Genomic DNA, 70709 nt, shown 5'->3' on the forward strand with positions numbered 1-70709 from the left:
AAGGGCACCAGCAGCCCACCCTGTCCCTCCTCCCAGTGCTGCCTCTGTCCAGGAAGAGCTCAGAGAGACCTTCCGGAGACTCAGACAGCTCTGCCGGCTGGCCTGCCTGCCCACAGGTCCTTCCAGGAAGAGCTTTAATCTGTGTTCAGCTTTTGGGATTGCCTTGCAGAAGCAACACTCATTTGCATCAGGCAGGCAGAAAAGCCAAAACCAGAGTTAAAAAGACTCGTTGGCTTTGCCTGTGGAATTTATGGGGTGTTTCCTTCTCTGTAGGTTTTGGGGCCATTGGTGGAAATACCCAGTTGGAGAAGTTTCCGTTATAGGATTTTGAAAGCAGTGTGCTTGCGTGTGCCCATCTTGCCATCTTTTCTTTTTAAATGTGGAGCTCAAGTCACTGGAATAAAATGGGCTGGACGAGCCGGCAGCGAGCGGGACCACAACAGGCTGAACGGCCGGGTCCTGAGGGTGCTGCTCAGTGGCACCAAGTCTAGTGTGAGGCCAGGAGCTAGCGGTGTCTCCCAGGGATCAGTGCTGGGTCCGATCCTGTTTAACAACTTCCTTAACTAATGGTCTGGGTGATGGGCAGAGTGCACCCTCAGCAAGTTGGCAGATGTCACCAGGCTGGGAGGAGCGGCGCTTTGGCCAGGGGGTCGTGCTGCCATCCCGAGGGGCCTGGACAGGCTGGAGAGATGGGCTGACAGGGACCTCACGCAGTTCAGCAAGGGGAATGCAAAGGGTGCTGTGCAGTTGACGAGCACTGGCACAGGCTGCCCGGGGAGCCTGTGGAGTCTCCATCCTTGGAGATGTTCCACAGCCCTCTGGACATGGTCATGGACAACCAGCTGCAGGTGGCTCTGCTTGAGCAGGGGGCTGGGACCAGGGGACTTCACCCTCCAGGTGACCTTCTGGGCAGCCTCAAGTAGCCTGTGCTTCCGTGAAATGGGCGCCTAGAAGAGGATCCAGCCAGCAGCGCTGTCACCCTCCGGTGGCCATTGACAGCTCCACCAGGAGCTGTCCCACCACATCATCCCAAGTAGGTGACAGGTCAGGAGCAGGCCCCTGGCTTCTGATGTCATAGGTGGCTGAGTAGGTGATTGGGCAGGAAGATGCACCTGGCTTGTTCAGGTGCTTGTGATGTCACTGGTGGCTGAGTAGTTGATTGGGTATGAATGGACACCTGGCTTGTGTAGGTGCTTGTGATGTCACATGTTCCTAAGTAGGTGATAGGATCAGCGAACTGGGTCATGCAGCTGCTGGTGAGGTCATATGTGCTTGAGTCAGTGATAGGGCAGTAGCTGGCCAAAACCTCATTTTTACTTTCCAAAGTCCTAGTTTGGGCTTCCAAAGCCTCTTTTTAGGCTCCAAAGCCTCAGATTTAGGGTCCAAAAGCTCCGTTTTAGTGGCAAAGTTGTATTTTTAGAGTCCAAAGCTGCATTTTTATCTCCAAAGCCTCATTTTCAGGGCCCAGCAATGTTGTTTGGAGGGTCCAAGTCACATCTTGAGTGTCCAAATGCTCATTTTTGTGGTCCAAACCCTTCCTGAAGAGCTCAAAGCCTCGTTTTTAGGTCCAAAGCTTTGATTCTAGGGTCGAAAGCCTCATTTTTATGGTCCAAACTCTCACTTTTAGGACAGAAAGCTTCTTTGTAGAGTCCAAAGCTACATTTATAGTGGTCAAACCTCATTTTCACTTTCCAAAGCCACATTTTTGTGTCCAAAGCCTCATCTTCAGGCTCCAAGGGCTCAGTTTGAGGATCCGGGTAGTCATTTTTAGGGTCCAAGCCACATCTGGAGTGTCCGAACCCTCATTTTTACAGTTAGTACTCCTCTTTTAACTCCCAAAGCCTTAAGTTTACAGTCCAAAGCTTTGATTCTAGGGTTGAAAGCTTTGTTTTTGTGGTCCAACCCCCCATTTACAAGTTCCAAGCCCTGCTTGTACACTCCAAAAGCTCATTTTAAGGACCCAAAGCATCATGTTTAAGGCCCAAAGTCTGATTTTGAATGTCCAAAGCCTCATTTATAGAGTCCAAAGCCTTACTTATAGGGTCCAAAGGCTCAGTTTCAGGAACCACAGCCTTATTTTTAGGATCCAGTCTGCAAGTTGGAGGGCCCAAAGCCTTATTTTAGGGTTGAAACTCATCATTTAGGGCACAAAGCCTCATTTGTTTCATGTCCAAAGGCTCATTTTGAGGGTCCAGAGACTGATTTTTAGGGTGCAAAGCCTTATTTTTTGGTACCAAAGCGTGATTTGAGGGCACCAAACCTAACTTCAGGGTTCAAAACCTCATTTGCATTTCCAAAGCCCCATTTTTAGGGCCCAAAGACTCACTCTTAAGGCCAAACCCCTCATTTCAAGGATCTAAACTCACATTTTGAGGGGCCAGACTCTCACTTATAGGGCCAAATCCCCTCTTTTACAGCTCTAAGCCTCCACTGGAGTGCCCAAAGCCCTGTATTTGGGATCAAAGCTTCATTTCTGGGGACTATAGAGGAACCAAGAGGATCCCCTCCTTTTCAGGGTCCAGAGCATCATTTGTAGCATCTAGCCCATCCTTTATAGTGCCCAGAGGCTCATTTTGAGGGCCCAAAGCCTCATTTGTCTTGTCCAAACCTGTCTTTTATGATCCACAGCCTTTTCTTAGGGCACACAGTTTCATTTGGGGGGTCCAAACCCTCACTTTTGGAGCAGAAAGCCTATTTTTAGGCTACAAAGCCTCATTTACAGTGTACAAAGCCTCATTTTCAGGCTCCAGCCATACATTTTGAGGGTCCAAGCTGCATCTTGAGTGTCCGAACCCTCGTTTTTGTCGTCCAAACCCCTTTTCTAGGGCTCAAACCTCCATTTGTAGGGTCCAAATCTTCAATTCTAGCTTTGAAAGCCTCCATTTTAGGGCCCAAACCCTCCTTTTTATGGTCAGCGCGTCCCATGCCCAGCTTCCTGCCTGCTGACACCGCAGGCCTCCACGTGCCCCCGTGCCCCGACACAAAGTTCAGCCCAGAACTGGTGAATTCCTGGGTTTGCTGCCATTACGACCCAGACAATTGAGCTTCTGCTTCGTATTTATTGCTGTGCTCTTATTCAGCAATAAACGGTCGACCCCTGAAGCTGTCCGTCGGGAGCGTCTCATCGCACCCTGTAGCCTGTACGCTGCTGGGGCCACCTCCTCTTGCAGGAGGAGCGGGGCCATGTGCTTGCAGGGTGGGGGTATGGTTTCAGTTCCTCTGGGTCCTGGAGGGCACTGGGCTGGTCCCACAACGGCCGGCTGGCTGAGGTGGAAAGCCACTGGGGCCTTGGTGGGAGCGGGCGGGCCAGGCGGCTGGCCGGGCTGGTACGGGCCTGTCCCTCGGTGCTCCATGGCAGGCGGGCCGGTTTTCCAGGCACAGGCGGTGGCTGTTGGTGTCGGGTCCAGCTCTCAGGGGTGCTTTGGTGGGAGATCCAGTTGTCTGGGCGTGAGGGATAGGTGCTGGTGAACGGCCAGGCTTGCGAAGCTGCAGCGAGGTGCCTGTGGAGAGAAGAGGCTGCTGAGGCCCCAGTGTGGCTGTGGTGCCAGGTGGGTGCGAGGGTGCGGGGCAGCGCTGGGTGCACTGTGAGGTGCGGGCACCTGGCTGCATGTGGGAGCTGTGAGCACGGAGAGCTCCGTGCAGAAAATGGGACACCCTGCACCCCTCGGCTAGGGCTCTGCTCGCCTGCCCACGGCTCATCTCCTCTGGGCCCTGGCCATCCTGACCGGCCTGCTCTACACGTGCCGGGAAGGAGACCTGACCCTGCAGACCGAGGGGACCAAAGCTGGGCATGGTAGGGAGATGGCACTCTTGCAGGTCTCACTTTCTATGGCCCTCTCATCCCTTGCTGGTTTTACTTTCTGACCTTGCTCTGCCTACGTCCGTCACTGGGTCTGCTCTTGTCCAGGCAGGGTCACTTTTAACTAACAATTCCCACAGGAAGAAGGCGTTTCAGAAAAGAATGCCCATGAATTGAGAGGTCAGTTGAAACATGATGCAGTAGAAACCGACTCAGTCGAGTCTGGCCAGTAAATAACTCAGTGCTCCAGAATACCTTACCTCTAAATGCTTCATGTCTAATACATCTCAGCCATCTAATACACAAGTTTGGCAAAAACCACTCCCCTCAACTCACTGTCTTCCCTTCCCCCACAGATGGACCATGCAACACAAGACCAAGCCAAGCAGCAGGGAGCCCAAGACCACCACGGCACCTTCTGTGCAGTACTTCTAGAAATCCTTAGCATCTGTGGCATTTGTGTTTCTCTTGCCATGCACACCCGGAGGAACAATTCTGCATGTTAGTGGGTCCTGTGCACTACTGGTGATCTCACAGGAGGTCTGACATTGCCAGGAAATGTTCTTTCTCACTTTGTTAGCATCTCCAAATGAGCAAACATCCTGGGGCAGCAACATTTCCTTGGTTTCAGCAGAAACAAAGGAACCTTGCAAAGCCATTGCAAATCAATGCACTCTGGAGCCTCTCTTTCTCCTCTCAGCTTTGCTATCACTCTGGGATGGCTGTAATCCAGTTTTCCCAGTGTCATGGCTTTGCTCCCCCTTCTCGGCCACCCTTCACATTTGTGCGCAATTTCTTTTCCGCTCGCCCACGTTCACTCTCTGAGGCTCGCTAGTGCTGCTTGCCTGGAGGCTCTCGCTGACCCGTTGGGACAAGCTGTCCCACTGAACAGAACTCAGGAGGCCACATGGAGAGCACGTGGGGGAACACAGCTCTTTGACCAATTGCTCCTTTGAGCCACACCGACAAAAACCATCCCTGCATCAGGGAGTGCCACCCGCAGCTCTCCCCCCCCAGCCCAGCACCCACACCCCGAGGGGATGGAGTCAGGCCCTCTCAGGAGACACCTGAACCTTGTTCTCCCCCTTTGCCTTTTCTCCAGCATGGGCACCGCTTGCACTCCCCCGGTTTTCAGGACTTGTCTCCCACTTATGGCTCTCTGCAAGACTGCTCAGTACCTGGATTCTTTTGAAAAAAATCATACATCCAGGCGTGGTGGGCTTCCCCGGGGCTGGCCATGGGTTGCTCTGCACAGGGGGAGGAGCGCTGGGAGGAGGTGCTCGTACTGCCCAGCAAGGCAGCCTAGAACAATGTTCTGCCTGGCTGCTGTACCGTTCAGTCACAACTGCAGAGCAGAATTGTGATAAGACTGGGTTTGAGGTCCGTCCTGTGCGTCATCTGACATGCTCCGAGAAGACCCTCGCGAGTCAGGCCTCCACATCAGCCTTAACAGGATCCACTGTATTTGGCCAGCGTAACTTTAGATGTACTCCAAAAGTGTTCCTCCCCTTTGCTGACAGTCTGCAAAGCTTAACCCATTTCTTTTTACACTATTACTAATATTTCGTTATACTCTGTTCCATTTTTAATGCTAGCCTGGTTACCCATATCACATTCCTTCCACTCCTTCTCCCACCCAGCCCCACTCCAGCTTTCCGCTCATTTATCATCCCAACGCTGCTCCAGCCCCGCAGCCTCTGCCACCCCGTCAGCCCTCCTTGATGCGCTCAGCGCTGGCTGGCCATCCTTTCCAGCACTCCCTTCCCTCTCTGCCCAGTCCATCCTCATTCAGGGCAGCATCCCCAGTCAGCTCAAGGATAACCCTTCGCACCTCACGTCCCACCAGCACGTCCCCATTCTGGTGGGTGAAAGCCTTCTTGACAGCCCCAGCTGGGAAACCAGGCTGATGCTGGGACAAAGGGGTCCCTCACTGGAGCGCAGGTCTCTGACAGCTTCTCTCACAGATCCAGCGCTGGTCCCAGCTCTGTGCATTATACCCCGACGGAAACGGCCAAAACAGCCAAGGCCAAAACGTTTTTTTTTTTTATTTACTCTAAAAAGACTCATCTTCTGAGGTACAGTATCCCTGTTGGAACTGGTGACAGGGACACCAGAAGGGGTTAGGCTGAGGTGAGTCGAGAGAAATCGAAGTGTCCAGTGAAGAGGTATCGTCGGTGAAAGAGCAGCTGGGACAAGCGGGCAGAGGTGAGGGGTCTGCGCTCACGCTCCTGTACAGCTGCATGAAGTCTGCCACAAAAGGCCGTGGTGATGGGCTGGAGCTGATGTTGAAAGTCCCATTTTCTTGAGCAACCTCAACTTTTCTTGTTCCTTCTCCTGACTCTGCTTTGCCTTTATCTCTAGTTGGGTCTTCACTTTTCCAGGCAGAGTCGGTATCAGCTTGTCCCAGTGCTGCTTCATCTCCCTGGCTCCTTCTGTAGAAATGGGTTTCAGAAAAGACTACTCATTGATATGAATTAAGAGGCCAGGTAAAAAAATCTTACAGCAGAAATCTCAGCAGAGTACTGCCAGCAGCTGCCTTGGCACTCCAGGATACTCTAACTGCAAATACCCCATTGCCAACTGCTGCAATAACTAACTCTGGGGAAAAGCCAACTCACGGGTCTCTCTTCCTCAGCCGTGAAATGACTATGCAAGATCCAACTAGCCCAGACAGCACCACAGCCAAGGCTACTGCGGACACTGGGATATAGTACTTGTGCAGCAATTCGTGACCAGCAGCCTCAGACCTTCTCCCAGCATCTGCCCCTGCAGGAGAAAAGACAACGCCACACATTACTGTGCTCTGCGCTATGGATAGTCTCACAGTGTACTTCACATGCCCAAGAGATTTGTTTTTCAGTGGTTGGTGCCTCTGGCTCCGGTGTCTTAGCGCCAGAGGACAAGAAGGATTGCTTAAACTTCTCGGGGAGAAGAGCCCACGTGCCAGCGAGCAGTTGCACCAGCACTACCTGTCTGTTCCTCCGGGCTGCAGACCAGGGCTGTGTGCTGGGGACCTGCAGTTCAACCAACGAACAACGAACGGCACTGCAGGGGTAGAGCAGAAATGCTCCTGTTTTCCCAAGTGGACATCTCCTGAGCACTCCCTTTCAGGACGTCCCAGAGGCTGAAAGATGGGATCCAGCCCATGGGCTATTGCCTGGCTCCTGCAGTGCCACCTGCTTGTCACCCCCGGCCCCGATGCACACATTGCGGGAAGGCTGGCCCCGGGAGAGCGTGGTGCAGGGCCAGGTTGTAGCCCTCAAATGGCCTCATGCCCAAAAGGGCAAAGTTCCTAAATTCCTGGGAACTGGGTGCGGCAGGAGGTGAGCAATCTCTAACCACGTCCAGAGAGGTCTACGAGCATCTCTCTGGCACGCTGCTGGCAATAACCTCCACACACCAGAGACGACAGTCGTCCTCAGAGAGCCACTCCTGGCTTCTTTGACAACACCTTCTCTGCACTAACACTTCCAGGTTTGGCTGCTGACATGATGTGCAAGAGCGGGCTCCGGGGGAAGAGCCTGCAGGCACACAGTGATTCTGACTGGTGACACCGGATGACCAGGGGACAGCAATTACCTGGCATGCCAGTCTCTTGCATTGCCTCTCTTTCTTCATCAGAGACTGGCACAGCGTGCCTGCTTCCCTTCTGAAAGGCCTCCTTCTGCACAGTCTCACGGTTGGTCTCTGTAGAAAGAAAGCGGCACAATTAGAAGCAACCATTCCTCATCAGGAAGACGATATCTTCACGAGGCAATACTCTCCAAATACATTAATAAAGCTCAGAAACAAAGCCTGGGCTTTTGGGAGTGCATCTAGTCCAACGAATGTGACGTTCACAGAGAAAAAATTAAGCACATGACACTTTTCACTCTACCGATACAGACAGCAAAGCCTGACCTGCTGGGAAAATGGGAAATTGCACCTGTGATCATCTTGTTCACATTACATGTACTGCATTTTTGGCAAACTGCAAGATGATGCTAAATTGCTTCCTTCAAAGAGGATGGGAAAAAGCCGCAGCCAGCTCAGCTGGGGAAAGAGGCCTTCTGAGAAGCACATCCACCACGCCAACGCCAGCACACGGGAAGGGGAACAGACACACATGGTGGACTGCACCCCAAGCTCTTGCAACCATGTTCTGGGCACTTTCACAAGCGGCAGTGAAGTCCCCCAAAACAAGAGGAAAACCACAGCCAAGTTTTCTGAAACACAACTAGAAATGGAGAGCTAAACCACCCAAGACTGAATTAACTGAACGATCCACTTAAGGCCACCTTCAAGTGAGGTGTCCGGCCTCAAGCTGGGTGTCCGGCTGCGACCCACCCCTGACTCCAAGGTGTCACAGAGAGTCCTCAGACATCAGGGAGAGCGAAGGGGCTGGACCAGGCTGTGAAGCCTGGGCTGCTCCAATCCCAGCCGGAGGATCAATCCTGCCTGCAGCCCAGGCAAAGCCTGCTGGTCCCAGCGATTGAAATCTGCCTGCGCATCGGCTCCACAAGCCAAGGGCCCCCTCCCCTCCAGCGACTGGCAGGGTGCTGGCCCTCTCATGGCTCATGAGCAATTAGCTCCTCCGCACGTGCCTCACATGCTCCGGGAGCAGCATCAACAGTCACACTCATCCTACCACAGCTGTCAGTCTGTAGGCTGAACGTCAATCACAAACAAATGCCTGCGGAATCAGTGTCTGCACCTGACTTCCAACATTAGGAAAGGGCGGCCAAGATTTCTTGGGACATCATTCCTGCTTTGAACTTGCCCAGCCGCAAACTGGGCTGTGTTGAACACAAATTTTGAACACAAATTCAGCACACACTGGTTCCTAACATCTGGATACCAGCATCTGCACAAAGCAGCTCTGACCAGTAATGGTACAACTGGGGCAGCAGCTGCCTCTGGGACTCAGCCAGAACCACAACGGGTAGCAGACGCTGTGCTGGGCCATCTCTGTGGCTCATCAGCCCAGGCAAGGCATGAAATCGAGTGCCATTGCAGTGAGGCTCTGACTGATCCCTTCCTGCTGTGCAGGCTACAGCACATCCACACATGAATCTAAAACCTCACCTTCCCAAGCCGTACGGTTAACAGTGAAATACATTAACCAGGTGCTGCTTTCTCCAAGTCTTTCGGGATTTCCTTTGGAACTGCAGATATCTTTTGGGAATAGTTCCCTATTTTAGCTTTATACTTTTGTCTTTGAGGACATTAACAGGAAGTATGAAGGTAAATGTCACATGAATAAAATATGGAAAATGAGCGCTTATTCTGTCAAGTCAATAAAGACTGACTACTCACCCCTGGGATGCCAGCTGGGATTCAGCCCAGGATTCAGACCAGGAGCTGGAAAAGCCCTCCATCTGGCCACATCTGCAACCAAACACCCACGAGAGGTTACCATCACGTGTTCTGATCCACATCGTCATAACCGAGTAGCAGAATGTGCAAGGGGATCACGTAATGTCACGGCACGCACATGCAGGTCTGTATTCTCACACCTGCAGAGGCACCTGGCTGACATTCGGACTTTGAGCTGGCAGCTCTCAAAGAAGCGAAAAGCCATGACGTACCCATGCGACCTGCCTGTGGGTCAGCCCTGGAACCCAGCCAGGAAGCTGGATAACCATCGCCTGCAGAAGCTGGATAACCATCGCCTGCAGCCACATCTGTAAATGAACATAGAACAGAGCGGCTCCCGTGAAATACTTCAACATACTTCTTCAGATCTGAATGACAGTGAATGCAATTCAAACACAGGATTACTCCAGAGCACTCCTCTCTCCCTTCCACTCAGGAGCATCTTGCAAACATTTACCAGGTGCGTGCAGTGGCCACTAACCAGGCATGGAACTGTCGGGAGACACGACTCCCTGGAGCTCACACCAGCTCCAAAGAACAACCCCGACGTGCCCGCTGGCTTTGCGGCCAGCCCTAGAAGCAGTGCAGGGGCGGAGAGGCTGTCAAAGACAGTTTAGCAAGGCAGAGCGCCCTGGGGCACATCACTGAGCCAGACCCATTCCCTCTCTGCTCTTCTGTGTGCCTGAGCATCAGCCAAGAAAGTAGTAAGCTAAATTTCACAGGAACAGAAAATGAAAATGTAAAAGCCCATTCACTGAAGGGCCTTACCTGTGGGATCGCCCCAAGGCTCACGGACAGGCTCAAGTTGAGAAGTCAAGTAGCCCCTGTCTCCACGGACAGCTGTAACCAAGCAGAGACGAAAAACGTTCCCATCGCATGTTGTGATCTACCTCTTCCTTAGTGACCCGCAGGGACTGGAAGGGGGTCAGGCAACAACACGGGACCCAGACGCGGGCTGAGATGTCCAAAGCTGCAGAAGGACCTGGCTGGGACCTGGCAGCTTTCAAACCTCTGTCTCCAGCCCATGTGCAACACCCCTCAAGGACCAGATGGACAGACATACGGCCTCTCAGGGCTTTCTCACCAGACCTCTCACACACACAAAAGGAAGCCCACACTAAAGTGGGAGCATGTAGCCCCAGAGGAAAAAATGATCATTCACGATTCTTACAGAGAAGAGCCTGCTGGCCTTCTTACAGAGAAGAGCCTTCAGCCTGGAAGGCTGAACTACCACAACAAAACATTAACAAATAACAAACCAAATATTAAAAAATACAAAAAGCCAATAACAAATGAAGACTGAATACTTCTTACCTCTGGGATTTCCCCCAACCTCAGGAACAGGATTCCACTGAGCATCTTGATCAACATGGACTGCGGAAACCAAACAGGTAATCAAACACAGGTGTGTGGTGGTGCTGCCCCCTGAGCCACTCTGAGACCTCAGGATAAACCATGGATGCTTTGGGAAACCCCCCTATTGTGCTGTTATCTTGGTTGCAAGTGCAGCGCCTTTAGGGCACCAGGCAGCCCCTGGCCACCCCTGGGCCATCTGCTGCCCGAACTATGTATCAGAATGACTCAGCACAAATTGTGGCCAGAATGTAAAATAATGACCAAAGCCAATCATCTCGAGACCCTATAAACACCGATCCAAGGCGAGACCTTTGGAGCTCTCTGGGACTGCAGCGGGCTGTGTGACCCAGCATGCCCCCTGAGCTGGGACGCCGCCCAGGGTAGATTTTGCGAGGATTGAAAGATTGTCGTCCATCAACGGTTTCGCGAGGACTTAAGGGCCTGATTGCGTGAGCTTTACTGACCGTCCATTGACGAATGCTGGCACATAAATGCGAGTGATTCATGAAACTCATGAAAGGGAAATTTTAATCATAGGTTAACCTCGGGGCGGGGGGGGGCGTAAAATTTGGTTCAGAACTGTTGTATCTGTGCGTGTGCATTTGGAGTTTGGTTTGGAACTATTTCGCCTGTCTGTGTGTGGTTCAGTACCGTCTTCTCCTTCTGTGCCCATGTGTGATTTGATTTAACCTCCACCTGTGTGCAACCCTGCTGCAAGTTTCAGGTGATCCTTGCCATTTTCGAATCTTTAAGTCGCAGATTTCATTGTAACAAATTCCATCAAATCACTCTGTTAAACTGGCTGAGGAAGCCAACACCAAGAACCGGAGGAAAAAGCGATTGCCCACACTTCTTGGGGACAAGAGCCTGTGAAAGGCTGCGCCAACGCTACTCCTGCGTGTTCCTCTGGGCTGGGGACCTGCGGGTCATCCAAGGGGAGCAGGGCTGCAGGACTAGAGCAGAAATGCTCCCATTTTCCCGAGCGGACGAGTCCTGAGCATGCCCCTCCGGGACGTCCCCGAGGCTGAAGGCCAGACCCACAGCTCTGGGCACAGCTGCAGCCAGCCCAGGGAGAAGCGCTGCCGCGGGCTATCGCCTGGCTCCCGCAGCACCACTTACTCGCCACCCCCGGCCCAACACACATACTGGGGGCAGACTAGGCCAGGCAGCAGGGAGGGCCCCGCAGGGACTCAGCGCCAGGTTTCTTACCCTGCACCGCCGCTCCCAGCTCCCCTGCTCGCCCAGAAAATGCCCCCGAAGCAGCTGCAGCCCCTCTATGCCTCCCCACAGGGTGTCTGCCTGGCTCACTTAGCCTGGCCCAGCTGCTCTCCCAGACCCAGCCCTAGCCCTGGCCCCACTGCTGCCCCGCTGAGGTGCGGTGGATGCCACACTGCCCTGCTCGGAGCTGGGTGCTGGCCCCCTGCCCGCCTGCCTACCTGCTCCCCACGCTCGGATTGGTGCAGCCTGGGCGTCCCAGGCTTGCAGGACCAGCAGGAGGAGGCAAGCAAGGACCACGGTCTCCCAGGCTTGCACCATGCTGCTACTGCCGCTGCTGCCGCAGTGTTGCCCGCAGCTGGCACAGCACAGCATGTCAAAGTGGGGCTCTGTGACCTCACAGCCCTGTTGGCCACCCCCTCCACCAGGCCTCCCCAGCGCAGCCCCGCTGCCAGGGCATTACTGAATTGGCACACTATGGCATCTCCTGGTTCTACACGAGTGTGGAAGAAGCAGCAGTGGAGGAGGGTGGACCTATCTGGGGAGGCAGCACAGCGTCTAGGAGCACACAGGCACTCAGGTCTTGCTTCCCAGAAATCGGTCAAGACCAAGAGCTCCATAGGAAGACTGCATCAAAAAGCCAACTGCAAGTGCTTTTACTTGCCACCAACTCCTGTGCAGCGTCCCGAGGAGCAAGAAGCGCAGACCAAGAAACCTTCCTTCAAGTGAAGGCCTGCAGCCTGCTGTTTGAGCAAGAGGCAGAGAGCACTAGCTGAGAACAACCTCTGCTTTAACTACACCTAGCTCTGCCACCTACCCAAGGAGACCAGCTCCTAATGATCCCTAGCCCTAAAACCACAGATCTTCCCTAGGGCAATGCTAAGGAAATACCAGAGCACAGGGACACCTGGTCATTCAGTTTAAGCTGATGGGGAGGACACAGGACTAGAAGGAGAACACTAAGATGAGGGAGAAGACTGAGGAGCCGAGAAAGAAAGGCTAGAGAGATGGAGAAATCGAACAGGGACGAGGTGCCCTGCAGAGAGGAGGAGGAAGACAAAGTAGGGGTGAGGAGCAGGACAGAGAGATGGGGACAGAAAGAGGAAGAAGGAAGGGGAGACAGACAGGGACAGGAAGTAGGATGTACAGATGGAGAGAGAAAACGAAGGACAGGGAGAAAGACAAAGGGACTGAGAAATAACGAGAGGGTCAGATGTGGACAAAGAGACTGAGAAGGGGGGGAAACCAGCAATGGGCTGGAGGACAGAGACAGGGGAAGAGGACAAGAGGGCTGAGAAGCAGGAAAGAGGAAGAGAGGACAAATAAAAGGGAGAGGCAGCTGGACAGCGGTGTATAGCAAGAAAGGATGGGACAGGCAGCAGGACAGAGAAATAAAGACAGAACAGATGGGGCCAGGGAGCAGGACAGAGGTGGAGAGAGAAGCTGCAGGGACAGAGGGATAGAGAGAAGAAAAAGACAAGAAGAAGGGTGGGGGACAGGGCAAGATGGTAACAGGAAGCAGTAAGTACATGGATCATCAGAGAAAGACAGGGAGAGGGAGCAGGACAAGGTGATAGAGAGAGAGAAAAAAAGGGACAGGGAGGAAGGACAAAGAGAAAGAGAGGCCAAAAAAAAGAGACAGGGAGCAGGACACAGAGGCAAAAAAGCTGGCGTTGGGCAGCAGGACAGAGAGATGGAGAAGGAAAAAAGAGCATTGGGCTGCAGGACAGAGATGGAGTGAGAAATAACAGTGACAGGGAGCAGGAGAGAGTGACTAAGAGAGGGCAAAACCTGAAGAAGGAGCAGAGCACAGAGGTAGAGGGCAGGTGGAAGACTCGGGGAGAAGAACAGAGAACCAGAGAGAGAATGAGAGGAGTAGGGAGCAGGAGAGAGAGATGGAGCAGAAGGGGGGAAAGATGGGCGGCAGAACAAAAGGAAAGAGAGACAAGGACAGGGGCAGGGAGCAGGACAAAGGGGTGAAAGAGGCAACAAATAGTGATGTGCTGCAGGACTGAGATGGAGGAAGTAAAAAATAGACAAAGGGGGCAGGCCAGAGTGACAGGGACAGAAAAAAGGAACAGGGAGCAGGACAGCACGGGAGGAAAAACCAACCGTGATGGGCAGCAGGACAGAGAGATGGAGAAAAGAAAAATACTGCGCAAGAGAGAGGGGAAAGAAGGGACAGACAGGGGGATATAGTGAGAAAGGATGGGCCAGGGAACGGGACAGAAAAGATGGGGGCAAGAAAAAGGACAGAGGGACAGCAAGAGCAAAAAAAGGGACAGGGGTCTGGACAGAGATGGAAAAAGAAGCAGCAGGGAAAGAGGAAGAGAGGCAGAAAGAGGGGGAGGGGGCAGGAGAGAGAAAGAAAAACAAGGACTGGGGGCAGGATAGAGATTGCAAAAAAAGCCTGGGGTGGGCAGCAAGATGGAGAGGGAGCAAAAAAGAATAGGGGCAGGGGGCAGGCCAGAAGGATATAACGAGAAACACTGGGGCAGGGAGCAGGCCAGAATGACAGACAAGAAGGAGGACAAAGAGAAAGACAGGGACGGTGAGCAGCACGGAAGGATGGAGAAAGCAAAAGAGGTATCAGGAGCCCTGCAGGGAGGTGGAGGAAGGGGAAAAAACCCAAAGTGTCAGGGAGCAGCAGAGAGGGACAGAGAGGTAAGAGATGGGCAGGAAGAAGGACAGGGACAGTGGCATAGGGAATGAAAAAAGACAGGGATGAGCAGGACAGAGCGACAGAGAGAAAGAAAGAGAAGCAGAAGGATGGGGGGGGTGGGGCAGGCAGATAAGGATACAGAGCGAGACATACAAGCAGAGAGAGACAAAGGACAAGGAACAGGCCAGAGAGACTGTGAAAAACAGAGCGCGATGCAGATCTGGACAAAGAGTCAGAGAAGACAGCAACAGCAATGGGCTGCAGGGCAGAGAGAGGGGAAGAAAAAAACAGAGGGGCAGGGAGGAGGAGAGAGGGACAGCAAGGAACCAAAAGGGACAAGTAGAGCAAAAGAGAAAGAGGGGCCTGGAGAAAAGAGAGGGACAGGGAGCAGGACACAAAAATAGAGATAGGGGAAGAGGTCCAGGGAAGTGAGAAAAAATTACACAGAGAGAAAGGGGAGGGGGCAGGGAGGTACTGAGGGGCACAGAAGAGGGGTGACATGGCCCCAAGGGCCTGGGACTCACCGGAGCTCTGACTCTCTGCATTACCAGGCAAACTTTACAGTTCTGGCACTTCCATCTCTGTCTGTGTGTCCTTTCCTGCCTTCCCCTTCTGCAGCTCCAGTCACTTGCCTGTCCTCTACCTAAGAGAATACGCTGGTGTCTGACAACATGAGGCTTCCTAGATACACAGCCACCCACTACGGGGCCGCCCTATATTTGCCATTGCATATACAGAGCCCATGGTGCACATTGGTGATCTGGTCTGCCGAGGACTATGCAGAGGGATCCCTCCTCCCCCGCAGAGGTCGGCTCTCTCTTGCTTGCAGCTGGAGAGAGACAGAGGGACGGCCATCCTCATTCTCCAGCTGCTTCACCTTCTTCTGATGTCTTTGGCTTCAGCCACAGCAGCTCCTCGCCAAAGGCAGCAAGCGTCCACCCGCTGCCAGGAAGACACAGCCAGAGACAGCCCACGCCCACCTCAGCCAGATGCAGTCAACGGACACCTGAGCCTTCAGTGTGGCCTCTGGGAGAGGGAAAGCAGCAGCAGCTTCGGTTCCTGCAGCCGGCCCCAGGCTAGAGTCCCTCTTGCTGCAGGAGCTCCTGCAGGCACCTCTCCTGTTGCAAATATCTTGATAAAGAAATTAAAATTTAATTAAGAAGTAGAAAATTGTGAACCATAGGTATGGGAGTGTTAAGTTTGAAACGTAGTCATAGGAACTTAGGAACTTTAGAAAATGTACTACGTGTAACCGTAAGAATTCAAGTATTGTCTAAAATCAGCTAACCACAGAAACTTTGTCAAAGATTTGTGGATTTCTAGTGTTTTGTTTTAAGAAACTAAAGAAACCGTTATGGACACCAATTTGCTGCTTGGAAACCCCTTACCCTTCCCACCTCCATCTAATTATCAGGGATTCCAATCAGTAGAGTTAAGTGAGATTAACCAATGATTGTTTTAACATAAGAATATTAAGAAGATGGTGTGACTGAAGGACCAATTATTAGAAAAGGATAAATTTAAGAACAGACATAGTATGCATTTTTATGTAAACTAATATAGCTGATGGTGAGAGTCGTACCGCGCAGAATCACCCAAGAGAGGTCAAGAAGCGGACAAGTGAGGAAGACTACGGAAGACCACCAGAGACCTTCACTGCGCCTGTGTGAAGAGACATTTATATACGCTAATGATTTATCAGAAAGTTAATGATTATGCATCGCATTTTCCAGAAGTTTAGTGACTATGTATAACAGGTGTGTATTTAACCTGCACAGTTAGACCAGACAGGTGCACACGACAGGTGGAGCGATCCCCCGCGTGCCCAGCACTGCACCACAGGAGTGCCCGCTTCCTAACTTCTCCTTGCTGGTCAGGAGTTTTATTCCCGATTTCGGTAACACTCCTTCCCCGCCCCCGCCTTAACCGAGGCCCGAGGGCACACGAGGCCCGGCTCGCTGCTGCCAGGACAGGCCGTGGGGCGGCCTGGGGCTGCGGGACAGGCCTCAGGGGGGCTCTGGCAGTCGGGGCGCCCGCTGCCTGTGCCCGGGGGGGGCTCTGTCTCCGGCTCCTTCCCCTCCCCAGCTCCCGGGTCCCTGCCGGGGCTGCCCCGGCCGGGCCCGGCTCCAGCCGAGCGGGCAGCGGCCAGGAGACACCCCCGCGCCCGCCCAAGGGCCTCGCTCGCCTCACGGGCAGCCCCAGCCCTCACCTCAGCCGGGCCGCAGCCGGAGCAGAGACTGCAGAGACCAACATGGCCGCCCGGCAGCCCCGCAGGCCCCAGGACTACAGCTCCCAGCATGCCCCGGGAACCACCAGGGCCCCCGGCAGCCCCGCAGGCCCCAGGACTACAGCTCCCAGCATGCCCCGGGGCGCTCCTTCCTGCTGCCTGACCCGCAGGGACACCGGCCCCGGCCCGGCCCCGCCCCCCGCAGGCCCCATGGCCGCCGCCCCGGGGGGGGAGGAGGAGGAGGAGGAGAAGGAGAAGGAGAACAAGAACGCGGGATAGAGCAGCAGAGAGAGGGGGGACAGGGCGCTGGGCTGGCCGGAGAAGGACAGAGCAACAGTGAGAGGGAAAAGGCGTCAGGAGAGTGGAGTGACAGAGAGATGGGACAGGGAGCAGGAGAGAGGGCGGGAGGGGAAGGGTGAGAGGAGAGAGGCAGGGAAGAGAGAAAGAAAGGGAGAGGCACGGGCGGAGGGCGAGGGAAGGACAGGGAACAGCCCAGAGAGACTGAGAAAGATAGAGATGTGGATCAGGACATGGAGGGGGAGAAGGACAGAACAGCGATGGCTTCCAGGATGGAGACGGCAGAGTAGCAGAAGGGGATGGGGAGCAGGATTGAGGCCCAGAGAGAAGAGAGAAGGCCCAGCCAGCTGAGCAGGGGATACAGGCAGGAAAGAGGGGCCAGGCTGCAGGAGAGAGAGGAATGAGGAAATATAGACAGAGAGCGAGAAAGAGAAAGAAAAAATTAGTGGTGAGAGGGAGGAATTAAATAATGGGGGCAGGAGGTAGACAGAGTGTGATGGGGAGAGACCAAAAATAGCAATTCTGGGCAACTGCCCCCATTTCTTGAGCACTCCCCAGGAACTGCATTACTGGGAGCCTCAAGGAATGTGCTGCCTGCCAAAGCCCTGCCCTGGGCCCAGTCCTGTGCCCTAGTATTGGTGATGAGCATTGCCTTGTATAGTGGTAAGGACTGGGGAAGAAAAGGACAGCTGGGGGGGGAAAAAATCACCAAGCTGGTTTTTGTTTTTGTTTTGGGGTTTTTTCTTGATGGTTTTGCTTTTAAAAAAAAAAAAAAGTATTTAAGCTCTAAATACAAACTGCAAGGAAAAAGGAACCAGGCGTACCAGTCTGGACACATTTAAAGCCTGAACTCATTCAACAGCTGCACCAACTGCCACTCCTGCTGCACACACTCCACCGCCTGCCTGCAGGTACAGGCAGCCACCCTGTTTCTTGCCCAGGCATGGCAGCACCAGGCAGCTCAAAAAACCATGCTGCCTGCAAAAACTTGAGCACAGCTTAATTCTGGTCAATTTTTCCTCTTTTTAGGCTGGGTTAAAGACTCATCCATCAAATGGTGGCTCAGGACCATGCCGGGGCAAATGGCACTGCTTTTCTGGATCCCATGGCAGCGATGGGCAAAGGAACAGGTTGTCAAATCCCGGGCCTGGGTACATATGTGGGTTTTCAGGGTCACCCCTGCCTGATTTTTCCCAGCGAAGCCCCAGGCAGTGCCAGCCCCATGCTGCAGCCCCGGGGCTGAGGCTCAAGGAGCTGGGCATTTCCACAGATGCTGCATCCTGCTGGGCCCCACCACCAGCTGCTGGGTGCCCTGGGCTTCTCCCTGTTCTCTCCAGCTCTGCTTTCCGCCAGCACCGGGGGCACCCCAGAACAGCCTGCCTGCTCCCCACAGCCCCACTGCTGTCCGCATCTTCAGCTCATATGTGGTGTCTGCATGCTACAGCTGATTTGGGGGGTGGCAGGTCTGTCTTGTGGCAGCCTGGGAATGCGGGCAAAGCAAATCCCATCCCTCCCTTTCAATCTTTGTCTCCAGGGAGACCCAGTGGAGACATAGCGTGCACTGGAGAGTGTCCTTCAGAGAGGTGACAGCCGATTGCAGAGCAACACTGAGACCCACCTGACAGCAAAGGTGCCTGGTGGCTACGGATGAGCCTAGGTGAGCTGGTTCTCTTGGAGGCCAAGCAAAGCAGCCTTCCTCTGCCCCTGGTTTTGTGAGACATGGAGCAGTGCAGAGATGTTTCTCAGGCATCCAGGCCTGAGGAGGGTTTCCCAGTGCCCCCGTGAGAGATCCTGCTCCAAGGAAGCATCTCCCCCTAGAGCCGAGGCCATATCTAGCCCCCCAGAGCTGGGTACGGCTGCCCTGAGGGGTCTCGCAGGGAGGATGGGGTCATCTGCCTGGTGGCTCTGACACAGAAATGATGAGCTGAAGCCCTGTGGCCATGGTTGGCTGGTTCAGTGTCTCCAAGTGCCTTTCTCCCATGGAGCGTTTAACCCAGGCACTTTTTCAGAGTGTGATGGATGATGTGAAGATGGATGTTGGTGGTGTCCTGGTGGCTCTGTCCCACTCCCACTTCAAAGTTTTGATGTCTGAGATCTGGGGCCGCCTGCAGGCTCTGCTGGAGATGTCCAGGGAGTTTGTGTTCCATTTTTTGATACCTTAGGGCTACAATGTGCTCGGGTTATGGTATGCTAGCATTACAGTGTGCTAGGGCTATGGGATGGCAGGATTACAGGATGCTAGAGTTTAGGCAGGTTGGGATTAAAGCATGTTACCATTATGGACCTGATGTGGGTTTGCTGGCCCTGGGTTCTTGGAGTTGTTATTTTTGCCTTGTCTTGTGTTCTGGGTGGTCTTTTTTTTTTTATTGAGATTCCTTTTTTATCTTGTTTGTCTTTTCAGGGTTTGGATAGGGGCCTTTGGTTTATGTATGTTTCTTCTGGTTGTTTTTTTTTACTGTTCTGGTGGTTTGTGTTACGTTTTCTGTCTCAAAACCACCATTTGTAGTCTAATATGTCTGACCAGGTTGGACAGTGTTAATTCTGGTGCAGTCTGACTCATTTCCAGTGAGTCAGGAGGTTGGTAGGTAGGTATGGAGGACTTGGAGTCAATTGCGAACAACTACCAGATGACTAACGGGAACTCTGGGCCTGTACTGTAGTGAAGTCAAAGCAGGTATTAAAAAAAAAAAAAAAAAAAGTGCTTTTCCAAAATGCTTACCAGATTGAAAACACCAGATGGCTGTGGGCAGTTGGGAATACACAGAAGTGGGCCATGTCACTCAGAACGAGGAACAGTGATGTGAGTACAGCTGTAGCACAACAGTTTTCACAGCCTTGAGCAGCACAGCAAGGATTTTCAGGCAGCAAGGCCAGCTGCCAGGGGTGTGTGAACAGCTCCTTCTGAGCATGGAGATGGCTGTGGGAGAAGACAGTGCTGTTCCTGTTGGTGTGTAGCAGGGGACAGTCAGTGGAAACTGCTCTCAGGGCCTGTAATTGGGAGGTGTTGTCTTGGTACTTGGTGGGAAAATGACATGAGGGAGGAGGCTAAGTCATGAAAGGCTGCGTTAACTGTATGTGAGAAGTGACAGAAACAGCTTCAGGGTGTTAAGGAGGCTGTTGTGATTAAGGCAGTGAGTGAGATGATCCTTGTAGAAGCTTTCTGAGTGGGTCAGAACGGGGCAAGACTGCATGTAAGGACAGAAAAGTTGAGCCAATCAGAACTCAAGCAGGAGATTATTTGGGCAGTATCTGGCGAAGTCATCCTCTTGCACATGTTGTGCAGACTGCATAAGGCCTGACTGCTGGCGAGGAAAGGAGTGTGCTAGGAGTGTTGGAGTGCAAGAGGAGTGCAAACAAGGAATGGGGATGGAAGTGGTCACAGACTCATTTCTCAGTTTTCCGTGGGCTGTCTGTGTACCCCATGTAACTCACCTTGCCTTCAGAAAGAGGTGCCACCCTTTTGGTGAAAAGAGGGGAAAACAAACAAACAAAAAGGTAGTGTGTGGGAGAGCTAGAACTTGGAGTGAGATTACCATGTTTAGTCTTACCATTCTAGAGTTTTAAAAACATTTCCTTGAAACACTTTCCCAAAAGAACAAGTCATGACTTTCTGAAATAGCTGTTTTGCTAGGAGCTGCATCTGAGCTAAGCCAGATGAGAGAGTCTTGCCTGCTGTTAGTCACTGAGGCTGATGACAGGTCACCCAGCAGTTTTGGCAAGGACAGAATAAGATAGATACTTAATGCTTTTCTTTTCTGTGCTGATCGTCATTTCTGGAACGTGTCTTGCATAAGTTAGTCTTCAGGTTTTGCAGGTTGCAGGTTTGGCAGGATCTATTGTGTCATTAACATGATGGTAATAACAAAACCCAGTGGGATGGGGTTGAGAGTCAGAAAGGTAACAGTGAGAAAGAAGCTTGTGGGTTGACATAAAACCAGTTTAATAATTGAAAAGAATTTTATTTTTTTAAATTGTAAGGAAAAGAAAGAAAACCAACAGAGAGAGGAAAATAAAATGCAAGAAAAACAAACAATGCACATGAAAACAATTGCTCAGCACCCACTGACCAATGCTCAGCCAGTCCCTGAGCAGTGGCCCCCCTGCTGCCCACCCCCCCAGTTTTATTGCTGAGCATGACGTCATATGGTTTGGAATATCCCTTTGGTAAGTTGGGGTCAGCTGTCCCAACTTTGTCCCCTCCCAACTTTCTGTGCATCTCCAACCTAATTGCTGGTGGGGCGGTGTGAGAAGCAGAAAAGGCCGTGATGCTGTGTAAGCACTGCTCAGCAGTAACTAAAACATCAGTGTATTATCAACACTGTTTTCAGCACAGATCCAAAACATGGCCCCATACAAACTACTGTGAAGAAATTTAACTATCCCAGCCAAAACTAGGACAGTAAGGCATTTTGGATTTCATATAATTTGCAAGAGTGCTTGAGCAGTTTAATGTTATGTTGAGGGACAGTAGCTATAATAGCAGAAGAAAGTGAAGACAAAGAAGATGAAGACAGCAAAGATACTCAAAAGTGTTACAGCCTTTGGCAGCAGAAACATGTTCATATAAACTGTTAAATGACAGTTTTCTTTCAATGTATTGTTCTTTTCAAAGATTTTCAGATGACGTTTTGCTATTTTCATATCGGAATTTAGGGATTTTAACATAAAGTTCTCCAGTGAAATGTAAAAGTGCCTGGAAAGAAGTGTAATTGCATAGCCTGGATAGTTTTACTTGTGTAGTTTACAGTTCTACATAAAACGCAGGTGTGTGTTTTTTCACTTGTGCTGTGCAGTGATAAAAAAACCCCAAAGACAAACACAAAACCCTACCCCTGGAACTTCCTCTGAAATTAGAGGTGTGTGAGACATATCACATTTTCTGCTTCTTCCACTATCCTGCTTTCTCTTAAACTTGTTTGTATCACTATCATAAATTCCTTGCTTACTCTAGAGCCAAGACAATGTAAGATATTTTTCTGTGGCCGGTCTTTTCTTATCAGGCAGAGAGATCCATGTGGACCTGCTCGGTCACAGAGGCAAAAGGACAAACAGGTGGGTGTGTGGTTAGTAATGGTTCTTCCTTACCAACAGTGCTGTCAGTCATGTCAGGGAATAATGCTTTGGAGGGGTTTCAGATTGGTAGTAACTACAGAATAATTATATGATTGTTCCCACAGTAGCCTGAGAGTATGAGAAGAACAAAGATTGGGGGGGGAGAGGGTAATTTTAATTGGCTGCAAGATTTTTTACAAGGCAGCTTTTGTGGGTCAGTGACGACGATGATGGAGATGGCGGCTGACATTCTGTAATGGATATTCATTTGTTGTGGAATTGAATTCCAGATCACCCTCTGACAGTCTTAGACTACTGAATCTGGGAGCATACATACAGTTTCTTTTCTTAAAACTGAAGGTAGTTACAGGGAGACCCTGTTTGGAAGTCTTAGTAGTTTGGGGACAGAGGCCAGTTGGGGACTGGGGCCCTCGGGGGAGGGGGCTGTTTCTGCCCTGTGCCCTTGGCCTGGTGCTCACAGCTGGGAACGGGCTTTCCAAAATCCTGCTGGAAGGAGCCAGATGTGGGACTTGTGGCTGAGCTGGGGGACAGGGAGCACCCCTGGACCAGCCAGCCTCAGGACCTGCGGTAAATGTGCCTTCAAATCGGCTCTCCCAGCAGGACACTGCCCAGGAGTCACTTTGATTGTTGCTGTTCTCCTTCAGGAAGCATGGTATGACCAAGCACACCCAGAGCTGCGGCCGTGCCAGGAGAAGACTTCAAGCACAGGTGGGGCTGATGGCGACATTTCCCACCAGCTGTCCAGCTCCAGAAGATGCAGGTAAGATGCCACAGAGGGGAGAGCAACCGGTTGTCACTTCTCCAGGAACAGGATTTAACAGCAGGCGGGAGGCAGGACAAAAGGGCTTCGGAAGTCCAAAAGGGCATCAGGCAGCTGGAGCAGTCGTGTGACAACAGAGGAAGAAGAGAAGGAGATGCAAGTGACTTGGCTGGGGCAATGCTTCTGAGGTAACATCTGCCCCACAAACACAGAGAAAGATGGAGGCATTGGGAGGTCATGGAATGGGTGAGAAAGGTACCTGGGTGTGATAAATGTGGGGCAAAGATTGTTTATCAAAGCTAAGAATGAGTAATTGGGAAATACGTTTTGTTACTGAAACCAGTTAATTTTAATTCATCTTTATATTGTAACAATTAACCGTTAATTAAACCCTCAGGTTAAGCAATAAGGATGTACTAACGATTTTACTGATATGTGTGGGGATGTACTGATTATTGTGAAGAATGTGAAGAAAATGTTCCTAACACTTGAAACAAAGATAGGTCAAACAGGAATTGTGCCTGCAAGAAGAACAAGATAAAGATTGGGAAAGGAGATATGAGCAATTTCCCGACACTTGAAACAAAGATAGGTCAAACAAGAACTGTGCCTGCGAAAAGAACAAGATAAAGATTGAAAAAGAAGATATGAGAAACTGAAGAATGCACACGTTGCGGGAAGATTGCAAGCACCAACCAGGAGCTCAAGTTTTGTAATATGTATGAGATAATTAAAAACCTAAGGACTAAAACTATAAAAACAAGAGGTGTGAATGTGCTAGTTACGGCAGTCGGCGGAGCGCAGACTCCCCTGCCGTCCAGCGCTGTTCTTTGCTCCTATCCTACTTGCTACAATTAATAAATTTTAATTGGATTATAGTCCGTTGTGGTCTCAATTTATAACACTGGGCAAGAGGAGAGCACGGGGAGATGGGAGGCAGCGAAGGAGATAGAGGGGAAAAATCCAGGGTGTTGGAAGTGAGGATGCTTCTGCTGTGCAGAGGCCTTCTGTAAAAGCTCTGAGTTCATCTACTGGCTTTGGTTTTCCCAGGCTGTGCTTTGTTGAGCCTCAAATGGGGCTTCTGTTCTCGTCCAGATTTTTGCTCTGAAACCATTCAAGTGCTGAGGACTGGGATTTTCCAACAGCATCATATTTCTTTTTGGGCTTTGTCCCGATCCAATGTCGGGGAAGGTTTCGATATGATCCCAAGAGCGAGATTAAGACAGAAACGAGGTCAAATGCCATATAGTCAAAAGAGCTTTTATTATCAAAAGTATCAAAAGTGGAAAATGGTGGTGATAGGATGGAATGGAAGAAAAGGTAGAAATTAAGCAAGCACTTGGGATAGGATTGCTAGGATAGTCACCACCACAGATCCAGTGGCATCCCATTGGTCCTCAGGCAAGCAGTCGGTGGTGGGAGTTGCAAGGAGGGTCACCACCATGGATCCAGCGGTGTCCCGTTGGTCCTCAATCTTCAATTCTTTGGTGATGAAAAAAGACCACCACAGCTTGTCTCTACGGGTTTTTATAGGGCATATTTCAATGATGTCATGCGCTGCATGTTTCGTCTATCACAGGACCTTCGGGTGATGGACACCAGATCAGCTCCAGCCCCGTTTCCTCCCCTGGATGCCTCAATGGCCTGGTAATTGTCCTATGGACAGAGGAGTGTCCTGCTTAAATAGGCCATCTTAGAGACAAAGGGCTCGAGATAAGCAGTTCACAGTTCCTTGAGATGACAGCCCAGTCCCTCACACCTAACAGTCTTTGAGGCAAATGGTTCAAGATAACAATTCAGTCTCTTACAGGCTTTCTGGGGAGGAATTGCAGGCATGCAAGACCTGTTGGGGAGCTCAGTCTTCTTTTGGGATGCTCTCTATGGGACAGGAGGACAATTGCTTTGAACTGCCTATATTTCTGGAAGGATTACCTACATTTACCTTCCATCTGAAATACTGCTTAGTGCAAGCTGTTGTTTTTTTCTTTTAAAAAAGGGGGGAGGTGTGTGTGAATAGCTGAGTGCTAGTATACAGTGAGTTACCTTCCCCTGCTTAGAGTAAATGGTTTTAGGATTAAAAATACCCATTTTGTGTTACAAAAATTGGCTCCCTTAAAGATTCAAGTGCTTGCTGATGGACTCCTGGCTGACAAAATCTCTTTTCAGCTTGCTTAAATATTAAACAGTCTTTAAAGTAGTGTTTGGATTATCTCATGTGATTTCTTGCAATTAACCATGGTTGTCTAAAGCATACTACTAAAGCGTACTAAAGTGTTTTGGTTGTCAATAACTAGGATGAGAAGAGCATAGAAACATCTTCTGTGTCAGGTTTCAGTGAGTTCAAGCTATTGTTGTGTCCGGTTGAGAGAGTTTCTGGTGTTATTTTTCCCTCTTTCGGAGGGAGGTGAACATGCCCATCTCACCCTCCAGGAGCAAGGATGCCATGTCTGGGTTCAAGCCCATGCCACCCTCAAAGCTTGCATCCTCGAGTTGAGCGTGGAGGGGCATCACCCTGCGAAGGTTTGGTGTGTTGTAGCAGTCGGTGCTGTGAGGTCTGGTGGGCGGCAGTGGGGTGGAAGCAGCTGTTGGGGGCTCCGTCATTTGCATAGCCCAGCCCCCCCACATGCTTCGGAATGTCAGGGTCCCTGTGGCAGTTTTTGAATGGTCCCTCCCAGTTGGGTCGACGGACCCAGTGCAGCCAGTAGATCCCATTGGAGCTCCTCTGTGTGGCATAAATCCCTCAGCATTGGGCTTGAGAAGAGGTAAAGTTGGAATCTGCAGATCTCCTTAGATGATCTTCAGGAGCTGTGGGCTGTGGGTGGGGACTGGCTCTCTGTCTCTGGTCCAGTGACTGGTGTCATTGCTCATAGGAAGTGGAAGAGCTTTACCAGGTGAATCTGTCATTTCCCTTCTTCTGGGGGTTACGGGAGCTGTTTTGGAGGTGAGGGAGATGTAAATTCCCGGTCTTGAGCCAACCTGGATGGAGCAGAGGTGGACTGTGATTTGCCTGACCTCAACTATGTATCTGTAATGCAGTTGTAATCATCTCTGCTTGCACAACTGGCATGAGGTCCTGTTTTATTTTAAAGGAAATACAGTGAATAAAATCAGTGAATCTAATGTGCGGTCTTTCTGACCAAATATATAAGTATTTACTTTAGGATAAGATAAACAGTCCCTTGAACTCACTGGTTATACTGACTTAACTCTGTGTTGCCTAAAAATAGGACCAAGTTTGGCTCAGCCATGAGCGTCTACATTAGAGACATCCACATTTAGTTAGATGAATCACACCCCAGTCTCCTGTGTTCCTCATCAGGTCTCTGACAACTCTGCTGTTAGTCCTTATTGAAGCCAAGTACAGTCTTATTTATTTATTTATTTATTTAAAACAGAAAGGAAATTCAGTCTTAGACGTTCAGGTGCAGAAGAAAGTTTGTGTTTGAAGATCATGCTTGGATCTTCGAGTAGGTCTACTTAGATGCCTTTTCCTCTTCTGTTCGTCCCTGATAAGCTTAGGCACTCTCTGTCCTGTTTCTGAGGACCACTGCCCAAGGTGCCTAGCATTGCACAGGGAGATTCTGTATCTCATTTTGCACTGTGCATTTTGTTAGCCATCAGGAATGAAGTATTTTTAGGACATAAGCTAACTAAATTGCACTCAAGTGAAAAAAGTGCTCTATAACTTCTGAGAAATAATACTGGATTATAATCAGAATATAAATATTTGGAGCAAAAGATGCTTAGAAAGATAGGTAAAAATTATGAGCATAGTGCAATTTTTTTAGTTTGGATTTTTATATATTTTAGATTTAAAGTTTGAATGTAAACAGACCTGGTTGAATTGATGTGGAAAACATGTTCAAATTGCCAAATATTTCTTTCAAACAAGAATAAGCAAAGGAGCAGCTACAAAGAGTGTTTCGGCTTTAAAGTGTTTCGTATTTTTGAACCCAAATCTCCAAGTTTCTGTTAAATTGCAGTGGCATAGAAAAACAATCTTGTAATTCTTTGTCACCAATTTGATGATCCACCCCCTTCTAAAAAAATCATTGTCAATGTTGCTTAGTAGAGACATAGGCAGTTAGTGGTTGGGCTGTGGCCTCTCCAGACATGCGTCTTGTTTTGTCCAGAAGACTCTCAGGCTGCGGCAAGCGCCTGGATGTCACAGCGAAAATCAAGGATCCAAAAAAGAAGCCTGCAAGTTACAAAGGAGGAATGGGCAAGTAAAAGGCGAAAGCCTGAATCCCATCTGTCCTAAATAATCAACTGCTCACCTCTGGGCTGGCAGCACAGGCCACCGGCAATTCAGGGTCTTGGGCACAAATCTTCTGCAGTTAGGTACTTACCTCCTTCCTCAGACAGGAAGAAATAAAAAAGAAAAGGAGATCCCTGTTCTTTAGTTCAGTGAAGGGAAAAGAAAGTTCTATTTAGATCTGTTTGCCTCTTTTGGAGGATGGACTTTAGCACAAAGGTGAATAGTGCCCTAGTAGCAGGAGGCTGGGCAGGCTGAGGGGATGCAGGGAGTCTGCTCCCAGGGAAGCTGTTCCACTTTGTATAATTTAGGAACTGTTGTATTGGGGGGTTGAGGCCGAGTTCCCAGCAGGCACATCATAGCTCCTTTCTCTCTGTCTCTCTCTGGCCCATTAATTGTCCCAATACCACTCCGGGTTTACAGAAGGTGGGTCACCCACCGTGAAAGGGAGATTCTGTCCTCAGGGTGCCTGCAACCTCGAGCTCAGCCTTGCACTTGGTCGGTGAGAGAGCCATGGCTCTAACTGCAAATTTGAGTGAGGAGGGAGTGAGTGCAATGAGTGCCCGAGCCACTGGGCTGCTGGACAGGGTGAGACCCGTGCCAGCCAATTCATCTTTTAGCTCCAAATGCCTTTTGATAGGGATGCAGATTTCCTGGGGATTGTGGGGACGTGCTCGTGCATCTGGAAAAGATGGCTGAGTTCCTGGCATAAGAAGGGCACTGGGGTTTAGAGGTCAGAGTTGAGGCAGGTATGGAAGATGGCAATAGCTGTGATCTTTAGTCATAAGAAAATATTTTTGTATATTCAAGTAGGTTTTTTTCTTTCCTCTGCTAATCCAGTGTAGAATATGAGCCAACAAAGAGAAACCAACACTGCACACTCTGAAGTATTTGTTTTAAAATATGTGTGAGGTCAAGCTAGAACATGCTTTGCAATTTGTGTATTTACTGCAGTGAATTTTCTGCTCTTCCTGCCTGTCTTCTGTGGTTTTCAGCCTTCCTCACCTCCACAAAAAGAAATACTGTGCATATGAAAGAGGCCATTGTGCATCTTCCCTTAGGAGATTTCTTTTTCGTGCTCTGCTTTTGAATTACAATCTGTACTATTTATGGCAATGTTTAAAATATCCTTCTGATTCCCTGGTTAAAGTATTCTGAACCTACTCCAGCTACATGTTACTATGCACAGCTCCCACCAACCATCAGTTTTTATTTCAAGTCATTTTTCATGAAGTAACACACATCACAGCCAGAATCCTGTGTTGCTGTTACATGGTTTTCTTTACAGTTTTTCAGCTGTATTCCTCCTCCGCATGATAAACAGTGTTGCCTGGTCAGAGTTCTACTGTTTGAAAGTGTCTTCCAACAGTAACAGAAGAAATGGAATCTCTTTGCAGGTGCTGACATAGATGCTGTTTGGTTGCTCCTAGACATGTAGAAAGATCGGATCTTTCAGTCGTTCTTTGAAAAACTAAAACATCAAGAGGAAACAAAAAATCTAAGAGTGAGTAAGCTCTCTCCTTGACAGATTGTGCAACTCCTACAATAAGAATATTCATGTTAAAGACTCATATTGGTAGTGATTGTCTTACAAAGCAAAATTAAAAATGGAATTGTTTCTGAGCACCTTCTAAAATACTGTTTACACAGCATGAAAATGTTGAAGTCAAGCTTTTGGTTCCCTTCCCCAATGACTGTACGTCACATAAGAATCTTTGTGGTTCACTTCTCCCACACCCATGGTTTGGGAATGAGTCAGCTATAGTATCAAAAAGCAAGGTTGTCCCTAGGAGCCTTGCTTTAATCTTGGATGTACTAAGGGGCTTGGAAAGAAGGTAATTGCATGCAGGAAGAGGAAGGGTCAGCCTGAGAGCTAAGGAAGTTGAATGTGATGTGGAAAGGTTTCTGTCAGTAAGTTTGCCATGGTGTTCCTCTGGATGTACTTTAGGACCTCTAATTCATTCTTCTCTGGTCGTGTTCTTCTCTGGCTACTCAGCCTGAGACTTTGTAGAAGAGATACACAGTCAGCTTTACATAAAGTTAATAGGAGCTGTGCTGCGAACATGCAAAACTGCCCTGTAAAATCACCCTCAGGTGCCTATGTTGTGTACCTTGCATATAAAACCGAACTCCTGAGAAGTGTTTCTCTCAGCCTAGTCTTCCTTGTGCAGACGTTTTGAAAGACTTCATATGCATAGCTAATGAGCCTTCGTTTAGATGACTGTCACCTGAAAACAGGCTCAGTGGGCTGTGGTACAGTTCTAAGAAGTGGTCTGCAAAATTGAAAACTGTGCCATAAGGTAGCCGATAGCATCTCAGGCATGGTAGAAAATAAAAATACAGGAGGCTGGTGCACGCTGTCAAATGTGGACAGAATTTTCTAGATTTCTCTGGATGTTAACCGTAGTAAGATAGCTATGGAAATCTCTTGCTTTTCTTCCTCACCACCAAGGTAAGTACCTTACAGCCTCTGATACTGATGGCTCATTGTGCACTGTTTGTTCATTACAATACATGATCAGCCTCTGAATCTCTTGGCTAAATAACTTCTTAAAGGTAGTATTAGTACCATCTTAGTGCTATACTGCTTGCAGCTTATTAACAGTTTTTTTTGTTTGGAAGCAACTCAGTCTTTATACTGAGTAGTTAGCAGTGTAAATTCTGCATTTGATCGTAGTTTAGGAGAAACATAAAGTAGCAAAACATGTTTTCTTACACAGTTATCCTCTCCTTTACAGGCAGTTGAAGATGCGTATGTACCAGTTGTCATGTTTGAGTTTGATGGCATAGAGGTAAGCATTTCTTTTTCTTTTTTTTTCTTTAAGTGAGTAAATTTTTTTCTTGCTTTGGAATAGGGTAACTTTTCGAGGGACCTGTGACTGTGCTATTTTGGACCACAACCTATCCCAGGAGAAGACATTGCAGTAGAATGGGAGCTTATAGGAAAATAAGCTCCTAGGAAGCCTGGCAGGCATGGGAGCATCAGGGACGTCTTTTTCTAAACCTGTGCTGTAGACCAGGGTAGCCTGCTTGAATAGCACTTATCTCTAGGATTGTGCAGAGTGGGAGCAGAGGCAGTATCCTTGCTAACTGTTCTTAGCTCTGACAAGCTAGGTGTCTACAGAGGGATGTGTACAGTGTAGTTCACTGTACGAATCATGTGAACAGACTAAATGTTTTGCTGCAAATCCAAAATGAAGTGGTTGTGGGACAAACAATCTGGAAAATGGAAAGTAAAAGTACTCATTTGACTCCTGCCTAGGTTTGTCAGCTGCAGCAATCCTGCTATCTTGAATACCTCTTCTACAATGTATAAAGACCTGCATGCTGTAGTACCTAAGGAAGTTACTGCTTGGTATCACTATCATGAAGACATTTATTCAATTACCTTTTTGTGGCTTTTATCTGGTACAGACATTCACAGAATAATTTTCTTGCCTCAGACTGTACTAAAAACCAGATACTTTGGGATCAAAAGGGCTTAGTGCACAAAGAAAATGCTCTCTCCTTTGCTGAAGTATAGTTGAGGTGATAGAACTTATGTCTTCATTCTATGATTAATTTTAAATTCCCTTTTCATTCAAATTCTAAGTCTAGAGTAATTTTTTTCACCTTAAAAAACCCTCTTCCTTTCTCTAGCTTAAAAAGAAAGGGGTGATGCAACGATGGTTTTGTACATAAAATATGGAACCTCTAGAATTTTTATTGAGTCTTCTGGCCAATAAATCTCTTGGGACATGTTTCTATAGTCACATAATTCTAAATACAAATGTTAACCACTCTTTTTAGGCTTGACTAACTGTCCCCCACTAGTGTTCTGTTTGCAAACTGCGTGGCATTCTAACGGTTGGCACTTTTTTCTTCTTAAGATTGATCTTGTGTTTGCAAGACTGTCTGTGCCAACTGTTTCTGGTAATCTTGATCTCAGAGATGACTCACATCTCAGAAACCTGGATATAATATGTATACAGAGCTTAAATGGTAAGCATATTTACACATCTTTAAAAAGAAAATGTTACTAAAATTGGTATGGAATGCACATTACACAACCCAAGTTTCTGTACAAGACACAGAAACTGATTCCCTGTATACTTGAGATCTGAGGAGGTGGCAAGTGAGCTTAAATTCAGACGTTTCAAATTGTGTTTTTAGATAGACCTGTGTTTCATGTTTCTTTGATTGGGGTGTGTGCATTGTTCCAGTTTGCCGCAGAAACTGCTTCAGATGAATAGGTAGAGCACTTGATAGAGAAGAATGTGTGGTAGTTCATTAAAAAAAAAAAAAAAAATTAAATACTTGAAGCCTGACTTGCTCACTGTTTAACACTGACTGGTTTAATTTTTCCTGGCTGTCGAAAGAAACCTAGTTTTTGGGATCCTGTAGAAGGGCCTTATTGAAAATTGTTGGCTGTAGTCTAAAGTATGAAAAAAGCTGTTGAGGGCACCAGTTACCTGACGTGATACTGAATGTTACGTGTAATCTCTAATTTTTAAGGTAATACAAAGCAAGTAATCCAAACTTGTTTTCATAGACTTGAAGGATAAACTGTAAGCTATTGATACAGTATAGCATAAAAACGACTTTTACCTGTTGCTAGGAAGTTCTGTACTTCAACTTTTTTTCTTAGAGGTTGCAGAGTTACTGATGAAATACTACACATAGTGCCAAATAAAGAGAACTTCTGGCTCACGCTCTGTGCAATTAAACTGTGGGCAAAATGTAAGTAATGTGATTGTTTGTGATCTTTAAACTTTTCAGAGGTGTCTCATGCTGAAAAAATAATAGCATTAGAAGTACTTCAGCTTTGGATAGCTGTTTAAATAACAGTTTTTAGTTTAAAAACTGTTTTTTAGTTTAGATTCAAGGCCTATCCATGGGGTAGATTCTATGTGTTTTTTAATGGGGGTAGAGTGGGGAGAAGAGGGGAGTGCCTACGAGACAAGGTGCTGCATGGCTTATCAGGAACCTGACTACAAAGGATAAAAATGCCAAGTGAAGTATAAAAGCTTGATACATAAGGAATAAGAAAATACTGTTTGCACATGTGACTAGAGAAAGTGCTAGAAGAATGGCAGAACCTTTTTCTTAAGGGAAGTTGGAGTGAAGCGGTAGCTGTAGCAGTGCAGGCAAATTTCAGAGTAGCAGTATTTTGGGAAGTGGTGTGGTAACGACTCTTTTTCTCATCGCTATAAGGACCAACAATTTTGGCCTCATTGCACTGCGAAAATAACTGACTTTGAGACTGAAATGTACTAGGTATTCTATAGATTGTGAAGTTGGTACTGTAAATTTGAAGGAATATACTTGGATATTGAAAGACTACAGGCTAACGACAGTGTATCCATTGTAGGATGTGGCATTTACTCCAACATGCTGGGATTTCTTGGTGGGATTTTCTGGGCCGTGCTAGTAGCAAGAACATGTTGGCTCTATCCAAACACTTTGGATTCTACTCTGGTTAACAAGTTCTTGTTTTTTTCAAAACGGTAAGAGCTATTTATGACTATTTTAATTTGCAGAAAGTAGTTACACTTTTTCAGGTAGTTCTTTATATAAGATTTACACCAACAACGTTCAATCCTACCCTAAATTACATGACAGAGTTCTAAATGGACAGTTAGTTACTGGCTTTTCTTATATAGGGAGTGGCCAAAACCTGTATTGCTGAAACAACACGAAGAGAGCAATCTTAATTTACCAGTATGGGACCCTAGGGTATGTAGACATTGAATTCAGAAGCCTTTAAACTTTCTTCTAAGCTAAGCTGCTGGTGCTGAGCACAATTGTTTTAAAACCACAGGTGAACCCATCAAACCAATATCATGTAATGCCTATCATCACCCCAGCCTATCCACAGCAGAACTCTACATGCAAAGTATCTACATCAACGCGAGTGGTAATGGTAGAGGAGCTCAAACATGGTAAAGTTCTTTCCATGCTTATTAACTGAATAAAAAATATAATTCTTGCTATATGAAACCACATTATCTGAATTGGTTGTATTTCGCAAGGTGTTTGCCCTTTTAGGCAGAAGAGTTCTCTGGGAAGTATACCTGTTGCAGGCAATAAGTGACCGGTTTTACAATGAACTGTTGTAGTAGACCTGCATTGTGTCAAGGGAATTCCTGCTTTTTGATCTGTCAATTACTGTTCAAAACCTTTATAAAATAAAGTTTTTATCATGCTCTGCTAGTCGTTGTCCCCCCCCCCCGCCCCCAAAATGGTAATAAGGTTTTGAACCTTACTTGTAGGTCTTGCGGTTACAAATGAGATTCTCCAAGGAAAATCAGACTGGTCAAAGCTCTTTGAACCACTGAACTTCTTTCAGAAATACAGGTATGTATGAAATCTGTTATCTGAACTTGAAATTATTTACTTACTGGTTAGCATAGTGAGTTTTAGCTTGCAGTCTAAATAGAAGGTGGCATTGATGTTTGTTTTTCAGAAACTGGAGGTAGTCATATGAATTTTGGTAAGGATAAGTATAGGAAGATAGAAAAACTATATGTGTTATGCCACTGACACTGCTTTTATTTAAAAAAATCAACTCTGATACTTAGAATGTAGCAGAATGCAATTCAGAAGGATGTAATCAGCTTTTTCTTCAGTTAATACTGTGCTGAATGCAGGCTATAATCTGTCTTGTCTGGAAGACATATTCTATACATTTAAGGCAGTTTTGGTTTCACTTGAAGGAATATAAAGTCCTGAGCTAGGATATTAATTTTTCTTTTCTTCTAGACATTATATTGTGCTGACTGCTAGTGCCTCTACTGAGGAGCATCACTTAGAGTGGTAAGTCTTGCTTCGAATGTGGGTTCAATACATAATTGACACACACAGCCCTACTTTGAAGACCACTGTTGTAGAGCCTTTAAAGACTTGGTTTCATAACTTTTTTACTGGATGTAATATTTAATTTAAGACTACATTGCACTTGGTGCTAAGTTGCTCTCGTTATGTAGTCAGCCTATTCCAGAGCCTACATTTCTCCAGTGAAGTGAAACAAGGCTGTTTAATCTGGGTGAAACCTGACCGTCTGCACAGAGCATCTGAATGCTGATAAATAGTATTTACTAAGTTTTAATCTAGTAGTGTGCTCAGGCATCTTATGTTTAGTGCTGAAAATTATCATTTCAGCACACTTGGTAGTCAATAGGTAAATTGCAGGAGTACTGATCTACTTTGTGAAACGTAATGTGAGATCCACTTCAATCGTAGTTAGAGAAAATGACTGCTTATGACATGATATTTGTCAATGTCTCAAGGGATATATGCCAATAATAACTTGTTTAACCTATGTGAATGGGCTGACTAACTGTGAATCTTGAAATAAGGGAAAACGGTGAGGAATTAAGGTACTGTGATGTGTGTGGTGTTCTCACTCTTAAGAAATGAGTACTTAGCCTGCTTTGCTCAAGTAAGCAAGCAAAATAGCTCTGTGTAATAGAACCTTGTTCTGAGGGTACCTTGGTTATACTACAAAGTTTGACTTGTGCTTTAAGGCAAATAATTTAATTCTTGTGCTACCTCTAAAAGACATCTTATTTCATGTTTAAAAATAGCTCTAATAGGTAATACCTTTTACCTGAACTTTTTAATGTGTTCACTTAAAAATCATATCAACTACAGCTTGATGTCAGTGGCAGTTAGGTATACAACAAGGAGTTATGGGCAGAGGGCTTAGAGCCAAATAGTTTTTATTGTGAAATGTTTTTAAGTGAACAAAGCTTGTTGTATCTCAGAATAAAGATGAGAAAAGTTCTGGCTCCAGTAAAAGCTGCTGTTTTTGCAGTGACAGAAATGGCAGCAAATGGGGTTTAGTTTTGCATCTGGGAAAATGAAAAGCAGAAGATAAACTTGCTTCAGTTTTCTGTAAGAACAAGTTTAGTTCACCAACTCTTGAATGGATTTGGGAATAGATGGCACATCTCTGTTGTTCATCAACAAAAGATACTTTTGAAAACTTGCAGAGTTCTGACTGCTTTCAAAGCTAGCAGTGTTTTAGGTTAAAGGGTAAAATGCCAGTACTTCATTTATATGAAGAGCCTTTGTGGTCATGATACATTTCTTGGGTAAGTTTCTGATGAGACTGTGTTGACTAGGTAATTTGTTTATTAAAGGAACTACATTTTTCAGTTTGGCTGGAAAAGGGTAAACTCTTTTCACAGATCAATCTGCAGGAAGAATTGCATCTTTACTCAGGTCTAACTGAACAGTTGTGCTTGAGCCTTTTCTAAACTGTTCTTCTCCTTGATCTTTGGGGTAAAAAGGAGTTTTGCTGCACTTCAAAATGCAGCCAGAGGTGCTGGGAATCTGCTCCTTGTTGATATTTTCATCATAGGCTATGTGTTGAGGTGTTGTATCTGACCTGTTAAGAGTACAAGTTAAATTTATGTACCTCTGTCTTTGGAAACTTTAAAGCTCAAATGTCACTGGAAACATCTCAAACTACAGTGCGTGTGTTATAAATATCTAGTATCTGCTCAGCTGAATGAAACTTACTGACTGGTTAGTGTTTTTGTATTAGCATTGTATTGTAAAAAGGTATATAACTACTGTGCTGGATACAGTTAAAATGAGTAAATGTCTCTTGTTCTTATTAGGATTGGCCTTGTCAAATCTAAAATTTGTGTGCTGGTTGGAAACTTGGAGAGGAATGAATTTATATCTATTGCACATGTAAAGCCACAGTCTTTCCCTGGCAACCGAGAGCTTGTAAACAGTGGGTTTCATTACTTTTCTGAAATCCAGTTTGGCCAATGTATTGTACCTTGTTTATTTTTATTCACCTCAGCTTATCTGTGAGAGATGTTCAGTTACGTACCTACTGTTTTGTAGGTATGAGGTCTGACAGGCAAGGTTCTGAGCATGTGGGATCTTTTTAAAGAAGGGAGAACATCAGGGAGGAGTTCTCGGAGAACTTAAGTATGGGCTGACTCTAATCTTTAACTGCTGCATACAACTAAACTGTTTTGCTTAATCCCTTCTTGAGAGTAGATAGTAGGATCCAAATAACTGGCATCTGTGCATAAATGATAAATTTGTGAATCTGTCTTTTTAGGAGTGATATGTGTCAATGTGGTTTCTTGGAATCGTATTTAGGAAAGTGGAAAATGCAGAAAGTGTTAACGTTTATTTAACGTACGTTATACGGTCGTTCAAAGATACAGGTAAGTCTATATTCTGCTCTAGTCTCGTAGGGTTTAACTTTTTTATTCTAGTGCAAGTTGCTTCACAAAGTGAATTGTACTTCCTTCTGGTATTAGCTATTAGATATTTCTGTAGAGTGTGACACATAGAAGATTAGCCTTAAAAACATACTATTTTAACACTTTGGCAAAGTAAGTCCATCTTGAAACAAAAGTGTGTACTACAGTCCTATACCATATGTGAAATAACAACTCTGCAGATCATCGTAAACACTCAGAAAGGAACTGAGATTCATGCGGTAGACAGTCAGATGTGAAGCCAGGAGACGTCCAGTTGTCAGTTGTTGAACTTTGAAAGTGGGAATTAACTGTATCAGACTCTAAAATAAGTTGTTGATGCCTCTTGAGAGTATTTTTTCCAAAATAACAGTTTGTGTATGATATCATCCCAGAACTTTGAAAAGCAGTGAGTGGTCGCATTGTAATGACATGCAGTCTTGCATGTAAAGCTTCATGTTCATCTTCCATTATTACTTTTGATAGATGTAGAAATAAAGTAATATTGCAAGTGTTGTTAGATAATGCTAGAATAAAGGGGTTTGGGGGTGAGCAGTTCTTTGAAAGTATAGGTCTTTTCCACAATCTGTTTACTTCTTCCCAAGCTGACTGCTCTTGTGCCTTTCAGAAGTGCATGTGTGGTGTCAGGCTCATGCCTACCTATCATAATGACGAACTAAGGAAATCAGGTTACTCTTCTGAAGTGACAAGTGTGTTTGGACAAAAAGCTCTAAACAGTGGACTCCTTTAAACTCTTCATCAGTGCAAACAAACATTTATCCATGGTACCAGCATGAGCTGTGTGTTGTGTTGCTCAGACAACATGAGTAAATGCAGTAAAAGCTGACCTTTTTAGCTCATGCTTTGGGATATGAGAAAAGCACAGAAAAAAGGAATCAAAACTCTTGTCTGAGTTTCAAGCCAGGTGGGGTGACTTCCTCAGACTTGCACTCTTCGCTGAACTGATGCTTGTCTTGTATGTTAGATCCAGTGGCGCTGTGTTTCAATGTTGTGGCAAATGTAAATTATGTCAACAAGGTTTGTGTACCGCCAAGAGGCTAGAACTAATGTTAAATCCTGTATTTCTATGCACAAACTTTATTAGCATAGCTGTGTGCTCTTAGTTTAGTGAAGCACAGCCTATAGTATGTTTCAGATACAGGGTTTGAATCCAGAGAGATTGAACAGAAAAGGTATTTCTTGAGAGGTGTGATATGCTTTGGCAAATGTGGGAGTGACCAGTAGTTATGTGCAAGAAAGCTTTTATCATATGCCTTGACTTTGAGAGAATATTTTTAGAGGGCAAAGATTAACTTCAAGTTGATGGGCTCAAGAGTAAAAGGCTCACTGTTTGGAAGGCTTTTGTTAAATGAACTTTATCTCACTTTTACATAAAAATATTATTGAATTTACTTTGAAGCAACTGTTCATATTAGTGTGAATGTTTATATTTGTGCTTTTGTTTCACTTCTAGGTCTCCTGTAGAAAGACTTATAAACCTTTTTGGTTTTGTTGCATGTCCTTACTTTGATTCCCACTCTGTATGTTAGTAAGCTGACTTTCCAGTTATGATCACAATAGGCTTGTTAAACTTATCTAAATTTGACTTAATTCTGTAATAACTGCTGTGCTAGTATAGCATTTTTAAGTTGCATAAAAGGTTATTTGCAGGCAGTTAAGAAAAACTGGTTTAAATTGTAGTGGTTCTGATAAGTCAGATGTCCCTAAAATCCAGTCTTTCTTGGACAGATAGAATTTTAACACCTAAATTACTGGAAAGTTATATGATGTTACAGAACTGTTACGAAAAAACCCACAATGACTGCTGTAAATATCAAATAAAATAAAATTAGTCTGAATCTTGAGTAAGGTGTCTGGTCTCTCATCAGCTGTGCACATTTGGGTTGATTCAGAAAGTTGTCTAGATCTATTTTCAAATAGAAAACTAAGGGTTAAGGAGTATTATCTCCTTCAGGTTAAAAATCAGCTCAGATGTGAGCTGCATGATTTGCAAACCACAGCTGTAACTGAGCACATAAATGCACATTTGAACTTAAATAGCTGTTATGTATCTGGTCTGTACTGGATATGAAATGGGCATCTTAGGTCACATTCATCTTGAGGCAACTTCTTGTTCTTTGTTTGGGCTGGACAGACTTAAAGGCTTGCTGTTTCTAAAGAAACCATATGTAACTTTGACAAATACCTAATGCAAACATTCCCACTAAGCTACAACACTAAATTTTCTGTTAGTTTACAGCCAGGCTAACAACCTCAATGTGCTAAAGGAAGGTATGAAGATTGAGGCAGCTCATGTGAAGAGAAGGCATCTCCACTATTTTTTGTTACAGAAAAGAAAGAAGGTATAATAAACATTTGGCCCTTCTGGCAATATTTTTTTTTTGCTTTAATAATTACTTGAAGACTTCATTATTTTGTTGTTGTTTCAGCAAAGCATGCCAGGTACTAGTCAAAATGCTTGTGGGCTTCAGTGCAAAAGGACTTCTTCAGATGGAAGCTGTTTGGACAGTTGCAGAGACATGGACTCCAGAACACCAGATAATTCCTCTTTGTTACATAAGGTTTCTAAATTGGACACTTATACAGCAGAGAGAGAAAGCTTAGCACCATACCCTTAAAACTGTGAAGAAGCTGCTTTTTAACTGACTCACAATGTGAATGAGGTCCAGGATTTCTTGTTTGAATCTATGTTGTTCATAAGCATGTGGGGGGCTCTAATGGCTTCAGGAACAAAGCTGGCATCTCCTTTGGGCACATGGGGGGAGACAGGTTAAAGAAATCCTTGAAAAAATTAATTTAATGTACATGAACACATATAGGAAGAAAGGAGAACTTGATACCAGAGAAATTATTTGGTCTTGAATATACATCCCCTTGGGTTAGTGTGTAACCTGAAGCTGGAATGTTTTATATGTAGGTAACTGTTCTTTCTAACAAAAAGTATGGTTATTGCCAAGCAGTATTATTTTCTAATGAAGTGCTGATCTTGATCACAGAAATGCTAGACTTGGTGCAGCTTTATGAGAACTCAGGCAGTAAAAGTGTCTGTCACTTCCTGGGAAGTCTATTCACAGGCTACTTCAGCACAGGAGGAATATGAAATCTTGAGAGTAATAGCCCAAGACTACCAAATGTGTAATGCTTGCTGTGTTCAGACCATTTGGTACTGTAGGAGTAGCATTAAAAAAAATAAAATTGAATGCCTGTATGGGTAGAGCAGGTACCTTCATGAAAAGTGCTACAGAGTGCTGGATATACTAAGATGGAAAACAGTACAAGTACATAGAGACTCACTGAAGAAAATGCTTAAGTTTAAATTTGCGGTCTGAAGTTCAGCAAAATGAAGATCTCATGCTAGATTGCCTAGGAATTTGTTGTTTTGTGGAGCTGTGACAGTGACCTAAGAAGATAGACACTTGTCTTGCATGGACTTTCTGGAAATAAAATGTGTAGTATTTACAAACTAGCATTTTAGAACACTAACATCTGATTTTTACAGAAATGCTGTGTATCAGAAATCTAATGGTACTAACAACAGAGAGAAGATACCTCGTGTAGTTGTGCCATCAGTGTCTAACGAACTGTCCATTCCTGTTACTGATTCAAGTATGTATTGAAGTAGTGGGTGGAATGCAGTCTTTAATTTCATGGCCGAACTCCAAAAGCTCGGTGTCTCCTGCAGAAATGGAGGCTACAGTTGCAATAAGAACATTGGGACCTCCAGTTGGTTGCACCATTCCAGGACATAACACAGTTTGTCAACTCAGAGCACGTTTTGTCCAAGGACAGCATGAATTAAGTGGGACTCCAATTACAGATCCTAAGAATGCTGCACCTAAACGACCTTATTCACTGACCACTGAAGGACCTCATTCACCTACATCAGAAGAATGCCCCAAAAAAACAGTAGACAGAGAAAAGGTAAGGAAGGAGGGCTAGGCCAGGGAGGGTTTCAAGTAGAATTAATTGTTGATGTACAATGAATGACATAACTGAGAAGAAATGCATATATACATCCCCAGTGGATTCAGGAATCTAAATTTAAGCATAATGATAGTTTTACTAGGATGTAGATGTGAGAAACTGTCTTGAATATACTGTATAGCTATTAAACAATTTTTTTTTCCAAGATCTGGCACTTGACTGTTTCTGGTCTGGTGTCAGGGTCTCTAAATACCACTGTGCTTGTATATTACTGCACTGACCAATTGCTGAATGAACTGGCTTATTTGGAAGCAGTTCTTAATTAAAAAAAAATTATCTCAAAATGAAGAGGATATGAATCTTATAAATGTAAAAGTATGAGCTAATCTTGTTCTTGCAGATGATTTTTGAATGCCTATTGATAGTTTTGCTGCTTTAGGAATCAGCAGTCTACTCAATAGGTTGTCCACTGCTGAAATCACAGTGTGGAGTTGCTTGTTAAATTTTGTTTTTGTGGAAGCTTTAGATTAATGCTTGATTTGTTTTATTGCTATACATAACTCTCCTTAAATAGCTGTTTGTGTGGCTTGACCTCTGATTTGAGGCAGGGGCAAAGAACAACTAGAAAAAAATCAATTTTAACACTTGTAAAGAATCAACTTGCAGAACTGTTACCTACTATTGAGTATTTCAAGTACAGATTTAGGTAGTAAGACTTTTTGCGAGGCTTCAGATTCCTGTGTGGTAATGGTAGTCTTGTCTAAATGTTGTTTTAAGAATGGCCACTAATACATTTAAAGTGTTGACTGGAAGCTGTACTCAATTATGAAGGTAATTTTGGTATAGCAATTATTTTGAGTCTGTGTATTCTGTTCTTCTAGTTAACTGGCCAGGATTCAGCATTCAAAGATGGTGGCAATTCAGAAGATGTCAGCAGCAGATCTACAGACAATATAATTGGAAGGGGTTTTACTCAGTGGACTAACTGGAAAGCTGAATGGACTGTTCTAGTGCCTAGACTACCTCACATAAATACTGTACGCATTTGTTGATGTAAACAAAAATATGCTTTTTAGTTTAACTTATTTCAGTCTTCATTTCCCAAATATATACTTGTAAGAGTTATCCTTATTAGTCTTTTTAAAAGTCTTAACTGTCACTAGCTGAAACAGCTTTTGAAAAAGCCACAAAAACCAACCTGTCCTGTGACTTGGATTCAGAATGTATGTAAACAGGTTAACTAGTCACTGCAAACATGTTGTGGTTTCAAGTGTGTATAAGCGTGCTTGTATGCATTTGTGCTTTCCTAGTGCATGTGCATATATTATTCTTAAATTATTTTCCCGTTGGGCACATACACTCCTGTGCATCTATCACAATGGTGCTCAGCTTCCTCAGCTAGTAGCTTTCCACTGCCTAACACAGCCATGCACTGCCCAAGTATTGCCTCCCGTGGAGGCCCGTAAATAATTTAAATATTGAAGAAACTGCAGCAGAGGATGCTACCAAGGTATGGAGATGATAGACATGTCCCATGCCATTGTATCTGATTTTGGTCTTAAGACTGCTGCAGCATGAGACTTGAGGGGTTTCTTTGTTGTCACTGGGTAGTAAAGCTAAACTCAGAACACACAGCTGAAGATGTAACTTAAACACTGCAATAGCCAAGGCTGTTGTGACAGTGCTACCTACTTGCAAGGTACAGTCTTGAAAGCATTTGGCATGCAGAAAGTGGTTTCAGATAAACCCTGAAAGCTGTTCTACATGGTTACATGGAAACTTGTAGTCTGAAGGTCGGGTTCTGTAAACTGATAACACTGCTTACCCAGTTAAGTGGGTTAGGGTTTTTTGAGGGGTGGGGAGAAATTCTGATCATATGAAACAAATGTTATGCTATCTGTCTATTGTAATTTCTTTATAACTTGGTGTTTTTGTAAATGAAGTTGTACATTTTTCCAGAGTATTTTTGTATGTACTGTAAAATACTGTCTTCCAAAAAGAATTTTTTTAATTATTATTATTACTTTTTTTTAATGCACGTGGGATCTGCTTAAAAACCCCAAACAAGTAAACCAAATGTAAGGCGAGCAGGGCAGTGCCACAAAAAATATGTTCTACAAAATGATGATGTCATGGTAGAGTAAATTTGAGGAGACTAGGAACACTGCTTTCCTGCTTCTAGTATTTCCAGGTTTTGAATTCATACCCTTTGAATAGTGCAGTTTGCAAACTGCGTTGACAGCTGAAGTCCCAGTTTGCTGTGCGGACAACAGATACCCCTGACTTCTTTTAAATTAGTTGCTTGGCTTAAACTGCAATTCTGAGCTCTGATCATCTTAAGCATCCACCTCAAACCCTAGTGACAAGACCGACGGGGCAGGTAGCTATCTTGCACGGTCTTCATTCTCCAGCATTCCCCCTACTGCTGGTATTCCAAACTTGTGGAGAAAGCATGACAATGACAATATCCTTACTTTTTTCCTTATTACCTCTGGTTTCAAGCTTGCTTCAAGTGCAATTCATCTCTTAGAAAATTTGCCTTAGTGGGTTTGAGAGGTCTTATTCTTCCTTCTCCACTCCAACCCCCCCAAAACTTAGAGTGCAATGCTTAGGTTTCCTCACAGGTTAAAATTAGGAAACAGAACCCCTGTTACTTAAGTGGCTTTTAGCAGAGCTCCACCTTGAGTTTATAAAATGGTTACCTTGGTTTTGTGACCTGTGTTAAAATCATGGTATTTAAATACTGTCAAGTCTGTGTACTAGCTACAGTATGCATACAACTTCAGCACCTGTGTAAATAAAAATCCATCATGAAATTGAAGGAATTAAAGCTGAAGTAGGTGATAAGATAAGCAGCAAAGCAAATATGAAAAGTAAGTGTTTTTTAATAGTCTACAACCCTGTAATATTACCAAGCTTTTAAACCAATTCTTCCACTTGAGTATTCCAAGACTGTTGGAGGCTGTTTTGCCCTTAACCTCTAGGTCAGCACATGCATTTATGCAACTAGTCTCCAACTAACCTAGCTAATTGATATCAAAGTATATGCCTTTACACGGATTTTTTTTTTAACTCTTGCTTTGCAGAATTATCTTCTAATTGCTCTTACTCCCCCCTCCCCCCCTTAGGGTGTTAAGAAGAAGTTTAGGAAGAAGTTAGGTTACTACTTTCCCAGACTTGATCCAGCATAAGTGAGATTACATGCTTCACCTTAATATACCCTGACTCAACGCTTGGCCCAGTGCAGAGTGGCGTCACTGTTCTGGAGTTTCCCTGGCTATTGCAGAAGTTTGGTACTGCCCCAGGACTATGCAGATTAGATTACAGCTGGTTTAAATAAAGTTCAAACTGCAACATTCAACTGAAATGTTTTCCTTTGTTTATGACAGTCCTCTGTCAAAGTGATTGAAAGAAAAGTTACTCATGCATAAAGACTCCGTGAGGGAGGCTCTTTGATACCAGACTTCCTGCAAACTTTGCTGTTTTCTATCTGCTTTCTTAGCTGGTTGCTGTGTGTGCAGCTTGGAGGTCCAGGTGGAAGGGGTAAGGGATGCATGATCAATCTCCTTAAAGAGGAGCAGCTCTGTATTGAAATTCTGTTATGGTTAGTCACTTTGAGCAAGACATTGCATTGCATGAATTAATGTCTCCTGTGGTTTTACTTGTTAGGTCTAAGCAAAGAAATGGTTAATGTTAAGTCACCTCCGCTTCTGCTCTTGAAATGAATGTCCCTGGAAAAACTAGAGAGCAAGTAATAGAATACTTTTTGCCTTAATGAGTATTCCTGTAATCAGAGCTTATTCAATGCAGTGGAAAAGTACAGTGACCGTGCTTCCAGGGCCTAAGAATGTGCTATTGCTTAATAAGTTGCTTAAAGCCCCTCAAATAAAAGTGGAAGAAACACTCAGTTGAGGGAAGTTGACATACCCTTTCTCCCCAGCTTTAGGAGTGTGCACCTTCCTCAATTTCTTGAATAAAACTGTTGATCAGTCTCTGCTGCTTGAGCATATTGTGAGCAAAGATAGAGACACTCTTGTAAAGGGAGCCACAGAGAATTCTGGCTCCCCTCCATCCTACTGAGCCAGAACAGGGATTTATGAAGATACCAAACTTCTGTTCATAAAACACTGCTATGCACACTGCATTAGAAAGCTCTGGGTTGGAAGACAGCCAGTGTCTTTTGCAAAAGTTGAAAGAATTGTGGGTTAGAGGCTTACAGGCAGAAGGATATTGCAAAAGAAAGAGAACTGGACAGGACTGCTAGAGAATAGAGTAGCCATAGTCGCTATTAAGGCGAGAGGAAAAAAATCCACCTTTAGTCTGTTAAGCAGTAGCTACTTCGCTCTTTATTGTTTTCATAAACCATAATCGGGTTTTGTGGTTTGGTTGGGGTTTTTTTATCACTTTAGGAGGTTCTTGCCATCACCTTCATCCCTGGCTGGAGAGTCCTGCTTCATCAGCTGTGGTGAATCAACTGTCTGTATATAGCTAAGGAGCCATGTTAAAGGGAGCAAAAATAACACTACATTTATTTACCCCTGGTTTTTGTTCTTTCAAATTAATTACAGGGATGTTTATGAGGCAGGGTAGTTGACCACACAAATATAGGTCATTCATAATACATATAGTCTGGGAGAAACTGTAATTGCTATGCTAAATATAATTTATTCCGTGGTTCCATTCAGCTATGTATTTAATTTTATTTTTCCATTCTTCTTCTAAGGGCACTAGTAAACATTCTTTCAAGCAGGGATAGTAATGATGAAACAGTAATAGTCTGAGTAAACTATCCAAGTGGCTGCCTTTCTTTTTTCACTTCCTACATTTCTGGTGTCCTCTGGCATCAGAACAGAAGTATATGTTAGTCCTAGGCTATGTAAATGAAAAGTCCTGTCTAGATTACAATTGAAAACATGCCAGGTCACATGGTTTCCACTTGACCAGTTACAGCAGTGCTGTTTTGCAAATAAGGCTTTAACTGTGTTCCAAGTGTGAAGTCCTGAACTGACCGAGTCTGTAGTAACTGGGTCACCTGCCACCACAGAATTTTTTGTGACATAGGTCATAGCACTTTTGCTTCTGCAAATATTTGTATAATTGCATAGCTGTACCAGTATTTATGTTGACATTGAAGCTTGAAGATGCATATTCAGGAAGCAGAAACAATACCATGTGTAACTAAGATATGTAAAAGGAATATAAACTCTAGTTTTAAAAAATCCAGCAACTAAATTCCATGGATTTTTTAAGAAACATTGTAATTACTTCAGGTTTACTTCTTAATGGGCTTTTTGCACCCTGAGAGCATTGACACGGCCCACTGTTGGAGAAAAAGAATTAGTAGTAGTAGCATGACAGAGCTCAGGGGCCCCAAAAAGAAATCAGTGTACCACTGGATGAATCACTGTGAAACAAAGGAACAGTTCCTGGCCTGTAGCGCTGATTGCAGAGTGTATGATAGAGTAAACACAATATATGCTTGTTGTGAAGTAGAGAGACTGTGTAACAATATGTAGATCGTTTCACATGTAGTTGCCTAAGCATGTAGGAGATCAGATTGACCATGGGGTTGCTATACAGCCAAGGAGCTGTAGTCTTGGACCACCCTGTTGTGCTGTGGAGGCAGGATGATAAATCCCCCCAAATTGCCCCAAAGCCCTAGCAGTCTAAAAACAGAGTAAGAGAACAGGTAAAGATGGTGAAACTGGGTAGCACCACCAATTTACAAGACAGCATCTGTCAGCAAGCTGATCATGATCTGTAAAGAAAGCTGGAATTAAAGCCTTTCTTGCAGCAAGACCTTCCTCCTGGGACCTATAGTCTCACTTGGCAGGCCAGATAAGATTGACAGATTGGCAGCAGTAAATGTATCCGGAAGTGAATCAGGTCTCAGTACCAATCTCTGAATTGCAACAGTCTCTCTTCAGACTGTTTATAGCTTGGTGTGGACTGTAATGAATATTAATTAAGTGTAGTAGTTAGTTGTCCTTTAGGCAAGTCTCTTTGCCATTACCATGTTTCAGTCTCCTGGAATCAGCCAGCTACAGAATACACTTCTTACTGGACTATGCAGCATCTGTGCCGTTGGGAACAGCTCACTTAACGAACTGTGAGTCTCTAGTATCTCCAAAGCTTTCAAGTGGTAATAAATATGAATTGGTTTACTCATTGTTTTTTTTCTCTTACAGGGTAAGAGAAGGCAGTACCAAAACCTGAAACAGCTGTGTTAATTTTTTAAAAGTTACAAAATTTAAGTAGAAGTATAGATTTGGCTTTTTTTTGTCTTTGTTTTTTTTGTGTTTTTTTTTTTTTTAAGCAAGTGCTTATGCAGATTCACAGAATTACGTTGCAAATTGAACTGGGAACTTTGGACTCAGTTTATTTTCTGTTATACAGATCTTTATTTTTGCAGGATTCCTTTTAATGGAAACTCCTGGAAAAGGCACAGTCAGCTATTTTTGGCTACTTTTCTTGGAGAAGGGAGCTCAAGATACCACAGAGACAAAAGCTCTCTGCTTCATGCGTGAAATTCTTTAACCTCCTGCACTGGAAGAAGCATGAAACCACACGAGATGAGAAGCAGTTAGAAGCAGATGTAGTGAGACTGGAAAGGCAACAGTTTGCACGCTCTTTCAGGATATTGTTGTAGTGGCCACAAGGGGGCATTTTATGAAGACAGCAGCAAACCCAACTATATTACGCATCATCCCTGCAGGAGAACCGTCAAGGTCCTGAAAGGACAACCTGTTGTCATGGCCAGGAGTAAAGCCAGTAGAAGAGTAATCAGGCAGCTTATTACAAGGCGCCCAACACACCCTCCCCTCCTTACTAGCTACTCTACTGATATAGGAGCCTGTAATGCGTAGCTTCTATTCATGGGGTTAGTGCAATGAAAACCTCTGATAAGCAGTTGCCTGTCTCAACCTATGAGAACTACTTGTTTTAAAGATAGACAAGAACTTAATGCCTGGAAACCACTGAAGTTCTCATTCAATGGGAAAGAAAAAGTGAGCCATGAAAGCTCTTGCTGGCCTTCACCTTCCCTTGGTGCTCTAACCACAGGCACAACAGCACCGGGCATCTGTGCTTTACCAGAGAATCAGCATCTCATGGTGCTCGTTCTTGGCAGAGCCTCTTTCCAAAAAGGCAAACGTCCGGCTCCTTCTCCCACAAGGAAGGTGCCAGCCCTGAAACCTCTTGCTGGTCTTCACCATCCCCGTGCAGCCAATTCACAGGCACAACAGAACTAGGGACCTGTGCTGCCCAGGGACGGTACATATCATGGCGTTTCCTCTTTGCAGAGCCTCTTTCCGAAAATGCAAATGTCCTGGTCCTATTCCCACAAGGAAGGGGCCAGCCCTGAAAGCTCTTGCTGGTCTTCACTGTTCCCGGCACCCTATCCACAGGCACAACAGGACTGGGGTTCTGTGCTTTCCCAGAGACTCAGCATCCAACGGCGCTTGTTCTCGACAGAGCCTCTTTCCGAAAAGGCAAACGTCTGGCTCCTTCTCCCACAAGGAAGGGGCCAGCCCTAAAAGCTCTTGCTGGTCTTCACCATCCCCGTGCAGCCTATGCACAGGCACAACAGCAATGGGCATCTGTGCTATCCCAGGAATGGTACATCTCACGGTGCTCGTTCTCGGCAGAGACTCTTTCCGAAAAGGCAAAATCCGGCTCCTTCTCCCACAAGGAAGGGGCCAGCCCTGAAAGTTCTTGCTGGTGTTCATTGTCCTCGTGCACCCTATCCACAGGCACAACAGCACTGGGCTTCTGTGCTTTCCCACAGTCGGTACATGTAACGGCGCTCGTTCTCGGCAGAGACTCTTTCCAAAAAGGGAAACGTGCAGCTCCTTCTCCCACAAGGAAGGGGCCAGCCGTGAAAGCTCTTGCTGCTCTTCACCGTCCCCGTGCACCCTATCCACAGGCACAACAGCACTGGGATTCTGTGCTTTCCCAGAGACTCAGCATCTCAAGGCGCTGGTTCTCGGCAGAGCCTCTTTCCGAAAAGGCAAACATCCGGCTCCTTCTCCCACAAGGAAGGGGCCAGCCCTGAAAGCTCTTGCTGGTCTTCACTATCCCCGTGCACCCTATCCAAAGGCACAAGAGCACTGGGTATCTCTGCTTTCTCACAGTGGGCACATCTAACGGCACTCGTTCTCAGCAGAGCCTCTTTCCGAAAAGGCAAAATCCAGCTCCTTGTCCCACAAGGAAGGGGCCAGCCCTGAAAGCTCTTGCTGGTCTTCACCGTCCCCGTCCAGCCTATCCGCAGGCACAACAGCACTGGGCATCTGTGCTTTCCCAGAGACTCAGCATCTCACGGCACTCGTTCTCGGCAGAGCCTCTTTTCGAAAAGGGAAACATCAGGCTCCTTCTCCCACAAGGAAGGGGCCAGCCCTTAAAGCTCTTGCTGGTGTTCATAGTCCTCGTGCACCCTATCCACAGGCACAACAGCACTGGGCATCTGTGCTTTCCCAGAGGCTCAGCATCTCACGGCGCTCATTCTCGGCAGAGCCTCTTTCCGAAAAGGCAAACGTCCGGTTCCTTCTCCCACAAGGAAGGGACCAGTCCTGAAATCTCTTGCTGGACTTCACTGTCCCCGTGCAGCCCATCCACAGGCATAACAGCACTGGGTATCTGTGCTTTCCCGCAGTCGATACATGTAACGGCTTTCCTTCTCGGCAGAGCCTCTTTCTGGAAAGGCAAACGTCCGCCTCCTTCTCCCACAAGGAAGGGGCCAGCCCTGAAAGCTCTTGCTGGTCTTCACTGTCCCCGTGCACCCTATCCACAGGCACAGCAGTACTGGGCATCTGTACTTTCCAACAGTCGATACATCTCACGGCGCTCGTTCTCGGCAGAGCCTCTTTCCGAAAAGGCAAACGTCCGGCTCCTTCTCCCACAAGGAAGGGGCCAGCCCTGAAAGCTCTTGCTGGTCTTCACCACTCCCGTGCACCCTATCCACAGGCACAACAGCACTGGGCATCTGTGCTTTCCCAGACTCTCAGCATCTCACGGCGCTCTTTCTCGGCAGAGCCTCTTTCCGAAAAGGCAAACGTCTGGACCTTCTCCCACAAGGAAGGGGCCAGCTCTGAAAGCTCTTGCTGGTCTTAATCGTCCCTGTGCACCCTGTCCACAGGCACAACAGTACTGGACATCTGTGCTTTCCCACAGTGGGCACTGTCGCCTGACGTGCAGGCGTGGCGACCTGGTTCAGGAACGGCGACCCCCTTTCATCAGCTTGCAGACACCAATGTGGTGGACAGCAAATGGCGTTTATTGGTGGTCGACACAGCGTTATATACCTTTGGTTTACAACGCCACTTCCGTCTGCTTACATCGTAAATTAAACACTATTGGTCATCAGGAGAGGGGCTCTAACTTTCCGTACAATGCGAGATCTTCCGACCGCCTGACCTTAGATACCTACACTCCCTACATCTCCTACATTTCCCCCCTCCCTATGCGTTATTACATTAGTTAAATTAGTTACAAAAATTATATTAATATAATTAGTAAAAAACTTAGTTTTATATTTTTTATTGGTCTTAATATATATATGTAAAAATTATAAACTATAAATCTGAATAGAAACCTATAGAAAACTATAAACACCTCAAGTTAGTTAGTTAGGGCAGGTAAGCAAGGAAGTTAAGGGGTAAGTCGGGAAGTATTTGGGACAATGCTGGGCAAACACACTCTTAAATCAGTTGTCGATGCTCTACAAACATGATGTTAATGCTTTCTAGTCGGTTTTTGACAAACGACACGAGCCTGTTCAGTATACATGGTCCAAAAATCAGTGTCAGCAGGATTATTGTGATCGGCCCGATCAAGGAGGATATCAGGGTGGTTAACCACGGTGACTGGTTGAACCATGATTCAAACCAGTTTTGTTGCGTCTCCCGTTCTGTTTTTCGCTTTTCCAGTCCTTCTCGCAGCTTAGCCATGGTATCTCTCACTATTCCGGTGTGGTCCACATATATACAACATTCTTGTGTCATCTTGTTCCGCAAACTCAGCCCAGCAATCGGTAGGTGCCAGCTTTGCGTGGGCGTCCCCACGGAGGCAACGATGGCCTTGCTGCACACCAGCCCGATGCTCTTCGGAAAATCCCGGTATTTATACGTTTGCAGAGGAACAGGTTTTAGCACACGTGGCCAGCGGGTGCCAAAAGTCTGCCTCGATTGCAGTCTATGACACATGCGCCTGCTGGCCAGGCACGCTGCACGAGTCATAGCCATCTTGTCTCTTGGTTCATGGGCTTTATGATGAGGTTGCAGTGCACAGAGATCTTGACCTGTTATGTTAACCAAGGTGACCTATACATTAGTTTTTGATTGAGGTGGTATTCATATTGCCACACCATCTATGATGCTTCAGATGATGATGATCGCGCAAATTCAACAGGAGTCCATCGTGGGCCTGTATCTGTGGAAACACAATCAACCTTGTTCCCAGGTTATTAATAGAAATAAACTTTACCCGTAACTTTGGCTTTAACTAACTTTTACGTATACCCCACACTGTCTTCTCATAGTCACACTATGTTTAACCAAATTATGCTTACTGCTGGTCCGCACCATTTCCCGGACTCTGGGTCCTTATACATTACCATGATTCCTGTGCTTTGATGCGTCCTTTCCGCCTGTAAAAGAGCACGATGCACTACCATTGGTGGGTCTTTGTGATCACTTGTCAATCTAAGATAATTTAGCACAAATAAGGCTTTGGCCAATCGTTCCCCTTGGAGTAAGCCCTGGGTTCCCCTCTTTTTGTTTTGCAGCATGCTCTTTAGGGTTTGGTTGGCCTGTTTGACAATAGCTTGTCCTGTGGGAAGATGTAGAATACCCGTACCATGGTGAATTTTCTACAAATTATAAAATTGAGCAAATTGTGTAGAACCATAGACCAGGCCGTTGTCTGTCTTAATTTCTTTAGGCACACCCAGTACTGCAAAAGAAGTGTGAAGATGTCATTCAATATGTAAGGCCTATTCTCTAGTTTGTACCGTGGTCCACATGGCAGCAGGATAGGTATCAATATACACGTGCACTCAAACTCAAGAGTTCTACCAGAAGGGCCATATTGTTATTAGTGATACCGCAAAGATTTCGTACTCACTGGATGTCTCCCACAAGCTTCTGGGTATCATGTACCATTGAAATTTCTAACATTGCTAGCATCTATGTGCCACCCGAAATACTTCCAAGGTGTTGCCTTTTGCACCTTTTCAGGAGTAATTGTTACTCCACAATGGCTTGAGATGTCCTGCAATTGAGTTAAAATTCCATCCTGTGGCAAGTTCCTTCCCGCTATCAAAATGTAACTGAGGAAACTGCTTTCTTACAGGCTCTAATGCCCAGGCTACATATACCTGACACATAGTGGGGGAATTGCACATTCCTTGCGGTAACACGACCCAATGGTATCTCTTATAGGGCTCTGTCTTGTTAATCAATGGTACCGAAAAGGCGAACCGTTCAATGTCATCTGGGTGCAAGGGAATGGTGAAAAAACAATCCTTTAGATCTATAATTAACAAATCCCATTATTCTGGAAGCATAACTGGAGATGGCAAACCTGGCTGCGGGGCTCTCATACCGTGCATCATTGCATTCACATTCTGAGATCATGTAACAGTCTCCATTTCCTAGTTTTCTTGGGAATGGTAAATATTGGTATGTTCCATGGACTAGTAGAAGGAACAACATGTGCCGTTCTCAATTGGTCCTTAACTAACTTTTGTATTTTTAGCAGCTTTTCAAAATTTAGCAGCCACTGATCAATCCAAACAGGCTCATCTGTTTTTTAGTTAATTTTCAGGATCGGCTGCCCCTCAGTGACCGCTTCTAAAAAGGATGGGTCACTAACATTGCCTTCATTTGGCTCAATACATCAAGGCTTATGAGGCTAAACAATTCAGTTGGGGTAGTCATGACATATGGACGTGTCGTAACGTTTTCATCGTAGGGGAACACAAATGTAATTGGTAGCTGATTTACTAAGGTGGCTCGTGTGCCCCCTATCCCTGCAATGACAAAATTTGGATTGACCAATGGCCATGATGGAGGCCAAATATATATCGTGAAATAATTTTAACATCAGCTCCTGTATCGATTGTCGTCAGTTTCTTGACGATAACTCCGTCAGTCCCTTCCAATTGCATTACCTTTTCTGGCTTACCTTTTGATATGTCCATGGCAAGGTATACCTCTGGTTCCCCTGTGGAGCCGAATCCACCATCTCCATGTTGTACTTCACCTGGGTTTGGAACACACGACCTGAATGGAACTAATTGTGTTATTCTGGTACCTTTAAGAATAGAAACAGGAGGGTTTAAAACATGAATCATAATTTTCACAGCCCCACAAAAATCTGCATCAATAAACTCTGGGACTACCAAAATTCCTTTTAGAGCTGTTGAAGATCACCCTATCACAAATGCACTAAGCCCAAACCCCAATAGTCCCTTTATGTTGAATGTGTACTGCGGTTTCCACGTCCACTCCGGAGCTCCCTGCAGTGGCAGATCTGGTGGGGTAGCAGCCTCCTTCGGGAACCCACCTGCTCCAGCGTGGGGTCCTCCATGGGCTGCAGGTGGAGCATTACCACTATCACTGATTGGCTCGGCCTTGGCCGGCGGCGGGTCCGTCTTAGAGCCGGCTGGTATGGGCTCGCTCTCTCTCGAACACAGGGGAAGCTTCCAGCAGCTTCTTACAGAAGCCACCCTTGTAACCCCCCTCTGCTACCAAAACCTTGCCAGACAAAACCAATACATTCCACTCCTCGCGTCTGTGCATCACATTTCCAAGAACTATCATTAAAATCTACATTCATCACACAAAATCTTCACTTACATCAACAAAAGAATTCCCCACACCAAAATCAAAATAATATCATCACAAAACTGACAAAAAGTGGACAATTTACACACAATCCACCCCTTGTCCCTTCACCACGATTACAACAAGAATTCCCCACTCATCAAGCAGCTCTTAACTCTCTAGCTGCGTTCAGTCCATGTTTTGTCCGTTACATTTCTCAGTTACTATCCTTATCTCAAATTTCTCACACTGCCTACATTCTCCTCATGCTTGGTATAAAGTTTCCCTTCTTCCTGTATTCTTGGTGGTATTGTTATTTTTCTCAGCAGAAGCTGTACATTTGCTTTTAACGTGTCTGCGTTTGCCACAGTTAAAACACTTGACCAAGGGTGTCTTACTGGCCTTGTGCTTCTTTGTAGCTCCTTGTGGAGCTGCATGTTTTCTTTCATGCCCTTGTTCATGTCATGGTGGTCGTAGATTGTCCTATGCAGTCTATTAATGAACTGTGCGAAAGGTTCATAATGCTCTTGTTTCACCTGAGTAAAAGTATGGTTTCAAATATTGTCTGGTATGGTAAGAAAAGCTTGATGTGCCAAGATCTGTGATAGGTGATGAACCTCAGTGATACATTGTAACTGAGCGTTCCCTGATGTGAAGGGTCTAGTGCTCATCAGCATCTGTGTGGTTACTCTCCATAAGGGATCTGTTTGTTGTGGTATTGCTTGTTCCAGATCACAGAGCGTCTCCCACTGCCGGAAAAACACTAACTTCGGAGGGCTCTAAAACTAACCATGCTATCTGTTTAATATCTTGAGGTATCAGGGTATCAGCAGAAAAAATGAATCGCAGTATTTGTTGAGCTAACGCAGATTTGATTCCGTACTGACTTACCGCATTCTTTAATTTCACAATGACATTCCAGTCAAATGCTTCCCATTTTTTCTGCCCATTTAATGCAATAACTGGGAATGCTTGGAGCATAGTCCCTTCTATAATGGCATCTTTTATTACTCCCCTCCAATGTCTCTGTTTCTCGTCCGCAGCGGCTACTGCAGGCGACTCCGCGTCTATCGTGGGCGCAGTTGGTTTCACCGTCTCCGGTTCCGAGAGGCGGGATGGATGAACAGGCGCGGATGGTTCTGCCCGGGGGACGGCCGTGACAGCACCAGGCGGCAGCCGCTCCATGGCCGGCTGACACGGGCCGCTGCAAGGTGGCGGGGGGGGGGGGGGGGGGCAGAAAAGAAAGGGAGGAGGAAGCGCCGGAGGGGGTGCAGGTGACGGCTCGGCAGGCATAGGCTCAGGCAAAGATTCAGGAGGCTCAGTCCGCTCTCCCGGCAAGGGCACCTGATTTCCCCAGCGGGGGGTGTTTCCTCCTCTGAAGTTGGATCGGCTGCGAGCCGCTTGTCCCAGGAAGCGCCTGACCCGGAGTCGGAACTCGACTGACTGGTCACTTCCGTGCTCCAGTACCTCTCTGTTGGGCTCCGGCCCCGCCCCCTGTGGGTGGGCCGTTCCCTCCCTCTAGGCTCGCCCCGCCTTCTGTTCTGGGGGGGGGTGGGGTGGTCGGCCGTTTTTTCAAATGGCCGCTACGATTGGCTCTCCGCCCCTCACCCGCGCTCCCCCCTCTATTTCGGTCACTCCCATCACCTGTCTCCTTCTCGTTCCCCTCCCCTTCTCTTTTGTGTGCGCTTGTTAGTTCTAGCGCTTTGTCTTTGTTCTCTCCGGGGGCATTCTCGCCCCGCCTTTCCCCTAGGGGCTCGGCGCCATCTTGGGGTGCATAGGGCGGTGGTTTAGCCCGGGTATTCTCTAGCTCTGATCTCTCCGCGGCGGTCCTAGCTTCCTCGGCTAACCCTCCCCAGAAAGATTTTGCTTGATCTTGCGCCTCCGCGAGCGGACCGGGGCTTGGAGATTTTAGGGACGCGCCGCCCTCCCGCGGGTGTTCTAACTTGGCAAAATTGCTGTTATCTGGGGGGCACAGAGTCTGTTGTGGCTGCCCCGACTCCCAATTTCAGGGTGACCAGCAGGCAGTCCCTTGCCGCCCTCCAGGTTTCCTGCTCTTGTATGGCTTTTTGCAAAGCCTGTTCAACTTCTCCCCACGCTTTAAGGTTTTTTCCACAACCCGAGGACTTTGTCTCCTCAGCTAACGCTTCAGTGCACTTATCCCACACCTCAGGGTGGAGTATATCTACCGGCTGATCAATGGCTCCAAACTGCAAAAGCCTCGAAATCGCAAGGATAAAATATTTGGGCCTACACTCAATCCCCCACTGTTTACACAATTGGGATACGACCTTCACAAGGGCTTCCATCCTCCTTGTTGGTCCTGGTCCGGGAGCGTCCCCCCTCGACCTCTTCCCATTGAGCTGGTCCAGCAGCCCGTCTGACTGTTCACCCATCCAGGCGATCTTCCCGGGTTTCGGCACCACTTGTCGCCTGACGTGCAGGCGTGGCGACCTGGTTCAGGAACGGCGACCCCCATCCATCAGGTTGCAGACACCAGTGTGGTGAACAGCAAATGGCGTTTATTGGTGGTCGACACAGCGTTATATACGTTTGGTTTACAACGCCACTTCCGTCTGCTTACATCGTAAATTAAACACTATTGGTCATTAGGAGAGGGGCTCTAACTTTCCGTACAACGCGAGATCTTCCGACTGCCAGGCCCTAATTACCTACATGCTGGTCTTCACCGTCCCCGTGCAGCCTATCTACAGGCACAACAGCACTGGTCTTCTGTGCTTTCCCACAGTCGGTAAATCTCACGGTGCCCGTTCTCGGCAGAACCTCTTTCCGAAAAGGCAAACTTCCGGCTCGTTGTCCCACAAGGAAGGGGCCAGCCCTGAAAGCTCTTGCTGGTCTTCACCATCCCCGTGCACCCTATCCACAGGCACAACAGCACTGGGCTTCTGTGCTTTTTCAGAGACTCAGCATCTCACGGCGCTCGTTCTCGGCAGAGCCTCTTTCCGAAAAGGCAAACTTCCGGCTCCTTCTCCCACAAGGAAGGGGCCAGCCCTGAAAGCTCTTGCTGGTCTTCACCGTCCCCGTGCACCCTATCCACAGGCACAACAGCACTGGGCTTCTGTGCTTTCCCACAGTCAGTACATCTAACGGCGCTGGTTCTCGGCAGAGACTGTTTCCGAAAAGGCAAACGTCCGGCTCCTTCTCTCACAAGGAAGGGGCCAGCCCTTAAAGCTCTTGCTGGTCTTCACCATCCCCGTGCACCCTATCCACAGGCACAACAGCACTGGGCTTCTGTGCTTTCGCAGACTCTCAGCATCTCACGGCGCTCGTTCTCGGCAGAGCTTCTTTCCGAAAAGGCAAACGTCCGGCTCCTTCTTCCATAAGGAAGGGGCCAGCCCTGAAAGCTCTTGCTGGTCTTCACCGTCCCCGTGCAGCCTATACACAGGCACAACAGCACTGGCCATCTGTGCTTTCCCAGACTCTCAGCATCTCACGGCGCTCGTTCTCGGCAGAGCCTCTTTCCGAAAAGGCAAACGTCCGGCTCCTACTCCAACAAGGAAGGGGGCAGCCCTGAAAGCTCTTGCTGGTGTCGCCTGACGTGCAGGCGTGGCGACCTGGTTCAGGAACGGCGACCCCCGTCCATCAGCTTGCAGACACCAATGTGGTGGACAGCAAATGGCATTTATTGGTGGTCGACACTGCGTTATATACCTTTGGTTTACAACGCCACTTCCGTCTGCTTACATCGTACATTAAACACTATTGGTCATTAGCAGACGGGCTCTAACTTTCTGTACAAAGCGAGATCTTCCGACTGCCAGGCCCTAATTACCTACATGCTGGTCTTCACCATCCCCGTGCAGCCTATCTACAGGCACAACACCACTGGCCTTCTGTGCTTTTTCAGAGACTCAGCATCTCACGGCGCTCGTTCTCGGCAGAGCCTCTTTCCGAAAAGGCAAAAGTCCGGCTCCTTCTCCGACAAGGAAGGGGCCAGCCCTGAAAGCTCTTGCTGGTCTTCACCGTCCCCGTGCACCCAATCCACAGGCACAACAGCACTGGGCTTCTGTGCTTTCCCAGAGTCGGTACATCTAACGGCGCTCGTTCTCGGCAGAGCCTCTTTCCGAAAGGGCAAACGTCCGGCTCCTTCTTCCATAAGGAAGGGGTGACCCCTGAAAGCTCTTGCTGGTCTTCACTGTTCCCGTGCACCCTATCCACAGGCACAACAGAACTGGACTTCTCTGCTTTCCCATATTCGGTACATCTCACGGCGCTCGTTCTCGGCAGAGCCTTTTTCCAAAAAGCAATTGTCCGCCTCTTTCTCCCACAAGGAAGGGGCCAGCCTTGAAAAATCTTGCTGGTCTTCACAGTCCCCGTGCAGCCTATCCACAGGCACAACAGCACTGGGCTTCTCTGGTTTCTCACAGTCGGTACATCTCACGGCGCTCGTTCTCGGCAGAGCCTTTTTCTGAAAAGGCAAACGTCCAGCTCCTTTTTCCATAAGGAAGGGGCGAGCCCTGAAAGCTCTTGCTGCTCTACACGGTCCCCGTGCACCCTATCCACAGGCACAACAGCACTGGGCATCTGTGCTTTCCCAGAGACTCAGCATCTCACGGTGCTCGTTCTCGGCAGAGCCTATTTCCGAAAAATCAAACGTCGGGCTCCTTCTCCCACAAGGAAGGGGTAAGCCCTGAAAGCTCTTGCTGGTCTTCACCATCCCCGTGCAGCCTATCCACAGGCACAACAACACTGGGCTTCTCTGCTTTTCCGCAGACCATACATCTCAAGGCACTCATTTTCTTCAGAACCTCTTTCCGTAAAGGCAAATGTCCGGCTCTTTCTCCCACAAGGAAGGGGCAAGCCCTGAAAGCTCTTGCTGGTCTTCACCGTCCCCGTGCAGCCTATCCACAGGCACAACAGAACTGGACTTCTCTGCTTTCCCATATTCGGTACATCTCACGGCGCTCGTTCTCGGCAGAGCCTTTTTCTAAAAAGCAATTGTCCACCTCTTTCTCCCACAAGGAAGGGGCCAGCCCTGAAACCTCTTGCTGGTCTTCACAGTCCCCGTGCAGCCTATCCACAGGCACAACAGCACTGGGCATCTGTGCTTTCCCAGAGACTCAGCATCTCACGGTGCTTGTTCTCGGCAGAGCCTCTTTCCGAAAAATCAAACGTCCGGCTCTTTCTCCCACAAGGAAGGGGCCAGCCCTGAAAGCTCTTGCTGGTCTTCACAGTCCCCGTGCAGCCTATCCTCAGGCACAACAGCACTGGGCTTCTCTGCTTTCTCACAGTTGGTACATCTCACGGTGCTCGTTCTCAGCAGAGCCTTTTTCTGAAAAGGCAAACGTCCGGCTCCTTCTTCCATAAGGAAGGGGCGACCCCTGAAAGCTCTTGCTGGTCTTCATCGTTCCCCTGCACCCTATCCACAGGCACAACAGCACTGGACTTCTCTGCTTTCCCGTAGTCGGTACATCTCACGGCGCTGGTTCTCGGCAGAGCCTCTTTCCGAAAAGGCAAACGTCCGGCTCTTTCTCCCACAAGGAAGGGGCCAGCCCTGAAAGCTCTTGCTGCTCTTCACAGTACCCGTGCAGCCTATCCACAGGCACAACAGCACTGGGCATCTGTGCTTTCCCAGAGACTCAGCATCTCACGGTGCTCGTTCTCGGCAGAGCCTATTTCCGAAAAAGCAAACGTCCGGCTCTTTCTCCCACAAGGAAGGGGCCAGCCCTGAAAGCTCTTGCTGGTCTTCACCGTCCCCGTGCAGCCTATCTACAGGCACAACAGAACTGGACTTCTGTGCTTTCCCATAGTCGGTACATCTCACGGCGCTCGTTCTCGGCAGAGCCTTTTTCCGAAAAAGCAAACGTCCGGCTCTTTCTCCCACAAGGAAGGAGCCAGCCCTGAAAGCTCTTGCTGGTCTTCACCGTCCCCGTGCAGCCTATCCACAGGCACAACAGCACTGGGCATCTGTGCTTTCCCAGAGACTCAGCATCTCACGGTGCTCGTTCTCGGCAGAGCCTATTTCCGAAAAAGCAAACGTCCGGCTCTTTCTCCCACAAGGAAGGGGCCAGCCCTGAAAGCTCTTGCTGGTCTTCACCATCCCCGTGCAGCCTATCCACAGGCACAACAGCACTGGGCATCTGTGCTTTCCCAGAGACTCAGCATCTCACGGTGCTCGTTCTCGGCAGAGCCTTTTTCCAAAAAGTAAACGTCCGGCTCTTTCTCCCACAAGGAAGGGGCCAGCCCTGAAAGCTCTTGCTGGTCTTCACAGTCCCCGTGCAGCCTATCCACAGGCACAACAGCACTGGGCTTCTCTGCTTTCTCACAGTCGGTACATCTCACGGTGCTCGTTCTCAGAAGAGCCTTTTTCTGAAAAGGCAAACATCTGGCTCCTTCTTCCATAAGGTAGGGACGACACCTGAAAGCTCTTGCTGGTCTTCACCGTTCCCGTGCACCCTATCCACAGGCACAACAGAACTGGACTTCTCGGCTTTCCCATAGTCGGTACATCTCACGGCGCTCGTTCTCGGCAGAGCCTTTTTCCAAAAAGCAAACGTCCGCCTCTTTCTCCCACAAGGAAGGAGCCAGCCCTGAAAGCTCTTGCTGGTCTTCACAGTCCCTGTGCAGCCTATCCACAGGCACAACAGCACTGGGCATCTGTGCTTTCCCAGAGACTCAGCATCTCACGGCGCTGGTTCTCGGCAGAGCCTCTTTCCGAAAAATCAAACGTCCGGCTCATTCTCCCACAAGGAAGGGGCCAGCCCTGAAAGCTCTTGCTGGTCTTCACAGTCCCCGTGCAGCCTATCCACAGGCACAACAGAACTGGACTTCTCTGCTTTCCCATAGTCGGTACATCTCACGGCGCTCGTTCTCGGCAGAGCCTTTTTCCAAAAGCAAACGTCCGGCTCTTTCTCACACAAGGAAGGAGCCAGACCTGAAACCTCTTGCTGGTCTACAACGTCCCCGTGCAGCCTATCCACAGGCACAACAGCACTGGGCATCTGTGCTTTCCCAGAGACTCAGCATCTCACGGTGCTCGTTCTCGGCAGAGCCTATTTCCGAAAAAGCAAACGTCCGGCTCTTTCTCCCACAAGGAAGGGGCCAGCCCTGAAAGCTCTTGCTGGTCTTCACAGTCCCCGTGCAGCCTATCCACAGGCACAACAGCACTGGGCTTCTCTGCTTTCTCACAGTCGGTACATCTCACGGTGCTCGTTCTCAGCAGAGCCTTTTTCTGAAAAGACAAACGTCCGGCTCCTTCTTCCATAAGGAAGGGGTAAGCCCTGAAAGCTCTTGCTGGTCTTCACCATCCCCGTGCAGCCTATCCACAGGCACAACAGAACTGGACTTCTCTGCTTTCCCATAGTCGGTACATCTTACGGCGCTCATTCTCGGCAGAGCCTATTTCCGATAAACCAAACGTCCGGCTCTTTCTCCCACATAGAAGGAGCCAGCCCTGAAACCTCTTGCTGGTCTTCACCGTCCCCGTGCAGCCTATCCACAGGCACAACAGCACTGGGCATCTGTGCTTTCCCAGAGACTCAGCATCTCACAGTGCTCGTTCTCGGCAGAGGCTTTTTCCGAAAAAGCAAACGTCCGGCTCTTTCTCCCACAAGGAAGGGGCCAGCCCTGAAACCTCTTGCTGGTCTTCACCATCCCCATGCAGCCTATCCACAGGCACAACAGCACTGGGCATCTGTGCTTTCCCAGAGACTCAGCATCTCACGGTGCTTGTTCTCGGCAGAGCCTCTTTCCGAAAAATCAAACGTCCGGCTCTTTCTCCCACAAGGAAGGGGCCAGCCCTGAAAGCTCTTGCTGGTCTTCACAGTCCCCGTGCAGCCTATCCACAGGCACAACAGCACTGGGCTTCTCTGCTTTCTCACAGTAGGTACATCTCATGGTGCTCGTTCTCAGAAGAGCCTTTTTCTGAAAAGTGAAACATCTGGCTCCTTCTTCCATAAGGAAGGGACGACACCTGAAAGCTCTTGCTGGTCTTCACCGTTCCCGTGCACCCTATCTACAGGCACAACAGCACTGGGCATCTGTGCTTTCCCAGAGACTCAGCATCTCACGGTGCTTGTTCTCGGCAGAGCCTCTTTCCGAAAAATCAAACGTCCGGCTCTTTCTCCCACAAGGAAGGGGTAAGCCCTGAAAGCTCTTGCTGGTCTTCACCGTCACCTTGCAGCCTATCCACAGGCACAACAGCACTGGGCATCTGTGCTTTCCCAGAGACTCAGCATCTCACGGTGCTTGTTCTCGGCAGAGCCTCTTTCCGAAAAAGCAAACGTCCGGCTCTTTCTCCCACAAGGAAGGGGTAAGCCCTGAAAGCTCTTGCTGTTCTTCACAGTCCCCGTGCAGCCTATCCACAGGCACAACAGCACTGGGCATCTGTGCTTTCCCAGAGACTCAGCATCTCACGGTGCTCGTTCTCGGCAGAGCCTATTTCCAAAAAGGAAAACGTCTGGCTCTTTCTCCCACAAGGAAGGGGCCAGCCCTGAAAGCTCTTGCTGCTCTACACCGTTCCCGTGCACCCTATCCACAGGCACAACAGCACTGGGCATCTGTGCTTTCCCAGAGACTCAGCATCTCACGGTGCTCGCTCTCGGCAGAGCCGATTTCTGAAAAGGCAAACGTCCGGCTCCTTCTTCCATAAGGAAGGGGCGATCCCTGAAATCTCTTGCTGGTCTTCACCGTTCCCGTGCACCCTATGCACAGGCACAACAGAATTGGACTTCTCTGCTTTCCCATAGTCCGTACATCTCACGGCGCTCATTCTCGGCAGAGCCTTTTTCCAAAAAGCAAACGTCCGGCTCTTTCTCCCACAAGGAAGGGGCCAGCCCTGAAAGCTCTTGCTGGTCTTCACAGTCCCCGTGCAGCCTATCCACAGGCACAACAGCACTGGGCATCTGTGCTTTCCCAGAGACTCAGCAACTCACGGCGCTGGTTCTCGGCAGAGACTCTTTCCAAAAAGGGAAATGTCCGGCTCATTCTCCCACAAGGAATGGGCCAGCCCTTAAAGCTCTTGCTGGTGTTCATAGTCCTCGTGCACCCTATCCACAGGCACAACAGCACTGGGCATCTGTGCTTTCCCAGAGGCTCAGCATCTCACGGCGCTCATTCTCGGCAGAGCCTCTTTCCGAAAAGGCAAACGTCCGGTTCCTTCTCCCACAAGGAAGGGACCAGTCCTGAAATCTCTTGCTGGACTTCACTGTCCCCGTGCAGCCCATCCACAGGCATAACAGCACTGGGTATCTGTGCTTTCCCGCAGTCGATACATGTAACGGCTTTCCTTCTCGGCAGAGCCTCTTTCTGGAAAGGCAAACGTCCGCCTCCTTCTCCCACAAGGAAGGGGCCAGCCCTGAAAGCTCTTGTTGGTCTTCACCGTCCCCGTGCACCCTATCCACAGGCATAACAGCACTGGGCATCTGTGCTTTCCCGCAGACTCAGCATCTCACAGCGCTGGTTCTCAAAAGAGACTCTTTCCGAAAAGGCAAACGTCCGGCTCCTTCTCCCACAAGGAAGGGGCCAGCCCTGAAAGCTCTTGCTGGTCTTCACTGTCCCCGTGCACCCTATCCACAGGCACAGCAGTACTGGGCATCTGTACTTTCCAACAGTCGATACATCTCACGGCGCTCGTTCTCGGCAGAGCCTCTTTCCGAAAAGGCAAACGTCCGGCTCCTTCTCCCACAAGGAAGGGGCCAGCCCTGAAAGCTCTTGCTGGTCTTCACCACTCCCGTGCACCCTATCCACAGGCACAACAGCACTGGGCATCTGTGCTTTCCCAGACTCTCAGCATCTCACGGCGCTCTTTCTCGGCAGAGCCTCTTTCCGAAAAGGCAAACGTCCGGACCTTCTCCCACAAGGAAGGGGCCAGCCCTGAAAGCTCTTGCTGGTCTTAATCGTCCCTGTGCACCCTGTCCACAGGCACAACAGTACTGGACATCTGTGCTTTCCCACAGTGGGCACTGTCGCCTGACGTGCAGGCGTGGCGACCTGGTTCAGGAACGGCGACCCCCTTTCATCAGCTTGCAGACACCAATGTGGTGGACAGCAAATGGCGTTTATTGGTGGTCGACACAGCGTTATATACCTTTGGTTTACAACGCCACTTCCGTCTGCTTACATCGTAAATTAAACACTATTGGTCATCAGGAGAGGGGCTCTAACTTTCCGTACAATGCGAGATCTTCCGACCGCCTGACCTTAGATACCTACACTCCCTACATCTCCTACATTTCCCCCCTCCCTATGCGTTATTACATTAGTTAAATTAGTTACAAAAATTATATTAATATAATTAGTAAAAAACTTAGTTTTATATTTTTTATTGGTCTTAATATATATATGTAAAAATTATAAACTATAAATCTGAATAGAAACCTATAGAAAACTATAAACACCTCAAGTTAGTTAGTTAGGGCAGGTAAGCAAGGAAGTTAAGGGGTAAGTCGGGAAGTATTTGGGACAATGCTGGGCAAACACACTCTTAAATCAGTTGTCGATGCTCTACAAACATGATGTTAATGCTTTCTAGTCGGTTTTTGACAAACGACACGAGCCTGTTCAGTATACATGGTCCAAAAATCAGTGTCAGCAGGATTATTGTGATCGGCCCGATCAAGGAGGATATCAGGGTGGTTAACCACGGTGACTGGTTGAACCATGATTCAAACCAGTTTTGTTGCGTCTCCCGTTCTGTTTTTCGCTTTTCCAGTCCTTCTCGCAGCTTAGCCATGGTATCTCTCACTATTCCGGTGTGGTCCACATATATACAACATTCTTGTGTCATCTTGTTCCGCAAACTCAGCCCAGCAATCGGTAGGTGCCAGCTTTGCGTGGGCATCCCCACGGAGGCAACGATGGCCTTGCTGCACACCAGCCCGATGCTCTTCGGAAAATCCCGGTATTTATACGTTTGCAGAGGAACAGGTTTTAGCACACGTGGCCAGCGGGTGCCAAAAGTCTGCCTCGATTGCAGTCTATGACACATGCGCCTGCTGGCCAGGCACGCTGCACGAGTCATAGCCATCTTGTCTCTTGGTTCATGGGCTTTATGATGAGGTTGCAGTGCACAGAGATCTTGACCTGTTATGTTAACCAAGGTGACCTATACATTAGTTTTTGATTGAGGTGGTATTCATATTGCCACACCATCTATGATGCTTCAGATGATGATGATCGCGCAAATTCAACAGGAGTCCATCGTGGGCCTGTATCTGTGGAAACACAATCAACCTTGTTCCCAGGTTATTAATAGAAATAAACTTTACCCGTAACTTTGGCTTTAACTAACTTTTACGTATACCCCACACTGTCTTCTCATAGTCACACTATGTTTAACCAAATTATGCTTACTGCTGGTCCGCACCATTTCCCGGACTCTGGGTCCTTATACATTACCATGATTCCTGTGCTTTGATGCGTCCTTTCCGCCTGTAAAAGAGCACGATGCACTACCATTGGTGGGTCTTTGTGATCACTTGTCAATCTAAGATAATTTAGCACAAATAAGGCTTTGGCCAATCGTTCCCCTTGGAGTAAGCCCTGGGTTCCCCTCTTTTTGTTTTGCAGCATGCTCTTTAGGGTTTGGTTGGCCTGTTTGACAATAGCTTGTCCTGTGGGAAGATGTAGAATACCCGTACCATGGTGAATTTTCCACAAATTATAAAATTGAGCAAATTGTGTAGAACCATAGACCAGGCCGTTGTCTGTCTTAATTTCTTTAGGCACACCCAGTACTGCAAAAGAAGTGTGAAGATGTCATTCAATATGTAAGGCCTATTCTCTAGTTTGTACCGTGGTCCACATGGCAGCAGGATAGGTATCAATATACACGTGCACTCAAACTCAAGAGTTCTACCAGAAGGGCCATATTGTTATTAGTGATACCGCAAAGATTTCGTACTCACTGGATGTCTCCCACAAGCTTCTGGGTATCATGTACCATTGAAATTTCTAACATTGCTAGCATCTATGTGCCACCCGAAATACTTCCAAGGTGTTGCCTTTTGCACCTTTTCAGGAGTAATTGTTACTCCACAATGGCTTGAGATGTCCTGCAATTGAGTTAAAATTCCATCCTGTGGCAAGTTCCTTCCCGCTATCAAAATGTAACTGAGGAAACTGCTTTCTTACAGGCTCTAATGCCCAGGCTACATATACCTGACACATAGTGGGGGAATTGCACATTCCTTGCGGTAACACGACCCAATGGTATCTCTTATAGGGCTCTGTCTTGTTAATCAATGGTACCGAAAAGGCGAACCGTTCAATGTCATCTGGGTGCAAGGGAATGGTGAAAAAACAATCCTTTAGATCTATAATTAACAAATCCCATTATTCTGGAAGCATAACTGGAGATGGCAAACCTGGCTGCGGGGCTCTCATACCGTGCATCATTGCATTCACATTCTGAGATCATGTAACAGTCTCCATTTCCTAGTTTTCTTGGGAATGGTAAATATTGGTATGTTCCATGGACTAGTAGAAGGAACAACATGTGCCGTTCTCAATTGGTCCTTAACTAACTTTTGTATTTTTAGCAGCTTTTCAAAATTTAGCAGCCACTGATCAATCCAAACAGGCTCATCTGTTTTTTAGTTAATTTTCAGGATCGGCTGCCCCTCAGTGACCGCTTCTAAAAAGGATGGGTCACTAACATTGCCTTCATTTGGCTCAATACATTAAGGCTTATGAGGCTAAACAATTCAGTTGGGGTAGTCATGACATATGGACGTGTCGTAACGTTTTCATCGTAGGGGAACACAAATGTAATTGGTAGCTGATTTACTAAGGTGGCTCGTGTGCCCCCTATCCCTGCAATGCCAAAATTTGGATTGACCAATGGCCATGATGGAGGCCAAATATATATCGTGAAATAATTTTAACATCAGCTCCTGTATCGATTGTCGTCAGTTTCTTGACGATAACTCCGTCAGTCCCTTCCAATTGCATTACCTTTTCTGGTTTACCTTTTGATATGTCCATGGCAAGGTATACCTCTGGTTCCCCTGTGGAGCCGAATCCACCATCTCCATGTTGTACTTCACCTGGGTTTGGAACACACGACCTGAATGGAACTAATTGTGTTATTCTGGTACCTTTAAGAATAGAAACAGGAGGGTTTAAAACATGAATCATAATTTTCACAGCCCCACAAAAATCTGCATCAATAAACTCTGGGACTACCAAAATTCCTTTTAGAGCTGTTGAAGATCACCCTATCACAAATGCACTAAGCCCAAACCCCAATAGTCCCTTTATGTTGAATGTGTACTGCGGTTTCCACGTCCACTCCGGAGCTCCCTGCAGTGGCAGATCTGGTGGGGTAGCAGCCTCCTTCGGGAACCCACCTGCTCCAGCGTGGGGTCCTCCATGGGCTGCAGGTGGAGCATTACCACTATCACTGATTGGCTCGGCCTTGGCCGGCGGCGGGTCCGTCTTAGAGCCGGCTGGTATGGGCTCGCTCTCTCTCGAACACAGGGGAAGCTTCCAGCAGCTTCTTACAGAAGCCACCCTTGTAACCCCCCTCTGCTACCAAAACCTTGCCAGACAAAACCAATACATTCCACTCCTCGCGTCTGTGCATCACATTTCCAAGAACTATCATTAAAATCTACATTCATCACACAAAATCTTCACTTACATCAACAAAAGAATTCCCCACACCAAAATCAAAATAATATCATCACAAAACTGACAAAAAGTGGACAATTTACACACAATCCACCCCTTGTCCCTTCACCACGATTACAACAAGAATTCCCCACTCATCAAGCAGCTCTTAACTCTCTAGCTGCGTTCAGTCCATGTTTTGTCCGTTACATTTCTCAGTTACTATCCTTATCTCAAATTTCTCACACTGCCTACATTCTCCTCATGCTTGGTATAAAGTTTCCCTTCTTCCTGTATTCTTGGTGGTATTGTTATTTTTCTCAGCAGAAGCTGTACATTTGCTTTTAACGTGTCTGCGTTTGCCACAGTTAAAACACTTGACCAAGGGTGTCTTACTGGCCTTGTGCTTCTTTGTAGCTCCTTGTGGAGCTGCATGTTTTCTTTCATGCCCTTGTTCATGTCATGGTGGTCGTAGATTGTCCTATGCAGTCTATTAATGAACTGTGCGAAAGGTTCATAATGCTCTTGTTTCACCTGAGTAAAAGTATGGTTTCAAATATTGTCTGGTATGGTAAGAAAAGCTTGATGTGCCAAGATCTGTGATAGGTGATGAACCTCAGTGATACATTGTAACTGAGCGTTCCCTGATGTGAAGGGTCTAGTGCTCATCAGCATCTGTGTGGTTACTCTCCATAAGGGATCTGTTTGTTGTGGTATTGCTTGTTCCAGATCACAGAGCGTCTCCCACTGCCGGAAAAACACTAACTTCGGAGGGCTCTAAAACTAACCATGCTATCTGTTTAATATCTTGAGGTATCAGGGTATCAGCAGAAAAAATGAATCGCAGTATTTGTTGAGCTAACGCAGATTTGATTCCGTACTGACTTACCGCATTCTTTAATTTCACAATGACATTCCAGTCAAATGCTTCCCATTTTTTCTGCCCATTTAATGCAATAACTGGGAATGCTTGGAGCATAGTCCCTTCTATAATGGCATCTTTTATTACTCCCCTCCAATGTCTCTGTTTCTCGTCCGCAGCGGCTACTGCAGGCGACTCCGCGTCTATCGTGGGCGCAGTTGGTTTCACCGTCTCCGGTTCCGAGAGGCGGGATGGATGAACAGGCGCGGATGGTTCTGCCCGGGGGACGGCCGTGACAGCACCAGGCGGCAGCCGCTCCATGGCCGGCTGACACGGGCCGCTGCAAGGTGGCGGGGGGGGGGGGGGGGGGCAGAAAAGAAAGGGAGGAGGAAGCGCCGGAGGGGGTGCAGGTGACGGCTCGGCAGGCATAGGCTCAGGCAAAGATTCAGGAGGCTCAGTCCGCTCTCCCGGCAAGGGCACCTGATTTCCCCAGCGGGGGGTGTTTCCTCCTCTGAAGTTGGATCGGCTGCGAGCCGCTTGTCCCAGGAAGCGCCTGACCCGGAGTCGGAACTCGACTGACTGGTCACTTCCGTGCTCCAGTACCTCTCTGTTGGGCTCCGGCCCCGCCCCCTGTGGGTGGGCCGTTCCCTCCCTCTAGGCTCGCCCCGCCTTCTGTTCTGGGGGGGGGTGGGGTGGTCGGCCGTTTTTTCAAATGGCCGCTACGATTGGCTCTCCGCCCCTCACCCGCGCTCCCCCCTCTATTTCGGTCACTCCCATCACCTGTCTCCTTCTCGTTCCCCTCCCCTTCTCTTTTGTGTGCGCTTGTTAGTTCTAGCGCTTTGTCTTTGTTCTCTCCGGGGGCATTCTCGCCCCGCCTTTCCCCTAGGGGCTCGGCGCCATCTTGGGGTGCATAGGGCGGTGGTTTAGCCCGGGTATTCTCTAGCTCTGATCTCTCCGCGGCGGTCCTAGCTTCCTCGGCTAACCCTCCCCAGAAAGATTTTGCTTGATCTTGCGCCTCCGCGAGCGGACCGGGGCTTGGAGATTTTAGGGACGCGCCGCCCTCCCGCGGGTGTTCTAACTTGGCAAAATTGCTGTTATCTGGGGGGCACAGAGTCTGTTGTGGCTGCCCCGACTCCCAATTTCAGGGTGACCAGCAGGCAGTCCCTTGCCGCCCTCCAGGTTTCCTGCTCTTGTATGGCTTTTTGCAAAGCCTGTTCAACTTCTCCCCACGCTTTAAGGTTTTTTCCACAACCCGAGGACTTTGTCTCCTCAGCTAACGCTTCAGTGCACTTATCCCACACCTCAGGGTGGAGTATATCTACCGGCTGATCAATGGCTCCAAACTGCAAAAGCCTCGAAATCGCAAGGATAAAATATTTGGGCCTACACTCAATCCCCCACTGTTTACACAATTGGGATACGACCTTCACAAGGGCTTCCATCCTCCTTGTTGGTCCTGGTCCGGGAGCGTCCCCCCTCGACCTCTTCCCATTGAGCTGGTCCAGCAGCCCGTCTGACTGTTCACCCATCCAGGCGATCTTCCCGGGTTTCGGCACCACTTGTCGCCTGACGTGCAGGCGTGGCGACCTGGTTCAGGAACGGCGACCCCCATCCATCAGGTTGCAGACACCAGTGTGGTGAACAGCAAATGGCGTTTATTGGTGGTCGACACAGCGTTATATACGTTTGGTTTACAACGCCACTTCCGTCTGCTTACATCGTAAATTAAACACTATTGGTCATTAGGAGAGGGGCTCTAACTTTCCGTACAACGCGAGATCTTCCGACTGCCAGGCCCTAATTACCTACATGCTGGTCTTCACCGTCCCCGTGCAGCCTATCTACAGGCACAACAGCACTGGTCTTCTGTGCTTTCCCACAGTCGGTACATCTCACGGTGCCCGTTCTCGGCAGAGCCTCTTTCCGAAAAGGCAAACTTCCGGCTCGTTGTCCCACAAGGAAGGGGCCAGCCCTTAAAGCTCTTGCTGGTCTTCACCATCCCCGTGCACCCTATCCACAGGCACAACAGCACTGGGCTTCTGTGCTTTTTCAGAGACTCAGCATCTCACGGCGCTCGTTCTCGGCAGAGCCTCTTTCCGAAAAGGCAAACTTCCGGCTCCTTCTCCCACAAGGAAGGGGCCAGCCCTGAAAGCTCTTGCTGGTCTTCACCGTCCCCGTGCACCCTATCCACAGGCACAACAGCACTGGGCTTCTGTGCTTTCCCACAGTCAGTACATCTAACGGCGCTGGTTCTCGGCAGAGACTGTTTCCGAAAAGGCAAACGTCCGGCTCCTTCTCTCACAAGGAAGGGGCCAGCCCTTAAAGCTCTTGCTGGTCTTCACCATCCCCGTGCACCCTATCCACAGGCACAACAGCACTGGGCTTCTGTGCTTTCGCAGACTCTCAGCATCTCACGGCGCTCGTTCTCGGCAGAGCTTCTTTCCGAAAAGGCAAACGTCCGGCTCCTTCTTCCATAAGGAAGGGGCCAGCCCTGAAAGCTCTTGCTGGTCTTCACCGTCCCCGTGCAGCCTATACACAGGCACAACAGCACTGGCCATCTGTGCTTTCCCAGACTCTCAGCATCTCACGGCGCTCGTTCTCGGCAGAGCCTCTTTCCGAAAAGGCAAACGTCCGGCTCCTACTCCAACAAGGAAGGGGGCAGCCCTGAAAGCTCTTGCTGGTGTCGCCTGACGTGCAGGCGTGGCGACCTGGTTCAGGAACGGCGACCCCCGTCCATCAGCTTGCAGACACCAATGTGGTGGACAGCAAATGGCATTTATTGGTGGTCGACACTGCGTTATATACCTTTGGTTTACAACGCCACTTCCGTCTGCTTACATCGTACATTAAACACTATTGGTCATTAGCAGACGGGCTCTAACTTTCTGTACAAAGCGAGATCTTCCGACTGCCAGGCCCTAATTACCTACATGCTGGTCTTCACCATCCCCGTGCAGCCTATCTACAGGCACAACACCACTGGCCTTCTGTGCTTTTTCAGAGACTCAGCATCTCACGGCGCTCGTTCTCGGCAGAGCCTCTTTCCGAAAAGGCAAAAGTCCGGCTCCTTCTCCGACAAGGAAGGGGCCAGCCCTGAAAGCTCTTGCTGGTCTTCACCGTCCCCGTGCACCCAATCCACAGGCACAACAGCACTGGGCTTCTGTGCTTTCCCAGAGTCGGTACATCTAACGGCGCTCGTTCTCGGCAGAGCCTCTTTCCGAAAGGGCAAACGTCCGGCTCCTTCTTCCATAAGGAAGGGGTGACCCCTGAAAGCTCTTGCTGGTCTTCACTGTTCCCGTGCACC

General features: G+C 47.5%; 1 protein-coding gene, 1 long non-coding RNA gene and 1 pseudogene across 5 annotated transcripts; 2 read left to right on the top strand and 1 right to left on the bottom strand.

Moving 5' to 3' along the window:
* Positions 1-5824: 5824 nt before the first annotated feature.
* On the bottom strand, positions 5825-16651 carry LOC142026150 (uncharacterized). Of its 4 annotated transcripts, none has more exons than XM_075018992.1 (10): positions 16597-16651; positions 15970-16049; positions 15368-15518; positions 10469-10528; positions 9923-9994; positions 9367-9462; positions 9095-9166; positions 7379-7486; positions 6418-6565; positions 5825-6231 (listed from the first exon to the last, which is right to left on the bottom strand). In XM_075018992.1, exons 6-10 carry the CDS (start codon positions 9368-9370, stop codon positions 5853-5855), a joined length of 711 nt encoding a protein of 236 aa, XP_074875093.1. In that variant the 5' UTR covers positions 9371-9462; positions 9923-9994; positions 10469-10528; positions 15368-15518; positions 15970-16049; positions 16597-16651; the 3' UTR covers positions 5825-5852. The 4 variants fall into 4 exon arrangements, with proteins under 4 accessions (XP_074875093.1, XP_074875092.1, XP_074875090.1 ...); XM_075018991.1 differs by having other exon boundaries at positions 15265-15518; XM_075018989.1 differs by having other exon boundaries at positions 14912-15518.
* A 1024-nt stretch (positions 16652-17675) lies between these two features.
* Positions 17676-23622, top strand: LOC142026181 (uncharacterized). Its single transcript, XR_012648783.1, has 6 exons — positions 17676-17822; positions 17941-18041; positions 18446-18568; positions 21912-21963; positions 22629-22692; positions 22790-23622. It is a non-coding gene; the product is annotated as an uncharacterized LOC142026181 (long non-coding RNA).
* A 3235-nt stretch (positions 23623-26857) lies between these two features.
* Positions 26858-41205, top strand: LOC142026176 (poly(A) polymerase gamma-like; annotated as a pseudogene).
* Positions 41206-70709: the final 29504 nt, after the last annotated feature.

Source organism: Buteo buteo, chromosome 32 (genome assembly GCF_964188355.1).
Source record: "Buteo buteo chromosome 32, bButBut1.hap1.1, whole genome shotgun sequence".
Lineage (NCBI taxonomy): Eukaryota > Metazoa > Chordata > Aves > Accipitriformes > Accipitridae > Buteo > Buteo buteo.

What these genes read in the sequence shown, in the direction of transcription:
- LOC142026150 (XM_075018992.1), bottom strand. An exon ending in TCCCAGCTGGCATCCCAGGG is followed by an intron (nt 7,487 to 9,094) that starts GTGAGTAGTCAG and finishes TTCTTTCTACAG; the next exon opens with AGACCAACCGTGAGACTGTG. An exon ending in GCAAGAGACTGGCATGCCAG is followed by an intron (nt 6,566 to 7,378) that starts GTAATTGCTGTC and finishes TTTCTCCTGCAG; the next exon opens with GGGCAGATGCTGGGAGAAGG.